Raw genomic sequence first — 72,089 nt, 5'->3', positions numbered from 1 at the left:
TGGTGTTCCATTATCCCCCCCTCTTTACAGGACGAGTGCGGCGACCTTGGCCACCCCGGCTTAACTTTAAATGAATAACAGGAGGCTTTTATGTGAAATGTGAAACAGTACAGCACATGACAGGCAATTACTCTTGGTGATGTCAGTCTGTCAAGAGGTCACTCCCTCCGCTATTGTTGTTATGCAGTGCTCCTCCCGCTGACCCGACTTTTGACAGACATTTCTTTAGAGTTTAGGCCGAGCGTCGCTGGCAGTTTGTGGCTGTGTCTGGACAGAAACTCAATATGAGTCAGTGCTAGTATGAATGAACTTGAAGAAAGAGACACAGGGAGGAGGAACAAATGGAAAAAAAGGAGAGTGAGGGAGTGAGACAACAGCTTTAGAAGTGACACAAAGGTTGAGACTGATTTTAAAATGACTCCCGAAGACACAGGGAATCGTTTCTGTTCTGGGGTTGTAGCAAAATCCGGGAAGATGGTTTATTCATGCCAATGTCTTTTAATTTCTATTTACATGCATAACATATTATTCCACAGTTAGCAGCGTCCAAGTCCACCGAGACATCTCAGACTGCATGATGAAACCTTGAGTGACAGGGGAACACTGCAAAAACGCTGCATCATTTAGGGAGAGAAAGCCCTGCTGTTTTAGAAACACAAACATAAGCGGGCATCTTGGAGACGTAAGCAGCAGCAGAAGCAGCAGCAGCAGCATCCTTTTCTGGATTTTCGTCAACGTAACTGCATCAAATTTCCCCAATTGGGCATCGGATAGCTGCTCATCTCTTCCATAAAGAGCAGAGCGAATTTGCAAAAACAGAAGAATCTCTTTTCCCCTGGGCCCCAATTAAAACTTCCTTCAGCAAAGTGGCAGCTTTTTAGCCCCTGATTTTTCCCAATGTGTTTTTTTTTTTTTTTTTTTCGCCACATCTCTTAGTGCTCACGAATGAAGCAGTGGAAGCAGGCTATTAGAAAGCGGGAGCCCAAGCGAAGGAGGAAGGAGGGGACGAGATAGGCTAGAAGACGGAAAAGAGCAAAGAAAGCTATTAGTCACGCATTAGTCAGAAATTATGGAATAATTTCAAATGCTAAAACTCCATATCGGCTATTCAGAGTCATTACTGTGGGGTTTGCTAGAAACTTAGAGAATGAGTGGACTGCTTATGCTGCAGAAGAAGTCAACTACCAAATATAGTGGAGTTAACAGGGGCAGAGATACCATAAAAGCATCTGCATTGTGAGTTCAACACGGGCACTAACAGTCTGTCATATTTCAATCACAGTAAAGATTTTGGTCCAGTGGTAAGACCCGTAAGACAGTGGCTGATCCCGACAGATGTTTGTCTTCACATCATGACACTCAGTCTCACACTGGAACTGAGATTTTAACTGATTGATTTAGTCCAAGTATATATATATATATATATTTGGGCACGCACATTTATAAATGCATGTCTCACAGAGTAACACTTCAAGTACAGTCAACTTAAAAATCTCTGCATGTTTCGGGCTGCTTTGATGAAAGGCAGCAAGCTGTGTGATGATTAGTTGTGCTTGTGGGGTTGGGACGGCTGGCTAGATGTCTGTGCTTTCTTTTAGCTATCTCCGTAAGCCAACAGCTCAGCTTGTTGTTTCTCAGAATACAAAGTTTCCATCTGGGCCAGACCATCAGATTCAATTACTGGCACAAAGCCCATAACAGCACAAAACACACAGCATTCAATAACAGATGGAAATAAATAATGTGAGGTAACTTAAAAAAAGAAATGAAGTTCTATGATGGTGGAACGGGCTCCCGAGGCATTTTGATTAAAAACTGTCAGCTGATTGTTTGTTTGTTTGTTTGATTGTGTGTGATTTGCAGTGGTCTAAAAAAAAAAAAGGCCTATAAAAGAAGCGACTAGAGGCAAATATCATTTTGCTCCCATGAACCTTTGGAATTGGACATACAATAGCTTAAATCATGGAAATTACAAACTGCAAAGCATGAGAAAAAGCTGTCATCTGCGTTGTTTGTGGCTGATTGTTGTCATTGTGATAATAGAAGAAAATTAATAATAATAAAAAAGAAAAAGTAAAGTGTGGATGGTGCAAGAGGAAAAAACTAACTCGTGGTAGTTTAGATGCTACAAACCGGGCAACAAGGCAACTGAATTATGTGTCACACACTCCAGAGGAGTGCTGCTGCTCAGCTGCTTAATGTAGACACAGCCACAGCCAGTCGAACTAAAGTTAACGTTAGTGCTTAAACCTTCACCAGACTTTAAAACTGCAGAGTCCAACATGCAACTTTTTTTAAAAATCGTCTTTTAGCAGCATCACAAAACTTAAAATCAGTCACTGCTGCCAGACTCTTCAATGAGTCCGATTCACAAAAGCAGTGCAGAGTCCCTCTCCACAGATAGAAGATATTTTATGTTACATCAAATTACATGGCGTAACTTTAATGTTTCTGTGGCTGGATTGTAACTTTGTCAATTGGATGTCAGTCCTTAAATTCTCGCCGGTGGTATACATTTCTGAAGTCAGTCCAGTCTAAAGCTGGGAACTGTGAAGCTGTTTGATCTGTTACCTTGACTCGAGTCGACTGATCATGTTAATCTGAGCGACGGAGTCAGTGGCTAAATAGAGCCGGGGGGGGGGGGGGGGGGCACTGGCTTTAGCATCCTAACCACTCCTGTTTAAGTAGTCTCATGTACTACTGGAACCTCTGGAGCTGGTAGCAATATAAGACCTGTCCTTGTTGTCCATACTGTACCTGTGAGTCACTGTTTCATCCTTACAAACCTCTGACAGCATCAAATCAAACCCAGAAGTCATAACTTACATTGAATGAAGAACTAGAGTCAAAATCGAATTGATGCAAAAACAAAATGCTTTCATTTTTGCCTATAGTTATCTAAAGTTCCCTGTAACACCACAGCTCCCAAATTCTCCATTGTAGCTCTCTACAGCATGTAAACACTCCATCAGTTCGAAACTGACATATTAACGACATTGATCCACAGCTATTTCACTCCGGCGCTGATAAGAGAGCCACCATTGCGCCACATAAATGAAATCAGGGACCATATCTCACAGTGGTACATGACGCATTATGAAATATAGAGGCAACCATGCAAGCTGCTGTGTTAGTACTGAAATGTGTGTGTTGCAGAGAATGTGACAGCAGGGATCAGATAGCAGTGAATTCATCCCAGACTGGATTTAGAGTCTGACTGATATAAGGGTGGAAGGCGGAGATTGTCTCAGATATTTATTGACTGCAGCGCTTATGGAATCAGTGGCGGTGATACCGGCAGCAGCAAAAAAAGGAAACTTTTGTGCATTGTGATACCACAATTCCAAACTTGTACTGTATTTGACTTCCTTTGCGCAGCTTGATGAAACAAAGATTGCCTTCGCGTGATTCCCCCGCAACGCGGCGCTCGCGCAGTATTGAACCGCCTGGCGAAAGATGTAATCAAATTCCATGCTCGAATTGAACATTCTCCTCAAACGTCTGTCCCTTAAAGCCACTGATTTGCAGCTTGTCAGCAGATAATTGCGGTTGTCAGAGCCACACTCGATCAAGTCAACAACCACACTATGCCAGCCCCTTTTTGCAAAGGTTCTGCAAGAGGGTATTTCAGGATGTAAGGCCTCTGAATACTGTCATTTAAGATTAAACCATTGCCACTCTAGCTTTGCTAGTGATGGGGCAGGAGGTTGGACTGCAGGGAGAAACAACAAAGAGAAAATGTAGTCTTTGCAGCATGTGTAAGAGTGCAATGACAGTGCATAAGAAAAGGTAGCACTGATAAAAAAAAAAATCAGTTGTCTTTCTGCATGATTGAGTGTACTGCATGCAAACTATGCACAACGCTCCATGTGCACTTGCCTAGGGTAACAGCACAGTTTGTCACCAGGAGTTTACGTTCTTAACAAGTACCCATCTGTAGTCAGATTGAGGCAAAAGTCTTGCATGGACAAGCAGCCTAGAGAGCGGGTGAGATGAGCTACAAGAGGCCAAGCCCTCGCCAGACCTTTCCCAAGACCTTTTCCTGTCTTCCTCCTCTCGCTGCTGGAGACGACGGAAGACGAAACCTTAGGTGCCTGGTCATGAATGCCGAGCAGTCATCTAACAGTAAACACCGTGGGACTACGGAGCCATATTTAGCAAGGACGCTGCATCACATTTTTCACATATACAGTAAGTGGGCATAGAAACAGCCCCACAGGCACGCTCCTGATTTGCCAGCCAGCCAGCTTCAGTTTATTTCTACATCCTGCTGTTTGTTTATTTGTTAGGAAAATTGCCTCCAAGACTAGCATGGCCTGTGCGTATTACCATCAAGGTGATGCTACACACACACATACACAGTATAGTGCACTGGTGTATTTGCATGATGCCAAGTTCATCAGTTTCTCAACCTCTTGTCACCTTCTGATTTCCTCCCCGGCCTCTTCTATTACCTCCACCAACAGGAAACCTGTCATACATCTTGACAGTGGTGCGTGTTTGCCAGCGCAGCAAAAGGTTGGAATACTAAGCAGGTTTTATACGAAGCATCTATACGAGCCGCGCTGCAGGAACAAGGATGAATTATACATGCATTCGGAGATCACTGTGAAGAGAGGAAGAGAAAAACAAAGCAGGAAAGGTTGGAGGTCTGCTATGTAGAATCAATTGTCAATTGAGGTGGCCTCAATTCCTCTCCCATTCCTCTCCTCGTCTCCGGTGCCCTCCGTCAACTTGCACTTGTTGAATTTGGATGTATTATTGTTTGTTCCCTTCCCACCACCTCCCTTAGTCAGTCCCTCTGATTGCAATCGGAGTTTCACTTTTACCAGCATTAAGTATGCAAGCCCTGCTGCATGTGGTGCATTCACTATCAGCAATCAGTAAATGCCACCTTCTCTTGCCTTTTTTTCCTGCAGTCAGGATAAAAAAATAAATAAAAAAAAAGGGGGGGGGGCTCACACGTGCAAACAGACAGAAACTGAAATCAGACAGCTGGGGAAAAATAGTAAGAAAAGACGATTACATGCAGAATCTTAAGAAACGGTGCACTGTACTATTAATGCACTGGACTGCACTTTAAAAATGATAAATGCCTAATTAATAAAAATGTAACTGCTCTACAAACTTAGACTTTGAAAAGATTTACGTCCAAACCTAATTAAGGAAGCATAATGCAACCAAAAGAGAGCTAGCGGTGGTTTCGCAAAGATTAAAGGCTTTTTTTGGGGGGGACAGATGCATGCTGTCTGGCGCTAAATGAAAACATTAGCACTTGTACTTTTTAAATGTCGTGAAAAGGCAGACATCACTAATGATCACAGCTTTCACGGGGGGGGATCCTACAGATTCCTCAATCTCACACACTGATGAGCTCTACGTGTGCCCCCAACTGTGCCAGCTACAGTCGAGAAGGAGTTTAAATAACTTGGCTTCAAAGTTGCACAGTTGAGTAGGTTAGTGTACTTTGTTCTTTAAGTGATTCGTTCAGAACAGGTAGTTTCCATATATTGTGGAAACGCTGGACATTTCTAGAGATTTATAGATGATACCACTCTTATCTTTACAGCAACTATACAGCAAATCAACATATTACCCAAAACTAACAGACCAGACCTATGTTGTTCAACTGAATATTGCAATAATAACATTTCCCTGGGTTGCCCACAGCCTGATTAGCCCTTTTGAACCTCCATGCGAAGCTTTCATCTATAAAGAGGCTTTCATACTACATACGAGTGTCCTTCTCCGCGGCGACGAGGCATGCACGTATCCAGAAACCTTGCAAAAGTACGTCTTTGATCTGCCCACAACAGGAGAGTAGCTTAGGGATAATGGCGAGATGACCTCTCCAACCCCCTCTCATCCACTCCCCTTGGAATATCACTCTGGCAGTAGTCAATGAGCAAAGCATTGTACCAGGAGTCAATAGTGGAAAAGGGCAGAGCTGAAAGGAAAGCATTACTGAGTCAATGATTTGACCATTACTGCGAGATTAGCGTTACTCGACTTGCTTGGTTCAATGCAGCCTCATAACAAGGGCCATCCCAGAGAAACGCTCTCGCGATACAGGGTTGTAAGGCAGCGGGTGGAGCTATTTGTTGTGTGCTGCAAAAGAATAGCTAACGCCTTTTGTTTTGATTAGCAGTTTGACCCCAGAGATGGGCTTTGGCTCGCTCGGCGTCAGCGAGAGACTGGAGGGAAGTGCTGGCATTCAGAGCAGATTCCTTGGCAGCTATTTCGCTCAGCGGGGATCAGCTGTCTGCCAGAACAGATTACACCGAGGATACTGACGCCGTCTCCGAAGAATGTTTTGACAGCTGACCTCAAAAAAGGTGATCTCTCGCGGAAAGACCAGTGCGGCGCAGAGGAGCGGAGATCATATTAATTCATATTTAATACAGTATATTAGGTTCAACATGGGTAGAAATGAGTGGAATATATTGTGATACACATTTATATTGGCTAATACAAAACCTGCAAGTAAAAGTGGGAATAGTTTGATGATTCCACATTTACAAATCTGGTAAAAGGTGTCTAATTCATTCACATGTGGCGAATAAGTGAGGAGTGGCTGCTACAGATTTAAGACAAAAGAAACACCCATTCACCTGCCTACTAGAAGAGCAGGACCCTAGCTGTTAATGAATAGAAAGCTCCAACACGGCCAATTAGTAGCAGCGCTTGTTAAAGCAGCCACTTAAAGCATGCTGTGCCAGGATACATTGGCCTTTTATGGCTGCTTTGGGGCTATTGATATGGCTGCTATAAAAACGCTTTGGGTCTAATCAAGCCCCCTCCTCTACCGTGGGATTCCGTTCTGGATAACCGTTTCATTTTCAGCGAGCAAATGAATGAAGGTCAGCCAGCGGAAAAGATATCACACGGCACTCATCTGCCGTCTATTCGCCACTTCAGCTTTTGTCTTCCACCAGCTTTGAGATAAAGGCAATGAACGAGCTGAGGAAGGCTCTGAGTAGAGATGGTGCTTGAAGGGGTCGAAATGCAACAGTGAACGAAAGTGGAGAGAGGGGGGGTGGGTGGTGGTTAGAGGGTAGATAGAGCTGAGGATGAGAGCAGGGCTGATAAGCAAACAGGTGGATACAGATGGGGAGAAGCAGAAGGTAGGAGAGGGAGAGAAGAGAGTGACTAGTGTAGACAAACTATCAGGGAGAAGCAGAGTCAGGCAGAGAGGACTTGGCACAGCAGAGGTAGTGCGGCGGCGCCGGCGCCATGGTGAGATCCCTCATAGGAGGATGACACATATCTCATTTCCTAGGGAGGGAAGGAGTGGGGCCACACAACCCCCGCTGATTGACTGGCAGTGTCTCGGCCTGTCATTCACCAATCCACTCGCACTCATCAACACTGGCTGGGCTCCCAGCGACGAGGCCCAAGGGCAGAAAGCAGCGCGGCACAATAAGATTCACCCACATAAAGCCGGGCCCGTGCCAAAACGACCGTGCCGCATTTTTTGTTAAATATGCAATTCCCCTGTCCTCAGCTCTTTTTTCAATAAGCATCCATGCTATTCTGGCAAGACATCTGAGAACGTTCAGGATATAAACAAACAACATTTAATTTGGCGTCATCTGCAGGGATGGAGTTTGCTGGAAATTTGCAGTTTGGAACTCGTAAAAAAAATAAAAAGCGCTTCCACGTGCCAAGTCGACTAGCACCCGGCTTCTATTTGTACAAAGAGAAGCACATTTTCCTTGTTGCAGAGTTAAGTAAGGGTGAGTCACGGGGAAGTTAAACATGCTCCATTTCCTTGATGCACAAATACTAAATATATGGTTATTAATTATTACACCGCCGCTGCTGCTGAATCCAAACATCCTGAATGTGAACAGTGGCAGAATGACTCACCAGACTGGCGCTGTCAAAGGTGCTGCCAGAGAGAATACATCACACTTCTCAACTCTGCGGCCCACCACCATCGCTTCTGACGGACCGGTGTATTAGTACTGCACTCTAGTGGTCAATGCACGTGGTATATTGCTGTTCGTGCAGGTCTCCATCACCATCTAGTGTGAAACGCGGGCATTACGTTGTCTGATGACTGTAGGAAATTGGCTGATGTTGCACGTGCACGCAGACATTATACTGCAATGCTGTGTTTTTGGCATTAAGGAAATCCATGAAGTGCATGAATTTACCTATTGTCCACTGTCACCAACAGCTGATATTGAATATCTTCAATATTAAAGGTTGACTTTCTACCTATGGAGTTAGTTTGAGGATCAAATCCAGTATAAATACGTGTGCATATGTATATGAATGACATTAATTGTCTACCCTGCACTCCCAATTTTAAAATATCTCTCTGCTTCTTACAGGAAAACTCTCTGAAATGTCATCTGGAGGAATTCTGGTGGAGTAGGTCAACCAAGCGTACAAGCTCTAGCATGGACAACCAGATGACATCATCTAAATTAATAAAAACCCCTCCTTGCGAGGTCATCTGCAGGAGTTCTTCAGCTAGAAGCCGACAGATATTTTAATATAGAGAAGGCAGAGAGCATATGCATGTACTACCCCAGACTAAAGCCGAATAAGACAGTTGAAATGGGTGAAGTTGCCCTTTAACATAGGACATCAGAGGATTACAATAGAATAATATGAAAGGACTTTTTCCTGTGCACGCTGTTGGAAATGTGCTTGAACATTTTGAAGTAGCTGAAGCTGAAATACTGGTTTAAATGGAAATGCTGGAGAACATTAAAGTTTACACGATAAGCTTATGATATTTTTTTCTTTCAAACTTTTCCAACACCCCGTAGGTCTAAGCAGTGTTGCCTAACACTCACCTATGAGCACATTATGCTTACAGTAAGCAAATCCTGTTGTCATGTTCATATGGACACCAGACTGTCGCCTTTATACCCAGATTTAAATAAATAATATAAAAAAAATAAAAAAAAACATTTAGTCAAACATTACTGTCACATTAGAATCCAAATCCAACTCATCCAACTCAAACATCCATGAAAACCCTTGTTTTTAATCTAACTTCAATAAACTGAAGTCATTTCACAAGCTGATAATTATATTTTTCCCCTCCGATGTGAAGATCTGAATGCTGTTTCTGAGCATTTCTCCTTCTCGCTGGCATTAGTATTTGCCTATATTTGCATGTCATTAACTTTTCTTTTCTATTCTCGCTCCCGTAGTAGTGCTTCTGTAATTTCCTGCAGGTATCGGAGCCTCAGAGCTGTATATCTCCAGAGTGCAGTTACTGGCCCTACCGACCTGTGCTGCTGCTGCTGGAGGTTTCCTACTCTAAAAGTGGAGTTTGTCCTCTCCACTGTCGCTTAGTGCTGCTCGAGTGGGGCTGTTGGGTTTTCTATATAATTGTGTACACTGTTATATTTTGTTGGGTCTTCATGTAAATATCCTGACTCTGCAATTAGCCTATAAAATACCCTGCATGTTTTTGTTTGTTTTGTTTTTACTGTAGAATATAATCCTCCTCTAGTTGCTCACCCCAATCTCTCTGACTTCAGTAACCTCAATTGACGCTGCAGCCGTGTTTGCGGGCCTCTAAGGCACAGTCAGTTCTCAGTTGTCACAGTTACTATCTGCAAAAGCCACATTTGTGGTTTTTACATCCCTATTCATTGCTCCTTCAAGCAACATATTCTAATGTGAGTAACACCCCCCCCCACCACCACCACCACCTTTTTATAAATCTGCTTCACTTCTGAGTGAAAATTGATAATTTCTTTGAATGTGTGTAGTCTTAATAGATGCTAAATCCCATTTTGAAAATTAAATGGTTTTGCTCTGAAGCACCAGAGAATGATATGCACCAGTGTAGCCTGTGGGGAGTTAGTGTGCGGAAATACTCGGTCTGCATTAGACGGAGACAATTGATCAAAACAGACTAATTAATGTATGTGTTTTACATATATTCATTTCCGTATCAAATATTAATGAAAATAAATGTATTTGTTTTTCAAATGAGCACAAGGCTATCAAATATTTCAGACACACCTCATTAAAGATACAGAGCCAAGAGCGAGCATGCATTTTTAAAGGGCCACGATTCACAATGGCACATTGCGGAGCTGGCTGCTCTTAGTGGCGCGGCCCAGATCAGCGTTGAAGGAGATCAAGGCTCTTGTAGAAGAATCTGAACCGCTTGCGTTCTTTTATAGCAGATATAAAAGTAGTTCTTAGCCTCTTGATGTCATGGAGCTCTTTAGGAGATTTAACGGACTCTATACTCAGCATTAGCACAATTACAGTAAAACCTTAATAAAATCTTCTGCGGTGAATATTTTCAGGTCAGGAACATACACTTTGTAAATCTCTTCCTTAGTCACATTGAAACAGAGAGAAGGCAACAGCGCAACTACTGTAATGTAGCCGATCAGGCTGCTGATTAGTTAGTTCCCATGTCAGGCACCGACAACAAAGGACATTATAAATAAGTGCATGACAGAAAACTAATAACAAAAAAATAAAAGATTCTCCAATGTTAAACTAGATCATTTTTGCATTGATAAACGCGCCTTAGCAAACAAATCGTGTTGCTGGATCACAGGACTAATGTTTGCTGGATAATGGGCCAAACATGACACTAATAACAACCCAAACCCAGGTATCTGTGGCCTCACAAGATCAATTAACTTAACAAGCTTAACCTGCAGACACTACAACCCAGTTAACAGAAATAACTCCACACACAGTCTGACAGCACAGATTGGCTTAGTGGCCTCTACATCGGTGCAATTAAAACAAAAAAAGAAAGAAAGAGGGGTGGAGGGCTGCTAACACCACTGTTGCCACTTGCAGCATGCAACAACAATTTATTAGTTAGAGAAACTCTTGGTGCTGTGGCTACTCTCACTAAAACAATAGCATCATTTGAGTGTTGACTGGTTATTAAATCAAAAATGTTCACTTGCTTATTTAAACCAAATGTGCAAATGTAATGGATCTTCGTTAACACACAAAAGATGAGAAACATTATGCTTATTAGCTCATTATCACCAAGTGTGAGGAGTTAACATACTTTTTCTCTCTCACTCAAGATGAGTCACCCAACATAGAAACCAATGCCTCCGTCTTGCTACCAGCCCATTGTGAAAGAGCTTTGTGGCTTTGATGACAGTGACAACACACTGAGTCATTTATCTTCTAAGCTACATCAATTACAGCCCTATTTAGATCCTGTTAGCTCTTGGTGACCTCTATTCATGGGGCGCATGACACACAGAGACCGGAATATACTCTGAAGTGCACCTGATGCGTCTTTAAACCCCTAACTAAACACGTCTGTCTCTATTTAAACCGGTGAGTACTCCTGTCGTCTGCCGCAGGATATCAATGGGATAAATTAAAAACGTCTTTACAAGCAATTGGCAGGAGAGTGCTGCTTGCAAAACTTGCTTTCGCTTTTGTAATTGGAAAGCTGAATTAAAAACTGGGGACTTAAACTTTCATGGATTTCATAGTAGATGGCATTCAAATTCAAAGCAGGCTGTGCAGCATTGAACACAAGCTAATTTGTTTGTGGTTCTGCTACACTGTTGTAAGCACTGACAATAACTGACAGACTGTATCGGTGTCAGTGCTTATTCACTCAAAGAAAAACTCATTGTCATGTTAATGTATTGTTTCACTCTCAACAATTTAAATATCAGAAAAAAAAACATGTCTTCACTTCAGAGAGCTTGTGTAGCAAAATCGAGGACTGTGTCCTTTACCTTTGGACCTGTTAAGGTGTGTTGGCATGACGTGATTTAAACAGCAGAGGGGGCACTTTGACTAGGTTCATCTCACGCCTGGAGTCGTGATCACCAGTTGTGGTTGTGAGTCATTTCTCAATACCATGGTGTCCTGTGCCTTCCACGTGGTGCTGAGTCACTATCCAGTGGGGGGAAAAGGGACATGCAGGCCAGGCTTTGACAGACGGGCATAATGAGAACACGCAGCTTTTTATCACCGAGCGCAAGGCGATGGCACTGTAGCTCATTTTCAAAAACAGAAACAAAAGGACATTTAGCTATGATGAATCTACTGAAGACCTGGAAGGAGAAAGGCAGACGGAACAAAAACACTAACGGAGCACCTGCTGGTGTTCACAAAGTTCACAGGCATTTGTCCAGCAATATTAATGGTTAACTGATACAGAACAAGAGACGTGCTTATGCTTTGTATTTCAATTTATTTATCTTTAAAGAACCAATACGAATTGGGGATGTTTTCAAAATGGGTACAATGATAAAAAACTGACCATTTTCATTCTTCTCCACTTTGTCTTTCAGATTGGATCTTAGGCTCTGGGTGTATGAATGTATGCATATTTAGGGAAGTCCTATAATAGCCCCATTAGGGAGAGTGAAAGCAGGAGAAGTACCTGTTGTAGGAGATGTTACTCTTGTCCCCCCCCCCGTTTACCTGTCTGGATGAGCGTGTGTATGTGTATATGTAAAATGCTCAGCAGGGTTTGGTGGGCTTGTCTGAGGTGGACTGATTATTGCACTCCAACGAGATAAAAAAAAAAAAAACTAAAAAACTAAAAAAAACTAAACATGGCTCTCAAAGTATACAAAAAAAAAGAAAAAAAAAACAAAAAACTATTGGATAACAGAGTGTCCTTTCCCCTGCCAGACTCATAACCACCACACATAGCATATCTTGTGAATAAATATTGCAGACATCTTCAAACTCTGTGAACCCCTAAACTGAAAGTGACCGTAAGCAAGTGAAGGGTAAATTAAAAAACATTACTGCATTTTTAGGTGAACCTTGAGTTTTTGTGCAAAAATTATGAAAAAAAGGAAAAATAAAAGAATAGAGAATAGAGAGAATTAAAAAAAAAACACCCCAATGCCAAAATGGACAGTAACAATATGTGTTTAAAGTCTAAAAATGTTTTTTTTAAAAGTTACATTATTCTAGCCTAATCATATCAACAACTAATGGAAATAAAAATCTAAATATCATTTAACATTGCATCTTTTCATCACAATTGTTTGCGTAAAAAAAAAAAAAAAAAATTCACAAAATGGAAAACGTTATCCCATGATTACAACTGAAATAAAGGAAGAAAAAAAAAGAAAGAAAATAGAACAGGATGGACTTGAATTGAAAATAAAATTAAAATCGGGCCCGTGGTTGAACAGTATAACTGGGAGGCGGGCCTATCTGTGTGCTTTGACCTTCCATTCATTGGTTCGGCTGGTGGATCCCCAGATCTGGATTCATTCACTCGATCACTGGCTTGCTCTCTGATCAATTAACCATGACTCAGTGTTAACAAATCATCACAATAATTACTGATAGCACTCTCTCCATTTTTTTTTTTTTTTTGAAATCTCCCCTTATTGGAAGATACCCCACAAGATGTGCATAAGAAAGATGCACCGACAGGCAGCCTACTGCACACAGCAGTTGGGGCCGTTGGTATCCTTGAACCGCAGACGCATTTTGGGTCTGTATTTCTCGAGGTAAAGAAGCTGTTTGCAGTTGAAGGCTCCACGTCTCTTCCTGTGAGAAGCACAAATAAAAATGAAGGGCAGGAAATTAAAACAATAATATTCAAAAGAACACGCTAATGTAGGCACTATAGTCGTTATTGTAGTGATTAAAGAAAATAGCTCTACATTTTTAATGCATTAAGATCAATACCACTCTGATGAATTTAAAGCAACAGTTAGCTTAGAACAAACCTGACAACAAGGGAGAGCAGCTGAGTTGGCTCTGCCAAAAGACAACAAAATCTGCCTGCCAGCACTCACTAATTAACACATATCATTCTCGATTTATATATATATATATCTGTACAAATCACAAGATGTATAAAACAGTTTCTACAGTGAACTAGAGCAATAGATCCAAAAATGCTGAACCATTTATTCAACTCTGATCTACTATATGCTTTTTGCATGAACTTTGTTTCTATTTACACCAGTCACAACATTGACTTAAATAAGGTTCAGTCTTTATTGAAACCCTTCACACAGAGAAGTAGGGAGGCTACTTACTGCCTTATGAACTGCACAGCATCCTCATACTTCATCCCACATTCAATGAGGGCCAAGGCCACCAAGACTGGAGCTCTGAGAGGTAAAGAAATCCGGTGGACCAGTTCAAGGAGACAGTGAGGCGGAGATGGGAGAAAAAGAGAAGAGAATATTAAATGCCAAGGTCCACATGGTTCCATAGTAATATGGTGGGAGAGGGGGAGGAGGGGGTTTAAACCTGGGAAACCGGCCTGGGAAATCAACAGGGGTGCACAAGTTCACCGTTGCCCTGCTGGGGCACTGTGCTCACACCCTGAGCCTCACACTCTCACACACTCGCTCACACACGCGATAACTTACAGTAAGACAAACTTCTCCTTTATCACCAGAGTAGAGAGGATGAGAAAGAATGAATAAATAAATAGAACATCTTCTTTATCTTTATGGATCACTTGGCAGGTCAAATCTCAGTGCTGATACAGCATTTCTTTGGTGGGTTCTTTCTCAGCGCAAATTCATGAAGAAAAGTATGTGAGGGAGAAAAAAAAAATGACAGAAAGAAGAAGACAGAAAGAAACAATAGTGTGAAAGATGGGGTGAGAATACTGTTAAAGAAAGGACCAGAAACAACATCGCACATAGCTGCAGCCTCCCACACTGAGGGCCTTAACAGAATGTTGTGAAGTACATCAGACGCTAAGGCTGTGGAAAACCCTTATGACTGCAGTAAACAGAAGGAAGAAGAGATGAATTCAGAAAATGCCAGTCTAACCAATACTGGGAATTATACAACCTCTGGAATGCCGCAGCGATGCCAAATGCTGGAAGCCATTGAAAACTGATTGGCTTATTGTGACTTTGCGGTCAGGAAAGACATTTTCACACTAGCTTGCTAACGTCATGTCCTTCTGCCTTTTTGTTAACCCACTAATGTTGTTTATTCAGCGCGGTGCGTTTGTAATTTGCTGTCACATTGGTCTGTGAATATGACGGTGCATATCTGCACATGAAATGTGCAGTCGCATGACCAACAGACAGATCGCATGCAAAACGCAATCGCCTTTCCTTTCCGAGTCTGCAGAAGCAACAGCTACAGACTGTCACCAACGATAAGACGAACAGGCTGATTGTCTGTTTACAGAGCAATAACACGAGCAGGAAGAGAGGACAGCCTTTCAAGATACTGAATGAATCACCTGTGTGTATTTCAAATGAGTCACGCAAGAGCAGGGACAGAAGTAGATGTACAGTGTATCATGTTTAGCCAAATCTAAGCTGTGCAGCCAACACTGAAGAAGCAACAAGTGGTACAAAGACAGAAGGAAGATTAAACAGACTTATTTCCATACACTCGAATAAGTGAAGTGAAACACTGTTTCTGTGCTGACTCTTACAGGTGGTCTGCATCTCTCTGAAGTCACTTTACTGAAGGGGACATGAAATAGACCCTGGTCTAAAAGACCAAAACAGCAGCGTCACACTGATAACACCAGATAATACTAACAGGAAAAGGAAACACGGGATGAGAGATTAGGTCATATGGGGCAGCATTACACAGGAGAGAAGCTGATAGTTTGCGTGCAGCTTCCTCCAAATCGATGTTAGATGGAAAAAAGACAAGATGTTTGGGGTAGCCTGCTGCTTTTGTGACTCAAGATTGTGGTTAATTGGGTAAATAGCAGAGGAGAACAGTACAGATTCAACAGTGGATTAGTCACAACGCTTGACAAACACAGCTAGCCACTCACCGGCCAAGCCCTGCCACACAGTGCACAGCAATGCAGCAGCCAGGTTCCTCTCGAAACTTGGTGTTAACCAGCTTGAGCCAGTCATCCACAATCTGAGTGGGAGGAGGGGCACCATCATCGAAGGGCCAGTCCTACAGTAGAGAAAAGAGAGTTTTAGGCTGGAAAGGATAAAAAAAAATATCATAGGGAAGGCTGCCACAAATGTGCATGTGACTGACAACTCACCAGGACTTTTATCCCTTCCTTCTCTACTGGAGCCTTATCATAGGTGGCATCACACACTCTAACCAGCGTGTTCACCTCGAACTTTTTCAGCTCCTGGAAGACATCAACCAAGAGAGGATGTGAAGTAGAGGAACAAACACACAGACACACAACGATACAGAAAGGCAGATGAGGACATACCTCGGTGAACTTGTTAAGCGTGGCATTGGTGGGGTTGTGGGTGATGAGGAACCTCATACACTCGTAGGCAATCTCGACTGCAGCGGGGCGGTTCATGTTGGCGAGACGGCTTAAAAAAACAATTACAATACAATACTCTTACAAAACAAAAGCGACTTTTGGCTCAGAAGTCAGCAAAGACTGCTAGGTGACTTATGTATTCAGGAAAGGGTAGAATAAATAAAAATGACAACACATGTAGGATGGTTCAGGAAGATAACAGGTGTTCAACTATGGGATGATGTACACAGAGAAGGGAACAAAAAGGATAAACTAGTCCACAGTACTTCGCGATGTAAAAAATTAATTAACAGAAAACCAAAAAAAAAAAAAGGATTTGGAATTTAAAAAAAAAGGAAAAAAAGAAAAATGATGAAGAGACTATCCAGGAGTCATCCAATCAGTTTACCCCATTCAGGAGAGCTGTTTGTGATTGGCTGTTCAAGGAGAAAGTGGAAAGCAAAGGTTTTTCGTATTGGTTGGGACAGGGCAGGGCAGTCGGGCCAAAGACTACGCAGTATCCCAGTGGGCCTTCGGAAGAGTCAGCAGTTCCTACTGTGCTGGCAGTCAGGGAGGTTTCTGGGTGGCGTAGTCCCTTGGGGGGCGGCCGATTCACTTCTCCACAGAGGTGAGGTGCTGTGCCTGGCAAAATTCTCCGCTCACACACGCCATATAGGTACGGCTCAAGTCAACACAGAAACCCTGCGAAGACAGAACGAGGTGCAGACAGTTACGATTTGTTGATATGGACAGCGGGATGTCAAAGAGTCCAACTTTCCAACTGTAAGAACCATTATTAATTAAACAACAGACGAGTTCAAACAGCAACTGTGGATTTTATAGAATTTAATAACAAGAGGTAAATTTAGGTCATAGGTTTATTGTCATTACAATAGATGTATCTTGTTAGATTAGCTCCAAATCAACAGGCTTCTTTAACCAGTTTCAGATCTGGGCTTTAATTTGAATACTTAATTTATGAATCCTCAGCCCTGCTCTGAACTTTCACAGTATAGTCCTGTTATCCACAATCATTTTGTCAACCTGTGCTCACTCCCGTCTTCTTGGTTGACTGAAACACAGTCCACGGTACTCTCAAAGCTGTGTTAGCAATGGCAGAAGACAGTTGTATCCTAAGATTTTATGTTTTATTAGACTGGTCTTCTTCAAAATTTTCAGCTTTCAGCATCTGCAAAACTACATTCAAGAACTTGCCATCTTGACAGTTTCATTTTTAGCCTCAGTTTTTATTCTGTTATAAACTGACTACAACTTTGTATTACTTCACAGTGGGTTCACCACCGGTCACCACAATGGAAAACGTATGGAGCACGCGCGCGCACACACACACACACGCTTCTCAAGGCTGTCTGGCTGGCCAGGTAATGTCTGGTCTGTGACTAGTCAGAGTAGAGAGTCAAATTGTGCCAAGTCTTTGACAGTCTAAACCCAGCCGCCACAAACTGACTGGAACCATCTCAGAGCAACAAAAGAGGGGAGTCAGAAGAGGAAGGAGGGGAAAAGGGAGACTAGAGGGAAAGTGGATGACAAGAGCTGGCTATTACTATGCCAACTACTTACCAAAGTAGTGGGAGGGAAATGAACAGAAAGGGCTTGGACTTTAGCACGGTGTCACAGGCAGTAGTCACAAGGTGAGGATTACAAGGTGGGCAAAGCTTCAAACAGCATTTCAATCCCACGCTCCCTCTTTTCACCTCCTTGATACTGACAAGACTCTCTGTTCCCATTTCACTAAATCAAATACTTAGGATATTTAACTTAAGTGTATGATCGTATACACCTGTTTTATTTTGCCTCTCCACCCCACCTGCCTAGTTTCTAGTTTGGCTGAAAAGAAGAAGAAAAAAAAAAAGCCACAGACATTTAATTTTTGCAACCCATGGCTACTCTTCAAAACCACACCAACTCACTGTCACTTATCCCCTCAGTTAAATGCCAACCTCAGAGTCACTGTCAAAGAGATGTATCAACCCACTCTTCTCTCTAAAATTTCTTTCCACCTCGCTATTTTTCATACTTGGTAACAGTGACAAGGGCACTCAAAACAGTCTAGATTTCTTTTTCCCCCCCTTGTGTGATGGCCGAAATCCTATGTGACGCCTTTAATTACTGCCTCTGAGTAGTACTAAACACAATGTGGCATTACTGCATGCAGACTTATAAAGCCTGGACAAAGGTAACCAGACTTTAAAAGCTTTGTTTGCATCAGTCTCTAATCCTGGAAAATTTGAAAGGATGGACAGCGGGCGGGAGCGGGCAGTTAAAATGTGCTTAAAGAAGAGCAGACAGTTAAGACAGACTGAAACATAGAGGAAACGGTGAAGAACAGAAGAGCCAGCAGACGCACCAAGGACACCACAATGACAGCTTATGCTAAAAGATGAAAAGCAACTGGAATGTGGAGGGTTGCCCAGATGCACAAAGTGACTTCATGCTGACTGGGTTTTAAATGCAGCCAACACCAGGCTTACCAAGAGGCAAAAACACTATTTCATAGTTAGCAGTACCATACACGAACAGAAAAGCCATGCTAGATTGAAATCATGAGCAGTGGCAGCATCAGTGTTGCACAGCGTGCAGGTGGAATAGGACAAAGCTCCAAGACAATCTGTATTCACTGCACTGCACTGATGAAGACAGAAAGAAAAAACACACGCGCTAATATGCATGTCTGGTTTAATAGTCTACTGTTTTGATAAGCAGTTTAAGCAGACAGACAGAATTCATGTAATTTCCCTGACTGAAAAAAAACCAGACTGAAGATGACTGAAATCTAGGTCTCTCTTCTTGAGCAAGCTTGTCAACAGAGAAGTGAGTACACTGTGGTAACATCAGGCCTGCCACACAACTTGCCAGCTTGCCATCACAGCACTGTCGGGAACACATGCAAATCATTCTGAAATTTGCACACTAGTTCTGCAGTTACACACATGCAGGAAAGACCAAACAAACACACATGCGCATGCACATCAGAGTTGTCTGTAGAAGCAAATACATGTGTAACCACACAGGAAACAAGAAGCGCTGTGTATAAAAGACTTAAAAACTGAAGTCTGACATCGAGTCAGCACCCTCCAGCAGAGTCAAACGTGAATAGGTGATATGCCATTACTTTAGTAGTTAACTGTAGTGAAACAAGTATGACAATTCATACAATAATGTATGGCTACAACTAATAAATGTTTTAAGTATAGATTCATCTGCGGATTGTTATCTCAATTAATATTACCTTTTCTGTCCAAAAACCAGTACAAAATCCAATGATACTCAGAGGATTATAACAGAAGACTAAGATTAAATCAAACATTCACATTTGATGACATAGGACAACCAAGTTTTAGCATTTTTGCTCTAAATTTAATTCAATTTGAATTTGAATTACCTCACTTCTTCACTCTAAGTGACCAATTTTAGTCTTTGGACTAATAGATCACTTTTTCGGAGGTAAATGCGATTTGACCATCCTTAAAATCAAGCTAAAAGTAGGTATGAAATGTAAAAAACAAAACCTGAATCAACGTACAGCATCCCATCATATTACCGTCAAATTGTTATAAAGTATGAATTGAGTGCATTTGGGTTCCCATCTATGCCTAAGTATATATACTAAACTGGGAGAAAGGTCACTGAGAAAAAGAGAGGCCCACGCAGTGGCCAGAGAAAGCTCCCTTGGTACCCTATTCCTCGTCACATGAGGGTGGTGGTGGGGGGGATGACTTGAGTTGATAGGGAGAACTCCCTAAATCAACTGGCTTCTTTCAGAAATCTCCTATAGTGACTAAGGAGAAAGAACAGAAGGTGAGTGAGCAAGATGGGAAGTGTAAGAGAGCAGGGAGTGAAAGTACTAGTTGATAAGGACCCTGGTATCTGAGAACAGAAAGGGACAGGCAAACCTAAACAGGTGATAAAGCTGAAAAAGAATGGGAACCAGGCCCTGGGTGTCCTCCAAATGTTAATTCATCATTTTTAGGTGATGGAGCTGTTCATTATTACATTTGTATGGTAGTAACCTTATATGATTTAATATTTTCCATTGAGAAAGCTTGTAACGGCAAAAATAGATTGCAAGGAAGTAGTGAGGTTATCACAGCTAAAGTGCATGGAGAGAGATAGAAGAGAGAGTCGAAATCCTAATTGAAAGTCTTTCACTGCATTATTACAATTTTAATGCCATGGCATTCTATAATTGTGGAGTCACTGGGTGCTTCTGCAGTCACCTTACATGTGTTAGGTACCCTATCACCACCCTTAGAATATACAGAACATACACTATTCACACTATGTGCAGTGCAGATAGAAGAGATGTCCTCTGTGTCCTTTAAGATTAGGTGTCTGCTAAAAGGCAATCTGCAAGAAGTTGCTAGTGTTGGACTGCTTATCACATGGGCAAATTGTTGTTGAGGAGAGCTGCCATTCAGGGTGCACGATGATTGGGAGTGCTTATCCAACTAAACCCCTAACCTGCATGTATTTGAGTTAATTACTCTGAGTGTCCTCAAAGTCTATAAAAGTGAAGTAACAGAAAGAGAAAAGTAGACCCAACAAGTACATCAAGTAAAGTTACATTAAATAACAATTGCAACTGCACTGTCAGCTCATAGACTACATACAGACAGTGGGAAAAGCTTCAAATTAAACTGATACATCCTTTGTATGACTTCCGTTAATGGAATGTATGTAATGTTACAAGCATTGTGGCCGACTCAAATAAAGTTTAGCCTGTTCGCTTCAATCTGTGTGAATGTCTGAGCAGCTCAACCTTCCTGTTCAACCGACGGAGGTGAGAAAAGAAGAAACTTTGATACAAAGTAAGAGTAAAGTCAGATCTCCTTTCATTTAAGCCAATACTGATCCTATAAATTTTGCCTTAATTAGCCCTGACCCTGTTCCTTATGATCGGCTTGGGACATCTCCAGTAGATGGTTATGATTTTAACTCGGGTAATATATTTGCCACAAGTAAAAGACGCTTCTTAAAATAGAAAGAAAAATACACACAAGCAAATGAGCCCAAATGTCTGGATAATGAATACACAGGGCATGGTGGCAAAATGTCCAACCTTTACATAAAAGATGGAATGTGTGAGTCCATCTTCTTCCCCCCTTGCGAAAGATGTTAGGATTTCATGCAACCCTGTCTGGTGGTCTGAGGTTGTGCCTGAGTCTCGCTAATGTTTTGTCTGGAGCCAGACTGGGCACGACCATACTGTACTGCCTTGAAGCAGCTGGAGGGCTAATTTGCTGTGTGGGAGCCAAGTCAAGGAGCAAAGGGTGCGCCTGTCATCCATGGCAAGATGGACAGTGAGAGGAGGCAGGAGGGCATGAGGGAGGAAGCCCTATTCAACTTCAAGTGAGAGCAGCGTGGACTGCACAAGAAAGATAAAGGTCCTGACATGCTTGCCCAACACGCCCACATGCTTGCTACACCCACTGGAAATATTTCTCCTTTTAGTGTCTGATTGAAACCATTTACTCAGGCTACACACATTCATAAAAAACACATACACACATTGTATAAATACAAGGTGACGGAAGCATTTTCCCTTTAGCTGTCTGAAACCACTGACACTAGCAATCAAACTTAAAGGCACCATAAAACAGTGGGAATAGAAATGGGGCTAAGTGTCACAGAAGCATGTCTTCATTCCTGTGGCCTCTGCAAGTGCCAAATAGGAGATAACTGATATGCTTGGAAATGTCTAGGAGTGCAGGGACGAAGCAATAATAGCAAAATGAAAGCTGGTAAGATGTGAAGAAAACCCATGAAGAGGACATAACACTGGATAAGCAACATTAAACAAAAGAGGCCGCGCCAAAAAAGTGAAAGGCAAGCAAAAAAGTTGAAGCAAGAGTTTGTCTGTGACTATAGTTGAGATAAAGCAGAATATCACACCTGCCCAATGGTCCAGCTGGTTCCTTGCAATGACGTCAATGCTGTTGATAGGCTTGGTGGGCAGATCTCAATTCAAATGGCAGCTGTGCTCAAACTAGTAGCGTGCTCACACCAAAAAGATAGGAAGAAACCACTATTTATTCGTTTTAAGCAAGTGCTTAGATATGACGAGATAAAACTGTAACCCTATATAGTGCTGTTAACTCTCACACATGCCCACTTTCATAGTTTAAACACTCACTAAGATTCCAAATAGCGAGTACTAAACTGTGTGCTCAAACTCAAAGTGCAGAACGAGTTGCATTTGGTTAGGTGTGAAAGTTGGTGCCAAATTTGAGCAACAGTCAAACATTCAGTGTTGTCGAAAGGCAACTGAACTTGCTTTAAGTTCTTGAAGACGTTTCCTCTTTCATCCAAAAGGCTTGATTAGAACTGATAACCATGACTTGGAGGACTGAGAATCTTCACAGACAATTAGACAAACAGTCTCTGGTCCATCTCAGAACAGTGCCATGGGACAACCAAGATCTGCTGTTATCATGTTATGATAAAACAAAACCTATTACTCTTTGATTGCATTGATCGTTGCAGGAAGTTTACTTTCATAATATTATTCAATGTGTGGTCTTAAGACCACAGAAAAAAACACAACAGGTGAAAGCCTACTCGGCTATGAAAAACCAGAAAACAGTCTAGTGTGAAGGTGCAGCTGCATAACAAAATTGGCCCAAACATCTGGCACGACCGGGTTTCTCCTTTTGCATGTCAATGGGATCCAAATAAGAGTATTAAAATGCAAATGAGTTAACTACTCCCAAGCCGCACATTCTGGTTCCTTTGAGAGTTTAGCAGGAGAAATAACTCCAGATGCATTATTTCTGCAGGTAGCAAAAACAATGCATCAAAATGACACACCCAATTGTTTCTTAAGCTGCCTCTTCACATTTATACAGACATGCTGGCATACACAGGTACTTCACCAAAATTTGGAAGAAGGGTCCATTTTGAGGCTAGCTGCAGGGTCACAATAGACCCTTCTCCTGTTTGTGCCTTCATATACAGAATGATAAGTGGGTTATGGGTATCACAGCTGTATTCAGCAAACAGTGCACATATAAGGGAAGTAGTGTGCACAACACTCTCTCAACATCAGTCATGCTTGAAAACACACAATAACAGACAGACAGGCATAAAAGCAAAAACACACGCTAACAACTATTATAAGCTACACCAATTATGCTGCTACTCCATTTTCGAGCCTCAAACATTTATCTTGTGTAAGAAGCAAGACATTAAAAACCCTAGGCATGCCAGGACAAGACAGGATTGAGAGATGGAAACTTGTATGTAAATCCAAACTCCAGGAAAGATCCTAAACTGTTGCTGTGCCTCGTGCACACTCCTGGGATTTGCAAACATGTGCCTAAGGCTTAAAAAGATACTTCAAGTCAGTAGATTCTGTGTGGCCTCATGCTTTGTTGACTGAATTTTGATAACATGCCCACCTTTGGGTTTCTGAGAATAAGTCATGCATGGGAGATCATTCATTCATTCTTTCTTTTCTAAGAACAGCATCCTTACCTTACTTGCCAAGTGCATTACAACTGTGTGGGGGAACACTGCCACCATTACCAGCATCTTGACTAAACCTTAGACTCCAGATTACTGTTTGGTTTAAAGAATGTAGTATTAAAATGTATAGTTTCTCTACACCGCAACAATTTAACTTATTTTATCTGTGACTCCACTATTCTATAAAGTACCATGACTTTTTAAATCTTGGAAAGACTTCTGTTTACAATAATACATGATAAAATCTAAAATCCATCCAATTTATACAAGTCATGCCTGTTGAGATCATGTCTCTTCAAAAATATTAGGCAAATACTGCCTTTATCATTTAGAAAAAATTATTAGTGGAGCATTTACACTCATGCGTTTTGTATGCATTATCCGGGGTGAGTATATACATATGAATAGCTAATTCAACTAATCCATTTTCTTAACTGTGATGTAAATAAGAACCCTGGTTACCCTAATGAGGAATTAGGCCACCGATTCTTCTCTGCCATGCATATGTGTAACAGGGCTTTTAATTGGCTTTTTACAAGTGCTGTTCATGACAAAAGACTGCACACAGGAAAATTTGCAGATTGAAGTGGCTAGATAAAAACAGAGATAGTTACAGCGACCAACAATAAAACTGCAATTAACACTAACTACCCTGGAGAATTTCAAAATAAAAGTTTGTTTTCACAAAATAAAAAAATTGTCAGATTTTGTTCAAATCTGACAGTTCATGCTGTTCAAGGAGCTCTGTCGTCTCTGCCCGTCTTTCTCTCAATGCAATGTCAGTCTACTCTGACACACAGCAAAAATAAAAGTCTGTTAAAGTAAGTTAAAAACCACGCTTCCAAAAAGAAGACCCTCAAGATATACATACCCCCCATGGTTGGCAGTTCTACTTTGGAAAACCACAGAGAGAGGCATTTCTATAGTGGAAGACAGCGCTGTACTCAAAAACTCAAATGTGGTGATAGAGCCACAAATACTTAACAGCGTGCTTGTGGAATGCCTGTAAAACTGTGTCGGCCAAAAATGTTTAACAGCTACAGAATTAACACAAAGATCTTGCACCTCTGACAAAACCAAATTGGTAACAGTAAGAGTATATGAAGAAAACTTAATCAACGAATGCCTTTTGCACTTGCTTGTAAAGCGCTTGCGTGGGTGTACTGTATTTGATCAAGCCTAGAAATAGGCTGCTGGTAGAGAATGACCCTCAATAAATGCAACATTACAACCCAACAGATGCCTACAAGTTGAATTCCTACAGTCACAGTGGAAGGGTGTATTGCTTCACCACATCACATCAGTACAGATGCCCCTCGCAGCGAAAACAGTAAAACCTACCTAAACATATTCAACAAATTGAAGTGTTTGGACTATTGTACTGCCGAACAATCGCAAAGTTGCAACAAGTTCAAAATCAATCCTTTCCAACTTCAGAACTGAGACAGCAAACCCATGATACAAGATGGTAAATGCTGCTGTAATGTGAGCGTATTTCTGCATTTACTTCATTAGTTCCTCTGATCACTCACTGTATTCCTATCTATAGTGGCACATGCTGTTGTGTGTGGGTGTGCACTTAACAATGCATAATGTATTTGTTGTACTGTTGATTTTTAGCATATGTGCTTACCTGTGTGGTGGTAAGCTCGCCGCCCTCAGTGTGTGAAACTGAGGTTTAAATCCCAGCTGTGGCCTACCTCCAGTAGGGATCCTTAGGCAAGAGCTCCTTACACCTCCAAGAACCTGACTTTGCCTTGTACCTTGTATCTCACTTGTAAGTCGCTTTGGATAAAAGTGTCTGCTAAATGACTAGATGTAAGTGTACAAAGCCTATGTTTGCTGTGTCATTAGACTTATTGTAGTTTATGTTCAGATCGGGGGAAGCTAATTATTTATCTAAAAATAAGAATTAAAAAAATAGCCTGCTAATGCGGATGGAGGTAAAAGAATATCTAACCTCCCTGATTTTCATGAACAGAAGACAACTCCCTGCACACGCACTCACATATGGCAAAGCCCACTTATCATCATACTATTCTGAAGTCTCTGAGTGAGCACAGATAAACAGCATGACGATCAAAGGCCTCTGATAGCGCTTAAGGGGAGGGCCAATGGGGACAAGGACTGATCCTTCTCTGGAAAGGACTGAAAGAGACCAGGGCACAGTACCTTAGAAATAGGAGTGAAAAGAGGGAAAACATAACAGAACAAAGGCGTGTTCTGTCCTTGCTGTGGCCTACTTGCACTTTTAATCTCACTTTACACAAAATTAAATCAGCATCTGAACAATCAAATTTGAAAGAGAAGCAAATTCAGATATAACACTGACATTTGACTAGAATTTGAATAGGGATTAAATGTGAAAACAAAGGAAAATTGATTCTCTGCTGACAAAAGGAGCAGAAAAAGTAAAATAGGCTCTCAACAAAAACCAGGGTTCCTGCCGGAACAAGCACAGGCAGTAACTATAACTGTACTAGCTGTTACTATATATTTGTGACTGTTTTAAGATACCAAATGTACCAACAATATTACCACAAGTATGTCCATACATTTTGAAATTGATGTGAGGATATTTGTAAAAGGTCACCGGCTACTACAATTTGTGTAAGAGTAATTACAACCTGTAATTGTAGCCACTAATGACAACAACTGACAGAAACAGCTTTGTACAAAGTTTTACATTGTGTGCTAAAGTTTGCACAATGATATGAAGCACTCAAATCACTAAATGCAATGCTTATAAAACTGAACAGTTAAGTAACATATGAACTAAGCCACATGACACATGTAAGGCATTACCAGTGTCTTAATAGCTGTCTATATTTACGTGTATCACAACTGTTGATAGTTTCACAACTATTTTTTACTTTGAGCTGGAATATAGGTCAGTGGAAACATATTTAGCCACGCCAGAGGTAGTTTGCTAAATATTCTCATCAAACAATACTAAATTCAGCTCTAGGACGATAGCCTAAACACACACATATCATGATAGTAAGCCACACCTGTACCCGTTTACCAACACGTTATTCAAGCATGGACAGCGTGTACTTAAATTGCTTTTTAACAAGAATTTAGAAAGTAACGCAACAATCTGCACAGCTATGCAGATGATTAGTCACATACAAAACAAGGTGTTCCTTCCACATTCCAGTTCAAAAAGGCAGCCACTTCCTGTGAAGATGCACTACTTTCAAAATGTTCTTGTATGAAGATCTATCTGTATTGTGGGTCAAATGCCAGAGTCAATTTACAACATCTGTAATCAACCTCAAAAATAATAATCTGCAAATTTACATTAGTCTAAATTGAAAACAAGTTCCTGGACCAGCTGTTTGAAACTAAGCAACAGACAGACACCAACAAGATAATGCCTGCTCACATTTTATTAAGAGGTGCAGTCTCCCACTGTGACATCAATTCTTCTGACATTTGGAAACTAACTTGGCCCTGTGACAGCAGTATCACGGGATGCCTGTTGCCATATCAACAATTATCTCAGCGGTAGCAACAAGTGCTCCTGTAGGGAATGTTGGTGTCCCTTGTGAAGAGATCAGAAAAAAGAGCAAGGGGGCTCTCTTTCAACATTCACAGAGCTAAGCTAAAGCAACAGCAGAAGGAGCAGCCTTGGCAAGAATCTGTGTTCATAATATATATTGATCAATGCCTTAAAACCTATGAAGTCCAGCTTTCTTACAAGAAGCATAAAACATACTATACAATCTCAGACAACTGTTAGCAAATCTTTTATGGCTACAATGAACACATTATTTAGAGGCTATGTTGTGAGTGGCTGTCAGGCATTTTGCATCACAATAAATGTGTTTAATAAGCTGCTTAACAAAAATAAAGAAAAAGCCAACTCCACTGAGAAACAACAAACTGGCTATGCAACAGGGAAAAACAGCCGGTTTGTTTGTGTTCAACAACCCAGCACTTTCTACATTATAGCTCTTCAAATCCAGAACACTAGATCAGAATCAGCAAAGGTGAGCTTCGACGTACGCCTACAACAGCAGCTCTAATAACAATAACAACACCCTTTACTATAGCATGCTTTGGCAAAGGAGTGTGTTTTTCCCTTCTAACTGTAGCTCTGGCCGCTGTAGCTGGACAAAGTAGCTGTAAACACTATCAACAAAGGAAGATCCTATTCCTACCTGTTGCTATCGTTTCAGTAGGCAGCCTTGCAGCAGAATCTACAAGAGGTGCCACAATCTGTCAGACACTGCCAGTGCTACAGAGTCTGTGCCTTTGCTTTATTCCAGCACTGTGGCAACAACAGTAAACGAACACCATGAACACCGGCACATGATTCATTAAAGTAACACACAAGATGCACATAGTTACTAATGCATAAGTATATATGGCTTTTCACTTGATGGTTTGAAATGAGAAGGGAAATGTGTGGGCACCTAATCCTAGCTTTCCACTTTAGGCTGATTTCAACACAGCAAAACTGCCTTGGAGCCAGGGATCTTCGAAAGCAAACACATAGTAAAACCAAAGCTTGTGTTCCATTTTCACCACAGCCAAACACCCAGGGGCGTAACTGGATTTTAAATTGGTCAAATCTGTTAAGACAGTCACTGTGGAATGGACCTCTTCAACTTTACCTTTCAACACTCACAGCCACCCTGTGGTTAGATGGGCTGAATGCCAGCAGGCTACAACACAGGTATTCTTCTCCCACAGTAACTCTTCTTGGTATCATGTTACTGTACACTGCACTCGCCTTTCACATTTATGGTAAACAAGGCTGAGAACTCCCCTACTTATCTCATTGCATTTGTATGCCACCTGAAGAAAGAGGAACCCCCATTTTGGTGTAGAATAGCAAGTAAGCTCTATTTACGCATATCATCACACTTCAACAATTCCAATTCCTCATTAGCAGGGCAAAAGAATGAAAAGGTTATATGTTACCGCTTGTTCTAGATACAAAGCAGAAATAGCGAAAATTACAATAAAGGTGAATGTAGGCCGACTATTTTGGCAAACTAAAATATCACCAAGTGGTGTATATCAGTGCTTAGGCAGCAATGGAGGGTCAACCTTGATGTTTTGTAAGAAAAAAGCAACACCACTCATGGAAAATGAATTAGACATACAGTGTACCATCTCCTAAGATGCTCCCACTGTACAGGCTGCAAGCCCTGCTCTAAGTGGACAGAGTGAAGCTATGCTATTTCTGGGCTGGACTGTGCGGGCCATCATGTGTCAATTAGCAATAACATAAAGCAGGTCGCCAATATGAGTGACCTACTTCTGCAATAAAGGTCTCAGACAATCGCGAAGACGCATGGAACTGTGTCAGTCTTTCGTAAAAAACGGCAGTTGTTTGCATTACCCGCAGTGGCACAGTTATGCGATTTACATCCGAAAATAATTACAAGGATATCTTCTTCTATTGTACATAACCTTTGTTTGCTTTGATGACTACATCTTATTTTTCTATACTCTCTACACGCAAGTTAGGTCACCTTGCAATGACTCATATGCAGAAATGTATAATTACCTTACCTGTTACACTAGTTACTTATTGACTCATCCAGCCACGTTTGACTGTTCAACGCCGTTGATCTGAATGAGCTGGCCAGCTACAGCTGATTGTACACAGACTGCAGACTGAAACTATTGGAAGGTCATAAACTGAAAAGTGACATGCATGGGAATGTGCTGCGGCCTTTACTGTCACAGCTGCTCTACTCAACTTCCTCCCAAAGTGCATTTCCTCATTTCACCTCAGCCCACATGGCTAAATGGTTCGGTGCTTTCTGTTTTGGGAAACCAGAAGAGGGTAAATTATAAACATGCCTTATTCCAGTGTTAGCTATATTTTCACACCGAAGCCTGACGAATGCAGTGAGTCAAACCCGGCTTGTGAACAATAAAGACACCAGATTGAAAAACGCAATGAGGGGACCGGGGAGTGCATAAAAAGCAGCAGGCATGAAGTATGTGGTTACTATCGACGTCCTGTTGCTGTTATAACACTATTCTGGCATGTGGCATCAAATAAATAGGTCGACCATAGTGTGGGACAAAATTTGTCACAAAGGGCGGAAGGCACTTACCGCTAAGCTAGCTCAGCCGCCATCTAGCTAAGTTACCGCTAGCTCGTCACTACTACCGACGTCTGTCGCGACCAGCACAGAACCCAGAATAGCTGGACAATACTGAAAGAAATCACAGTCCGTGGTTATATGTTAACGTTAAGCTAAACATCTACATGATGTCACTGAGGTGAAGGTTGGCCAAAACACTGACTGAAACGTTACTCAAGCAATCGTTAGGTTAAATATTGTCCAAACAGAAACCCCAACCTTTGCCGATATCCCAAGAGCTCGTTGTTCGGCTAACGAACCTTAGCCCTTGCTAATGAAACTGCACACGATGTTATGCTTGGATAATAACACTGCGTTATAAAACACCCCAACGGGTTGTTTTCCCACATACAACACAAAACAACCCAAGCATGTCGATGTAAGCCAACAGTCACAATCTTAGCCAGAGACGTGCCTTTATTCCTCTACGAAATAGCCGTAGCCATAACAAAGCTAATGCTGCTACATTAGCTAGCAGGCTAGCTCTGCTCCGTAGTCTGGTTGTTCCTGCAACTAGCTCTTCCCGTTTAGTAACTAGTCCAGAAATGAGCCAGTACTCGTTACTTTATAGGTAACTAACACGAGTGTGTGCGACACCGTCTGACAAAACAGACATTGATAATCGTAACACGGTTTTGAACCGTGTAGCTAACGTTTGTATCCAACGTTATAACTAGCCAGGAGCTGCTCTGTGCGTAATGGTAACGTGGCTACAAGGTGATTGTTCTATTCAGCCAGCCACTCGTGTCACTTACTTTAGCTCTCTCGTGTTGTGCTAGTCATCTAACTGAGTTAATATCTAACCCAACTTTTACTCGGGCTCTTATGGATCTGTGGAGTTGTAATCGTGTGTGACCACAGATGAGGGGGGGGGGAGGAAAAAAAGTTCCAAGGTGCCACCGTTTTAGTTCGCTAGCCTAGCTTAGGTTAGGTTATGAACTACTTACAAAGAGCAGGATCAACATTGAAATCCCGTGACTACCCCAGAGAAAGCGGAGGGAGTGCAGAAACCGCTGTCAGGACGCCTTTTTCGTTCCTCTTCAATGTGGCAGCTTCAATTCTCCTCGGCGGTCGGGAACTGTTGTCGAGGAGGAGCCTCCTCCGTTAGTCGCCACCTTCAGATCCGGTCGGAAAGACGAACCGTGAGCGATGTTGTCTGAGCAAATGTCGTTTCAGATGGGGTCGATTCAGACAAGGCGCACACATTGAGGTGACGATTGGTAGCCTTTAAACACAAGCCACACATTTCCAGGAAAATTAAACAAATAAATCGTTTCTTTGCGGATGTTTCCTACTACATTGTGCGCACCAGAGATGTGCACACGATAGTTTATAGCGTTTGGGAGATTAGGATATGTCGGATAAGCGTTGTGGAATATGTTTGCTTCTGACAGCAGTTTATATTGAGAGGAGCAACAACACTAGAATAATCTAAATGGCTCACCAGAGTTCAACCCACATGTTTGATGCGCGTTTTTTTTTTTTTGCTTACTGTAGCAAAGTATGACTCACGTCCAAAGTATTCATGCATTATTTATCTATTAATTGTATTAATGTACATATTAAGACAGCAGTTGTTACTTTTTTTCTCCCTCTTCTGAAGTAGCTAAAGTGCATTTGTGACTTTACCGGGATCACTTGAATGCAGCATGGAGGGTCTGGCGTCAGAATGGCGTAAGAAGAATCCGGGTGCGCGATGACATTCACCATGGTGACGACAGTTCCAGAAAATAAGCGCACGATATCATCCCTCGGCTCATGGGTTGTTTTGTAACATATGCTGTTTTTAATTTGATGTCTTTATCCAATGAAATATCAAATAGTTCCAGACAATTGATACAGTTATTTATAGTATAGACCATGGGGACGTCTGCTGGATGCGCATCATAATAGGTTTATTTAAAAAAAAAAAAAAGGGTTGAGTGGCTTATTTGTCAGTGTTCCTGTTTGTGTCAGACCCATAGATTTACAAACTATATTCATGCTTTGACAATTTAACCTCTTACTGCATGGCCCATTAAGATAAAAAAAAAAAGAAAAAATACAGATCTATATAAGCCTGTCTTAAACAAGACAACCACCATAAACTGGAATAAACTATCTGGTACAAAGTTAGACATACAATGTACTCCGTTTCAGATGTCTTCCTGGAGGATTATGCCAATAGGAGTCTTTGACCTCATCTGTCTTAGGATGACGTGAAACAGGCACAATCTGAGACAAATGTTGATATTGTCTAGATATATTTATACTCCTGTGATGTGCAATGAACCCAATATCCAGCTGACTGGCTGACACAAATGACTATTAATAAAGTCCAAGCTTAATTTAATAGCACACTCACATAACAGGGTTCTTTCAAATATGTTAAGAGTCCCCAAATGCTGTTTTGTACTGCAACTGTATACCTCCCTCTAGTGTCCATTGCTTTGGCTGCAACAGATGCCTCAACTAAATGTAGAAATAGTTTCCTACAACCAGTCAGGGGCTACTAATAAAAGGACAAAGAAAGTGGAGAGTTTTTTTTTTTTTTTTTTTTATTGATGTGGTATCAATACAATCAAGTACTGTAGATTTTGCATAAGCAGACAAACATTTTCAATCAAAAAGAGTGCATTTTATACCCAAATTCTATTGCATAGAGTGCACGCAATAGCCTTGTATGACCAAAATCCTATATGCTGATACATATAAGTCCACAAATAACTCTTCACAAAAGACACTAGAATGCTAACTACATGTTGTAAATGCTCTTAACTCATCAATGCTGTTAAATACCATTTATACGTTCTAGGCTTCGGTGGTCGGTTTTGGCATCCCTATTAAATTATCATAAATGTATAAATACATCTTCATTAATTTCATGTGCAAATGGGAATGGCCGTTTTTATTTATTGAAATTAAAACAAACAAATATCCCTTAAGAACCGAAGCAAGGCTTTTTTTTTTTTTCCTTTTTTTTTTTTTTACATAACTTTTTTTGATTTTGTTTTTATAAAGAAAAAGAGAAAACACTTACTGTAAAAGCAATTTGTGTTTGAGACATTACATGGATGTTACTGACACTTGTTTAATGATTTGCACACAGGGCAAACTCCACAAGTAAGTAACATTGTCTATGAAAACATAAGGACAAAGAGTAATACCCACATGTAACTCACATCACCGTTTCATGTGTTTAAAAAAAAAAGGCAACATACAGTACATAACGAGCCTTGGACTGTCTTACAGACTCACGCGGCAATAATGATACATTGCAGTTTTAAGGTGTTCATATTATGAGACAGAATGGGCAGAAGCAAATGCATTGACTGCATTACACTGATAGAAAATACTGATTAGAAATCGTCTTAGCACTGCTTCTCAAGAGTGACTTCAAAACTGACTGTTTATGCGTAGTGACACAGCATGATTTGTACAAACTATTGAACATCAGACAAACGGTATACATTCATTCTGACTAGAAAACGTAATATTTGGCACAAACGTTCTGTACATTGACATTCTTCATTCGGGGTGGTCGTAATTCAGTGTAATGTGTTTGACTGGCATAAGTTAGACTGAAGCAAGGCTTTTTTTTAGACAGGGATTCTGTGTGAGCTGAGGCACCTAAAGTCACAGAGACCTCAATATCAGCACCATTCTCTCATTAGTTAAATCACAACCGTTCTTTTCATTCCCCAAACCTCTTTTGCAATTTCTTATTCATGACTTGGTACAACACAGAATTATTGCACACCATGCAACTCATTTGATCACTATGCAAAATAGCCCATTCAATGTTGCTCCTATGACATATTCATTACATTCATAACTTATTCCCTTACGTTGCAAAGGCACAATTAGAGTGTTTGGAATTTTCTTTAAAATCCAAAGGAGGCGGAAACATTGGTGGGACATTCAAATGACTGTGAGTTCTTTCCAATGTTTTGTGTTCATGACCTGACGGCTGGGAGGGGGCAATGTGACACAACTACACACACATACACACATATTGACAGACAGAAATGTATGCCTAATATACAAGCACATGCATACACACACACACACAGCATGTTTCTTTAATGCCTCATCCAACAGAAATGAGTAAATACACAGCTCTCACCTCTTGCCCACCACCTCTCTGAGAAATCTGGCAAAGGTTTGTTAAATTTTACACAATTTGTATTTCACAATCGGTGGGCCTCAGTCGAATCCCTTCACGAATTCATGGAATAAATGCAGATTGATTCTCATTTGCAACTGTATACATTGACATCATTTATTTCTGAAATATTCACAACAACAAATAATTCTCAGTTGCTCTAATTTGCCGCTGTCACACAGAAACTGGCGCTGTAGGAAGAATGTAGATTAGTTTTATTTCTTATAAATTTGTTTCTTTATTAATGTGCAGAAATGAGTTTACAATATCTTTGCAGATTTTGCAATACATGGTCATAAAAAGGACTCATAGGATACTGGACACTCAATACTCCCTTGGAATGTTAATGTGATACTGATTTATTAATAGCTAGTAAACCATTAGCAAGCAGTGATGTCAGGGTTAGAGGATGTGAAGAGCCTGCCTTTGACATGATGATAAAATTTGCAGTGCAAATGGGAAAAATCTGATCGATACAAGGAAACATGTTGTCGATCCAGCCATAGCTGTGTCCTTAATGTCTATTTTGCAGATGCTCTCAGTATCTATTCAATGGCATGTAAACATTGACTGTATGTATGCATATTGTTTTCAGAGATAGAAAAAAATCATCTTCGGAGTTTAAAAGAGATGTTGTCCTTGCATGATGTCACTAGGCCGCTTCAAAAGGGTTATTTGAATTTAATAGTTTTAATACTGCAAGGTCATATTTATCCTTGGATTGTGTTTCTTGGACTGCATTTCTGGACAGGTAAATAAATTAAGAACGGCAAAGGCCTGTCATTGTAAATGGTTGGTTGCTATATTCAGAAAGACAAAAACAAAAAAAGCACCAAATTGTATAAAGCTCACAGTGAAAAACAAATTATTATCATTAATAATTTGAACATACCAGTTGTCGTTGTTAGAGTACCAAACAGGTCCATCAAAAAGTGAATGCCAATGGTATTACACCACCAAATGCCTTGTTTTGCTGCTGTTTGTCTATATTTTCTATGCTATATTGCTCTTTATGTCAGTATTGCCATTGATGGTTTAAGTAAGAAAATGAGGGGGATGTGACTGCAACTAGAGGAACCAATCACACCTCAGGGCGTGGTGACGTTGATGTATGGTGTCAGAGCATGTGGGCAGGATGTGCAGTCACATGGGAAGGTCTGTTACTAGCACATTACAAAGTAAGGCACTTAATAGTCTGAATCCAATAAACAGCAACATCACGGATGACAAGGATCAAATAATAACAATAAAATTATGACATTATAATAATTAAAATAATATACGCTAAAAAAAACACCAACATAAAATACAACCCAATAAACACAGTTGAAGGACATTAAACAAATAACACAGTATGAAATTCCTTCCCCTGCCTTTTAAATCTTTCTATATTTCATTCACAAAGTTTGTATCTTTTTTTTCTTTTTCTTTTCTTTATTTTTTTTCTTTTTGTTTTTTGCTGTTTTTGAGGGTGAGACGGATAAAGATGATGGCAGGAATATTGTGAATTTTATGGGTTTGTGTTTCTATTATGGCTGCAGGTATTATAGGATTAGGCCTGCTCGGAGGTGCCAATATGGGAACATGTTTGAAGGAATGAACAGGGTTATCTGGGACAGAGCAGGAATCCAGAGAAGGAGGAGTGGATGTACTCTGTAGAATAGAGGCCATTTGCCTGATCCGATGGCATCTGGATCCATACCTGGTCTCCCTCTTTCAGCTCTAGGACAGCACTACCTGATGCCTGGTCCATGTATCCTTTCTTGTATTCATCATAGGTGTATGTTGCTGGTATATTGTTCATGTACAGTGCCACCCACAAGCTAGTTCCCTTTACATGCATGTGGTATGCAAAGTAGTAGATGCCAGATAGAGGAGCAGTGAACATACCAGTGGCAGAGCTGTAGGCATTTTGCCCGTTGTACAGGGTCCTGTCAAATTTTATTGGCATGCCAGAGGGAGGGAAAGGTGTGGTGAGGATCGCTGTAAAGGCCGGTGCTACAGAGGCAGAGAGTGGAACTTGATTATACACAGGTCCCTTTCTGCCCCCTGGTACTTCACCCCCTTCCAACCCTGAATTTTCTGGCCCTGCAACAACAGTTTGGCCATTTCCTGGAAGACCTGGGGGCCCCGGAGGCCCAGGAGGGCCAGGGTTACCATTAAGTCCAGCAGGGCCTTGTTTCCCTGGAGGACCTTGGGGACCAATAGCTCCCTTCTCACCCAACTTCCCAAGTCCTGGGGGCCCTGGAAGACCAGGTTCACCCTTTGCACCAGGAACACCCTGTGGCCCCATGGGACCCATAGGTCCTTGAAGACCAGGAATGCCTGACTGACCCCTTGGGCCTGGAGTTCCTATAAACCCTGCCTCACCTTTAGGTCCTGGGGCACCAGTCAGCCCTGGATTCCCAGGAAGGCCAATATGCCCTGCTTCCCCTTTGGGTCCAGGTTTTCCTATAGGACCATTAAGCCCAGGGATTCCTTTTTCCCCAGGGATTCCAGGTTTTCCAGAGACTCCACTAGGGCCTAGCTCACCTCTGAGACCAGGCAATCCTGGAGGACCCTGGGGCCCTATGTCCCCCTTCTGTCCTGGTATTCCATGTTTTCCAGGGAGTCCCATTGGACCTTGAAGTCCTTGTGGTCCTGGTTGTCCATCAAGACCTGGCTCCCCAATTGGGCCTACCAGTCCTTGTTCTCCTTTGTCCCCTGGGAGACCAGGTAACCCACCATGGCCCTTTTCTCCTTTTGGCCCATTCAGACCAGGTTTTCCATAACCAGGAACCCCAGGAAATCCTGGCAGACCCTTTGGTCCTGCCTCACCTTTTGGACCTACTAGACCTGGTGCTCCTGGCATTCCATCTAGCCCAGGCTTTCCTATGCCAACTGGCCCTGGTGCACCTTGTAGGCCTGGAGCCCCAGGCTCTCCGGGTTCTCCACGATCACCTGGGAGCCCTTCATCACCTTTAAGACCTGGAAGTCCAGGCAAACCTTTTGGTCCTGGTTTGCCTATACCTGGAAGACCAGGTGGTCCTGTACTGCCTTTTAGCCCCGGAAGACCCCTTATACCTGGAGGCCCTGGCTTCCCATTTCCATTCTCACCTTTAAACCCACGTTCACCAGGGGGGCCAACAATCCCCTTTATTCCTGGCTCTCCCCGCAGACCAGGGGGTCCTCTCATGCCTGGAAGCCCAGGTTTCCCATTCAGAGACAGGCCAGCTGGGCCAGGAAGACCAGGCTGCCCTGGAAGACCTCTAGGACCTGGTTCGCCGCGAGGGCCAACCTCTCCAGTAAGCCCTGGCATCCCATTTGGTCCAATCTTTCCTGGGAGACCTGGAGGTCCAGGCTTACCAATTCCAGAAAAGCCAGGAGGCCCCTGAGGGCCAGGCTGGCCATTAAGACCTGGTTTACCCACTCCAGGTTTTCCTATTAGCCCTGGTGGCCCTGGTGGGCCCCTTGGTCCAGGTTTCCCTTGGGGGCCGGGTTCCCCCTTCACTACCATCATGGGAGGTGCATCTAGATGAAGAGAAAATGAGCTTGCTGTCAGTACAATAATGTATTACAAAAAAATAACATCTGAAAGGTAAATGTCTTCATTTGTATATATAGTCTATAAAAATAAAAATAAATACAATCTTGATGTAAAGATGATTTCTTATCACACTGCAGCTCACTTCATCCCTCGACTGCTGCACCATTAGAAGTAAATACGGAAATCACCAACATGGTTTCACTCTAATGTAAGTTTGTAAGATTGTTAGAGCAATGGAATGCCAGGCTTTTCAAACAGCCAAAAAAGAAAGAAAACAGTCATAAAAATTTCCACAAAAATGCTTTATTTTCCTTTAATAATGTAAATATAAATGTTAAATAAATGAGAGATTTCTTTTTCACTAACAAATAGTTTTATATGATAAAAGTATTTATGGAAGGTAATTATACATACAGTAAATTAGGCTACAATATGTAAGCTGGACCATATTAACCATGTATTGTTGTTACTACAACAAGGATCCAGCCTGTAAAGAAGAAATACTTATTGGTCAACAACAAATTAGCAGAAATGTTTCATATTTTTGATAACCCGCCTAAGTTTGAGCTGCAATAACTATTAAGTAAGCGAGAATATACTTATTAAGCAGAAGTAAAAGGGCAGGTCACTAATCTATATATAAAACAGTGCCAATTATGTTTCTTCTTTGCATTTGAGTTTCTGCAAATTGCATTTTTTGATTGTGAAAAACTACACTAATAAAGTATGCCACATATTATTCTATGCTAACACAGTGTGCACAGCTAACACTCTGTGACTTGGCCACACAACAACACAGACTTGGCCTGCACAGCACTGCAATAGCCCTCAACCAGTTTCAGCATCCTTGTTTCACTGCCTCTTCTCACAGAGAAGTGCATATTTTAGTGTCTGTTTGGATCTCAGTGAAATTAAATTACAATGTCTCAAGGAGGCCAGCACCCTTCTGAAATCTTGAAAGCTGGGTTTCATTGTGTTGTGTTATACAAACTAACCCTTTAGCTATGTAAAAACAAAATCTTGTTTTTTTAAATCATATCCAAGTGTCCTGTGGTCTTCGCAATTCTGGAACCTGCCAGTGCAACCTTATTGTTGTACTCACAGAATTACAGATTACAGAAATGCCTTAGGCGTCATATTCTGTTCACCTGAACAGTAAAGCCAGAGACTGTGGGAAAACAGAACTCTGTACATTTATGCGTAACATGCTTGCAGAAAAATTCAAGTTGCAATTTACAAAAAAACCATAATGTAACCACAGGACACTGCTTCCCCCTAGTGTCAGTAATTGAGACATACCACCTTTTGTAGCTCAATATTTGAATTCAAACACGTTAAACGTAACTAAAAACGTAGGTATTTGGGTGATAGAATTGGAGTAACAACAGCACGCTGATGAGCTGATGCATACATGCAATAGTAATGTAGTGAGGTTTATATGCTATATTTCTAAGTGGTTTAACATTAAACACACTCGGGATTTTGAAAATGTAGCCCAACAAAAAATAAGCAATAAAGACCAACGCAAAGGTAAAATTCCGGTTTTTACTGTGTGGATCTTATTTTTGCATTGGGATCAGATTTGCTAATTAATGCTATTGTTTATTCTTTTATTTTAGCCACCACAGTCTCTGCTAAAATCTGCAGATGCAGCAAAGTTTGAAAAGGCCAGCAGCATTAGGAAAAAAACAGCCTTGCACAGTAACAAGAAGAAATGTTTGTAGATATAGTACACTGTTGTATCCAAGTCTATCTGTGTGTCTCATTGAGAGTGCCCCCTCAAGCCAGATTCAATTTTACACCATTAGTGAATTTAAGAATAGTAAGGTTGTTTCTGGATTTTTCATCCATTATTTTTAATGAGCATTACACACTCAGTTTTCTTCTTGCCTCCTAGCACCTAACTTCTTCATTTTCATCATTGTCACGATGCTCTCTGGGATTAAAAGACTGTAATCGCTCACAGGCATATTTGTATAAAATAAAAGTACATCAATCATACTTTTGTAAAAGGTTACTTTTACTGCACTTTGATATTGAACATTGTACATTTTTATTCATTCATTTATTCATGAGAACCAAATATCAGACTTGTTATTGTGTTATCAAAACCATTATGTTCATTACTCAACAGTAAGTATATTCAGTACTTTTACATACATTTATTTCTTGGAGGAGTGCTTGTACTTTAAGTACATTTAGAGCATTCACTTAGTTGAGAATTTACAATAGAACCTGTAGTGAAGACGCCAAGAACTTTAACTGAGAATCAAGAAGACTGATCTGAAACTTATTGATGTTGTTGTGCAGGAAATATTCGAGAGGAAAATAAAGAACATTGCTGCAAAACTGTTCACTTTCGCCTCTTTTGGTATCTAACAACAACCCATTTTTAATAGTGAGAAATAACATGAAATGTGAAATAATAGATATTAATGTCCTGGGTACTTATTTATTACTAAACTTTAGTCTGTTTGGTATGTCACTGAAGCCTTATCTTTGTCTGCATTGTGTGTTTCTTCCTTATGTCTGAAAAGTTAACTAAAAGGTTACTGCAGGATAGCGATTAGATGCTAAACTCGAAGACACACACATCTCACACACTCATATTCATAGATTAATTAATTGGCGATGTTGACATTTGACCACTAGGTGGGAGTAAACGCATTGATGTGAGCCATGGCCGACTTAGTTTCCCTCCTCCAACTCTAAATCTTGTTTCTGCCACACTCTCCGCAACGCTATTTGCAGAAAGCATAACTTTAGAGTAGAGTAGATGTCTCTGGCAGTTCTTTGATGATTCTGTGAGAGATTTAAATGGTGGAATTAATCTGAATCTAATGTCTGCAGTACGTCATTGTCAAACATTATTTCCTGGCTTCGCTTTTAAGAAGGAAGTGTGCAAGTCATATGATGCCGAATTAGGTGGTGGAGTCAAATTTGAGACTGGTGACAATGACAACATGCACTCTTTTTCCCCAGAGTTAACACCATCCTTTGCCTGAGCCTTTTACATAATCAGTTGTTATTTCCTTCACACTCTCTCCTCCATCCTACAGCTGAGGAATTGTGGTAAACAGTGGTGTTTTCAGGAGTAACAGCTTCCAGATGGTGGGAGAACAACTAGCCCTGTGGAGCTCAGCAAACAGTGAGCAATCAGGCCCACTCATTAGTTCCCAGCTGAGGACCTGCCAAATACTGGTAGACCCACAGGGGATTGAGACACATATTGTAGTGAGGCCTTTAACTGCTTGGAAAGAAAACACGTAACCAGTGGCTTTAAGTCTGTTGAGGTTTCTGGGACAGTAACTGTAGGTAGATCTTCTTAAACAGCAATGCTGGAGGAGGCTGTCTTTTCTCTATTTCTGTATGTCTCTGTTCTTTACTCTGTTGGTTTGGACATATTGTACTGTAAAGCATAATCCACACCATGCTCAGTTTGGTTTAAATAGTTGGAAAATATGAAATTCTCAAGGTAATATGAGGGAACATAACTTTAGCTCAAAACTGACGCAAGAAAAGAAGTAGACATATTCTACACAGACAGGGATCACTTACCAACGTAATGTCCTTTGCCCTCTCGAAATGGGGGTCCAATAGGCCCTTTCATCATGGGTTGCATGTACTTCATTTGTGGCATAGGGGGATAACCTCCAGCAAGAGCGCGTCCCCCTAGCATCAGTAGCACACAGACAGGAGCCAACAGCATGGTCACCAGCATCCAAGGCCTCAGGTGTCACACACAAACAACTGGGGGTAACAGAAAAAAGGTAAGGGATATTTGTTACTGTTTGCTATTTAACAGTGAAGAAGTGTTGACGCATGCATGCTAATAAGCTGAAATTGCTGAAATAATTAACTTTATGCATTTTGAAGTCAGGCAGTGATGCATTGCTGTAAATATTTGTCCTTCTCTCTACATCTTCTACAAGCAAAGTATCTCTGCACCCTATCGGAGCTAGCCACAGACACTGGCCAAGTGAGGGCAGGGACACGTGTTTCTTGCAAAGGTGAAAAGTGTACAATGTTAAGAACTACTACTACTAACTACTACGATAAGTTTGGATGATTACTTATGAGTATTATATACACTATATAAACACTAAATGTAGACACACACACAAAAACACTATTTGCCTACTCTTAGCTGCTGCACAGGTAGAGCATTTGGCAAGTACCTGGCTTGGTACAAATGGTCCTCAGACTGTGAAGGGCAGAGCTGTTGACTTTAATTTACCACATCACTCTCTGCTAAATATTTTCACAACTGTGGTCAGTTGTGAACACGAAACCACCAGAGGATAGTTAGTGTGTTTATATATTCTAAGTGAACAACTGTAGGTGTCCAAGATCGGGCTTAAACTAGGGAAATTATGTGTGAAATGGCATACATTTTCCCATCAACTCTTCCCCAGGCTGCTATCGTCAGCTGTAATTTTGTGATAATCTGACGTTCTGCCTGCTCCTGCGGGGAAATTGTTGAGGGATGAGAGAAAATGGTGCGAAGCAGCAGGTTTTCTCTCTATTATTTTCAATTTCACTTCAATTTCATTTGTAGGACTATACAACAATGTCACAACAGTAACAGGGATGGGTGACATTTGCCAGGCCAAATTAAATACAAGAGAGAAAAGAACATTTAAGCTGATTATCACCTCTTACTTAATTTGGGAGGCATACCTTGATTACACAGTCTTTAAATGTGCTACAGAAGAGCTCTAGCCCATTATACTGCATGTCGTCCAGCCACATTAGCCATGTCCAAGACCTTAATCTGTTTTCAGATCTGGCCACACGTTCTCACGTGCACGCACACACATGCTTTATATAACATGATCAGAGTCCCATTGTCTCGCAATTCATTGATGTGGGCATCAGACATAGTCCTGTGCTGTGGTTTGACAGCTGTCTGGATGTGGGAGCAGCATGGTGATGGCATGAAGGAACCGGTGGTGCTCTTTCACACCCAAAGGTCAGACACTCCTTCGTTTCTTTTATTAATGCAATCTTTCGGTTCTGGTCTTCGTGTGTCTTTGGATCTGTTACTGCATGTGTGTGGTGATTTCTTGTCTCAGTAAAATCTGTTTTATATAAAGTGTCATTCCGCCTGCCAGACAAGGTTTTTTTCACAGCAACTTTGGATGCTGCTCGTGTTTAACGGCTGAAGGAAGCTTTGATTCTCCATTAGCTCTTCTCTCCTCTCGAACCCAGGGTTTTTATTATGGTTTGTTTTGAATGGACCAGTTTTCTGTGAAAATGGGCGAAAGTTAATGAGTCTGAGTATTTTCAAGAAACCCACTCGCCAGAGGTATATATTGGGTTCTCATGCATTCTGTACAAAGAGTGTGCTTTGTTATGGGTGGGTGTTGTGTGTGATGACCATGTACAAGTCATGGTCAAGTAGTGGCTAATGGTGAGCAGCCAGAGAGCATTGAATGAGATTTTTTTTTTAACAATGTCTGCAAAGCTTTTCAACAAAAACGTCGGATAAACAGATTGTGGAAGGTTTTACTAGTCTGAGCCTGATCCCTGCTCAAATACAGCATCTGTGTTTAAGAGTGTGTCTTCACAAAGTTTGATGCCTGCAGAATAGTTGGTATCCAGAGCTGCCTGTTAAATTACATCTACACCAAAACCACAGACCCCCGTACCAGACAGGCCTCCCTGCCAACCAGCCAGCAAGTCAGCCAACAGCCAGACACTGCCCTTCCAATTCTGCTTGCTGTTTTTCCTGTTTACGTCTTTTAACAGCGTCGTCCTTGCTTTTTTCGTTTTATTCTCTTAGGTTAAGAAGTGAGCTGTGATTCATAAACAAGTATAATGCTGCAGACTCACACACTTACGGCTAATTACAAAAGAACTACCTCTAGAAAACCTAGAGAAGTACTTTGGGTAATGGCTGTAAAACAGGAATTGGACTGCTTAGCTATGCGGTTGCTAAACAGTCACAGACACAGTCCTGATCTCAGCAGACATGACTGCGATGAACACACCTTCTCCGAAGCACTTGCGATTTGAAGTCTGCTGTGAGCTCCCAGATGACTACCACTCCCTGCTTCCAATTAACTGCTGTGTGTAATTTGATGTAATTTTCAAATCAAAAAAATGTCAGATAATTTTCAAATTAGAAAATGTCAACTCGTGTTCGTGTTACTGCTGGGCCTCAGGAAACTCTCACAGTTGAACTCTCCTCTCACTCTCTCCTATTCAAATCGAGTCCATATCTGCAACTAAGCAAGTCACAGACAACTGAATAGTGAGTATTTTATTATAGGCTCCACTGCTTTGTCCTTTATGGGAACAAGACACTCAGAGAGAAAAACAAAACAACTAAAATTTATTTAGCGTTTTATGTGTCTTTGCAGTCATTTGGGTTTTCTTTGTAGATGCTTTGCATCATTTTGCAGTTGAATTTTCCTATTTGCAGTCATTTGTTGAATTGTAGAGACAGTTTGTAGTCTCATGGAGGTGCTGCTGTTAGTTCAACAACTCTACTGTTCCTATTTAAATGGCTTTCCTAATCTTACTATATTTTAATGAAATAGCACTGTAGCTGTCCAGCTGTAATGTGAAAATGTAAAAAACTAACAAACTAATATAGCATGGTATTTGTTTGGCAACCACTCTATTTCAAGATCAAGAACAGGAGTAACATAAGATTCTATGTGACCTTCCAACAAGAAATGTTAACAATCACAATCATAAGTCAATAATAAGGCTCTGGATTGGGGCCCCTCTCCATGTGTCCAGTAGGTCTGCTCAGTAAGCCGTCCATGCCCACATCAAACAGAAACATACTTGTTGGTGAGTGCTCACAAAGAACATAGACAGACATCCCACTTTCCCACACAGAGTATGTTCACAGATCCATCTCCAAACCACCTGGTAATCTGAGTCATGAACGCAAACCAAACTCAAAACTCGCAGTCGTCGCCTTTTTTCAGACATTTTTAATGGAGCTGAAACACTGATCTGCTAAGGCTTCGGTGCGCCAAAGCAGACTCAACAGCCTCCAAACCTAAATTCAGCAGCATCTCAAGTGGCCTGCTGAGACAAGCAGAAGAGACACTGTGGCTAAGCTGAAGCCAAGCCCTCACTTCCCTAGCTGCTCTGTCTACTAATGAAATCAATAGCAGTGGCAAGATGAGGTCGAAGGTGTTCTGCCTCCACTTCCCATAAGTTGTCCATGTGTGGATCCAGACTGTCAGGTATTTCCTAAACCGAGTGCCACGGAGAGATTATAGATACACAAGGTGCGAGGATTCAGTGTCATGGAGGAAAGAGGAAGAGGTTGTTTTTGTGGTGAACATTTGAGACACTCCTTGAGTGGAGGAATCATCACCTGAACACCATGTACCACGTAACTCCATCGTTACAAAAACACCAAATGGCTCAAGACCAACCCTGGTTCATAAGGTTTACATAGCTTAGACCACAGGTCTCACTGAGACCTGCACTTAAAATCTGACCACATATTTTAGGTAATTCATCCAATCCTGGCAAACCACAGCCACAACCATGACCATAACCATTCCTAACTTTAACCGCAGACCCCCGCTGTTAGTCAACCACAGCCATTTTCCTTTACCAAACTCCCTTCTTGTAAATTCAGCAAGTAAATGATGGAAACTTTTACAGCAGGAATGAATTTTCAGCACAAGAGAAGAAGAAAGGCACACTTAAAAGTAAATTAAAATGATCGCTCTGTGGTTTATTATTGAATCTGTGGTCTAGACATATGAATATTAACAGATTTTACAGATGTGTTAAATAAGACATGGGCTTGTAGACATCAAACAAACTCTTTGAATATACATAAACATGCCCCAACACTAAGGTATCACTTCCAGACAACACAGAGCTCCATTGATGGTGACCTGTGTATATGCCTTGCTCTTTACATAAGAGAGCAAGCGAAGGGGAGACAAGGGAGAAAGTGAGCGCAGCAATTACACAGCACGCTTGCAGCCAGAGCCACATAGCTCTTATTAAGTCTGAGGGTATGTGTGCGAGGGGCAGAGGAAAGTGAGCATCTGGGATTTAATTTACAGAATCACCTTTTGAATGAGGTAATCTCTCCTTCAGCTTGAGTGGCACTTGGGCCTTTACGCTTGCCCAGTGGTCACAGGACATAGGAAAACACATAACATACCCAAGTGCATGTACACAACTGGCCACAAAGCTAATTCATGTATGATGAGACAACTGTTGCCTTAATTGCCACCAAGACAGAAGCGTATTGAAAGTTTTGTTTGGTTGCTTCTGAGGAAAAAGTTGTCCCTTCAGCACTACCGCAATAAAAGTTCCTATGTTCTCTCATCAATCAGTGAATGATTCAGTAGAAAAACAGCAGTGGTTTACATTGCTTCATTAGAAGTAATGAAAATGTGTAATGTGTAAATGTTATTTTTAATGTCGAGACATGAGGTGCAATGTTTAAATTTATACTACGACACACTGATTCACACTTACATTAATACACTTTTAAACGCATGCAATCACACCATACGGTAAACAGACATTTTCTGTCTTTTCCTAAAATAGGCTCACACACTATACCCAGACGAACTTCTGCAATGCCTTCATGCAACAAACCATAAAGGGTAAAGTGTCCATGTTTGGAGCAGAGCTTTAGCAGACGGCAAACCTGATCTGAGAAGCGCTGGACACCTTTGGGATAAACTGAAATCTCACCTGAGAGCCAGCCTTATTTCGTAGCATCAGTTACCCACCACAGTCCTTTTATGGATACGTGAGGGTAAAATCCCTGCAGCCAGGTTCCAGAACGCTTTGGAAATCCTTTGCAGAAGATTAGAGACAGCTATGTGACATGCTGAATTATCAGTTATAGATGTTTCATTTTACGCATACTTTTGGCCATGCAGTCTTGCGAGAGCACGGGGGGGGGGTCTACGAGAAAGACAGTTTGTCAGTGCATTCTTTGTTCATCTAGCCTTGCTCTCACGAAGCCAATAACACAGAGACTTCATCCATCTCCTTTTGGATAGTAATAATAATGATATACTGTATATCTGCACTGCAGGTTACGAAGAACATACTTTAACTTCATAGTTCATGCCTGCTCAAGCACAGATTCGTGCACATGCAATTACATCCTCACAGTTTGGGGAATTTATAATATCTGCTTGTATTCCATCTTGCTTGAAACCTGGGGATCATCTTGAAACAGAATGACTGATTGCGCACCCTCTGTATTTGTCTGTTTTAATAGTTGCATGTAGAACCAAAACAGAAGATGTCGGCACGGAAAAAAATAAAGCACATAGGAGATAAAGAAAAAGAGACTCATCCATTCAGGGAAGGGCACCTGTGGAGCAGTGGTGTGTTTTCCTAACATCCCTGAAGGTCAGAGCGGGTGTGAAAGGAAATGAGACACAGTCAGATAAGGGGGGGGATGTATGCTGATGGAGTTGTTAAAAAGAGAACGAGCAAAAAGAAATGAATAATGTAGAGAAATTGGAGTGAGACAGGTAAAAGGAGTGTGATGAAAACCTGCCGAGCGGTGAGGGAGTGAAGAGGTCAGAGTAGAGGGTTTTCTTTTTCTTGATGACTACATTCAGAGGAACACATTTAATATCCCTGGCCACTTATCTACATTAAGTAGAGAAACAGACATGCTAACCATGAGACAGAGGGAGGGAGTGTGTGTTGGAGGGGTGATAGATTGTGCATATGAAAGTGTGTGTGTGTGTGTGTGTGTGTGTGTGTTTTACTCTGGGACAAGAGGTGAAGCAGTCAAACTGAGGCTAATTGTTCGCAGAATTATGAACCTCACCTCGAGACCTCGCCCCTGGTTGCAGTTACATGCGTGTTTTAAGGTGAGCCTCATTTGTTCCTCAGCCCCAGTCGGGAATATTTTCAAGAAAGTAAAAGGGCATCTGTTATCGTTGTCTGGTCCCTTACTGCTGCTTCAGTCATCCGTGCTCTATCACCTCATCTCTCTGTGAAGCATTAATATTGACGATAAAGTCTGCAAAACATCCAGATCAACCTGCACCCTGCCATAAAAACCAGTTACAGAACGGGAGAGCTGAGAACATGAGTAAGCCAGCGTCTGTGGGCCCACAGCTTTACCTTTCCGCCTGACCTGTCGGTGCACCTAAAACCCAATATGAGCAGCTGATTAGGTAATCGAGAGGAAAGAGTGCAAAAAAAAAAAAAATCTCATAAAAGGCAATCTTTTCCAGAGCAATAAATGTTCTGATTTTCAATGCAGCGAGACAGACCTCTGAAAGCCCACGTCACCACTCTCGAAAACTAATATTACTGGCTTTCTATCATTTTCTCGCCGTGTGATTCATTAGTACAGAGATAGAGATTAAAGTTTTGGAAGATAGAACCATACAGGGGATTGTGTGTTAGAAGGTGTGTGCAGATTACCTCACCTCAGACAGGCAAACGTCGACAACAACCCGTAATAAAAATCTCCTGTAAGTCAGAATAAATACTCTCTCTTCGCCCCATAGGTCTTGGCTGGCAACCCCGGCTCTTTTCTCTCCCTCTCCTATTCCCCTTTATTCTCTCTTCTTTAAGCCTCCTGCTTTCTGCGCTGCTCATTGCTGGTGTGAATACTTTTATTGTATGCTGCCAAGACCTGACCGAGCAAGGTGTTTTTTTCTACTCCGCCAGTCTACTGGTACGGACATGTGCACTCAACTCTCTGTTATTCATCATGTGCCCAAGAGTAAAAGTCTAGAAAGAAGAAGAATAAAAAGCAACTTGGAGAAAGGTTAAGTGAGAGAGCACAACAAAGTCAACACTGTCCACTTTTGCACAGCACGTATGCAGTTAACAAAGGTAACACAGTAATGATATGTAATAAAGTAAGAAATCATGGATAGGATGGTGCCGTGCAGCTGCACAGGTGTGCTGTGCATGATGTTCTGGGGCTTGATGTGTTCTGTTTCTGTGCCATGTCTCTAAGTAGCCAGCGTTCCCTTTACTGGCTGGGTGGCTTTACTTCTGCCACAATGGGGCCTCTGAAATGTGCAGTGGACCCACAGTCCTTGGAACTCAAGCTGACAACACTGACAAAGTCAAGACAAAGAAAAGTGCTCAAAACAAGTAACCGCGCAGAGTGAATCATCATTTCACTCAACGAGTTTCACAGGAAGCATTTTTGCAAAAACAGCTTCTTTTCTCCTTGAACGGAGTGTCATAATATTCATGGCAAGTTATCTAAAGGCAAAGCTGGCTGCGGAGTTAAAACCCATGTGGACGGGGAGTGCACATGTCTATTTTAGATTCAGTGCTCCGAAGGTGAGAAATGTTCCGGGATCCTGAAATAAGGGGGCTTAAACCTGGAACAATTGCACACCATCAATTGTTCCATTGTATTTTTTGCCAGGACTGGAAAAAGTTCCAAACTGCACATAGCTGGGACTAACTTTCAGGAGGGAAAAGCCCAGAAAGGTCCTCTGGTAGTCTGTTTCTATCAAAGGATTCCACAGTTTGACGCTCCATATAAACACTAAGCTATTACAGATCGCACTGTGAAGAGCTGCCACTGGTGCCGATGGTGGGAGATGGAAAGTCATATCAAGGAACAGGAAGAGGAGGAAGAAAAAGAGGAAAGCACCTTATTACCATAAACAAGGTGGAAGCAGATTGAAGAGGAGGAGAAAGCAATAAGTCATAAAGGAGAGATGAAGTCATTGCGACAATCAGAAAGCAAAACTGGGAGATGGAGAAAAAGAAATGAAAGCGAGCAGAAAGCATTTCTTGGTCGCCCCGTTGACCCACTTCAGATGAGTGCCCCACCAATCATCTCATACGCTCCTTCTGCTGGCAGTCAAAGCGGCTTCACACGTCACGTGCACGCGTCGCGCGCGCGCGCGCGTCACAAACACACAGATCAGCTGGCAGCAAAACAGAGAGGGAGGCCTGTTTTTCTGTGCAAAATGGAGAGAAAAGGAGGGAAAGAAGGAGAGGTAGAAGGGAGATTATAATTTAATAAGGGGCAGGAAATCTTGGTCAAATCCCCCTGAAGGAACTGAAATGCCTCCGTGCTGCAGGCTACTGGACCGTAGACTCAATGGGCTCCTCTGAACAGTCAGCAGGACAGACAACCGAAGAAGCAGACAACGCACCAGGAAGGGAGATATCCCTCTCTAGAATGGGTTCGACCCGTATGCCTATATGAAATATCTAACCAGTTGTTATTTCTAGTGGATACATACTCAATACAATTGGGATACAATTCCCATAAATCATATATGTATATTCACTTTTGCTGAGCACTTTTAATTCTATTTATTTTTCAACTAAATAATTACGGTTACTTATTCCTTCTGCTATCGTAGCTGTTTTATTCTGACAAACAGGAAGTGACTAATAAATACCTATGAAATTGAATATGACTAAAACAATAACACACCAATTCCAACTTGATTGATTCATCTCTGATATTAACATTTCCCTTTTTTTTTTAATATTTAAATAATCCTGAAAAACAAACTTTAAAACAAAACAAAAAGTACATGAATAAGTCACACACCAGAACCCCCTCCATTCAAGTAGCTGCAGGTTCTCTGATCTCTTAGGTCATTTTAAATCCTGAAGCTTTTATCAAAATGACACAAGCTCCTCCTGACAGCCTACAATAAAAGGGATTCAGCAAATGCATTGTGGGTTTTTTCCAAAGAAAAAAAGCAAAAAGGAAATGAGCTAGCAAACAGACTGTTGCTGCTCGAGGGCACAGACGGTGACACAGAGCCATCAGAGGATGAGGAGATGGGACTGGGTGAAAGTGAAAGTGCAGGCACTGTGAGCTTTTATTTGCGATTGTGGTGCCGCATTCCCACAGTGTGTGGGTGGATGGGTTCATATAGCATGTTAGCACTTTGTGTCTTTGTATAACACCTGTGTTTAAGGAGATCGGGTCGATATGAAGAGCATTTTGAATCAAACACGTTCTCACTACTTCTTCCGTCTTCTCTAGAGGGCGGAACTAAATTTGCGGAATGCGTCTCTGCTCAGAAATCACTTGTTCAACCCGTCCACCTCGCACTATGTGAAATTCACTGGATGGTTTGAATCCCAGTTGAGAGCCATTAACTGTTCGTTGGCTTGATTGATCACTCAATTAAAACACTGCTGTCTCCAACTGGGTGTTTCAGGCTCCGAGCCGAGCCAGCTGAAAAGAAACCGCAAAGTCCATCATACACGCGGCCACACAACCACACACGCGCACACTCAAGCATGCATATTCACCAGACCACCAGCATACAGTTCATAGCCCCCTCTGACCGTGGTTCTCACTGAAACCCACCCCACCCATCAGGATCAATGCAAGTCTTTATTAACTTCTGGCTAAGAGCACTGACTGTGTAAGAGGACCCTGCCAGCTCTGGCCTCACACCTCCCAAAATCCACCTCCGGGCTGTATAAACACAGCTATGTACGTGTGTGCGTCTGTGTGTGTATGAATGTGTGGCCACAGGTTCCGTCTTTATAGTTTGAAAGATTTTTGTGAAGCTGCAAGAATAACAAAAGAGGGAAGATGAAAAAAGCAGGAGCATTGGGAGTAATGGACTTAAATAAAAAAATAAAACACTCTAAAAGGGTGGCTGAAACAACAGTGCAGTATGTGATAAGTGGTACTTTTACTGTGGCGACATCTGTGCAGTCATAATCAGTCTGCTTTTCTAGTATGAAACACATAAAAGAGGTTATTTGGCTGCTGACATGCACCCATGGGGCCATGTAAAATAAGAAAGAACAAAAAAAAAAAAAACAAGTGATACGTCTCTTTGGAGTGGTGCACCACCGGCCCAAGCTGTAAGAACGCTATAAATGCCAACAGAGATCAGCACAGGGGGAGACCAGACAGCATTAGGAGCTCTGGGAAGTGTCAGACACTCGGGAGGATGACAAGCAGAGGGGCTGGGACCAGGCCTGGTTCTATTTCACACAACTATATGTCTGATGTCGTTTGTGATTTCACTTTGATGTACTGTCCTAAGTAAGTGTGCGCCTGCAAGTTGTTAACACATAGAGCATGTTCAGTACATCCAGGGAACATTTCTAGTTCGTATGTGTGTTCAAGAAGCGGCACCAATACCACTGTGTTGACTTGCTACTACTAAGACTCCATGATTAATCCATTTTAACTGCAACGATTTTCTAATCACTGAAACGTGTTCTCATTCACAGTGGTTGTTATTTTTTAGAATATGATGCAGACATGAACTTTTTTTAGTACTAGCAATCTGTAGGTGACTGCATTCAGCTCAAATTCTTGTTCCTACCAATTCCTTCCTTCTCAAGTTTATCTAAAATGAAAAAGGCTCAAAAGAGTTTTAATACTGGAGAGTAGTTTTTAATGAGTGGCTCTCAAACAGAAAGAAATAGTACATTTGTTAAGAACTATTCTCGGCACCAGATTAACATATATTTATTACAGTATAACTTTCCCCGAACACTAAAGATGCCACGAGTAGAAGTAATAATGACTTCCTTCCTTCCTTGTGGAGTTACCCAGTGCTCTCCAGGTCGGTCAATTAGAAACAGGCCAACATGCAAACTTGGAAATATCAGGACAATAAGCTTCCAAAGAAATTACAAGTTGCTAGCAACAGCCAACACGTTGATTAAAATATCTGAAATCAGATTTGGATTATTTATAGTCATTAGAGCAACAGGAGATAAATTGAGTGTGCTATTTGTTACAGTAATTACCATTAGATCCAGCACCGCTCGACGGATTTGTTTTTTAAAGAAAGCAGACGGAGACATGTTAGTTTGCCACATGCAGCACTGTGTCTTATTTCAATAATCGCACTTCGTACAATGTCGGAGACAAAGCAAAAAGCCTTTAAATAGGACGCTGCAGCTCTGCAGCAGGTCAACACGACAGCTTGTTCACTCAGATCATGTTGGACAATGTTGTCTGAGAGGTCAGATGGAGACAGAAAGGACAAAGGAGGAATAAATCAGTCTGAGTCCGCAGCAGGACAGGCGAAGCGCACCTCACAGATGCATGGGTTAACTCAACAGTTCCTCCCTTAGAACTTACAATGCAGATGCAAGAGAGGACCTCCCTTTATCTCCCTTTATCACTGTCTCTCCCTCTCTGACACCGCTTCTCCCTCTGACCTTCCCTCCCGTCCTGTCAACACCCCTCTGCACTGTTGACATTAATTGCAATTGGGGGGTGACTCCCTGTTCAGTTCCCTTTCGTGTGATTGATTTCATCAGGGCTCTTTTTTTTTTATTATTATTATTATTATAATAAAACCACATATGCTCATTCTTCCTCTCTTATCTGCTAGGCCCCAGTCATCAGGAGCTGATCAGAGACACACTGGAATGTTCCGGTTGCTACGAAACAAGATATAACGAAGAAGATTAGAGGCGGCGTCAGTCAGCATTGACAGTCTGGGACAGTTTAGGAGGACCAAGACCTGGCTGCATAACAACACAATGGGGATCTGACTTTTAAAGCCTGCACGCTACAGGAGAGACTGTATATATGATTCAATGAAATCAAATCAAATGGAATTATTTGCACATCTGTTACGGACGTAAACATAAAAAATCAGCATACATTTATGGTTAATGGGCTGTAAAAGTGTCTGTGCTGCTCATTACGAAGGAAGGAAAAAAAAAAACACATAGAGCATTTAATAACAACAAACATCCAGATAATTGTGTAGTGTTGAGTGAACTCCATTTCCTTGTTCACCTGCCTGGTGGAATTCCTGCAGCACTGCCAAGAGCCAATAAAACCACACAGTCAACCTCTGCGAGGCTAGACGCAATAATAACCTTCTCATTATTATTATGTAGCAAATGGTTGAAATTAAAGTGGGAAGACGGAAACGCTGAACAAGTATTTTTCTGTTTCTGCATAGTGGGACCTGCGCTTGTTGTTTCAATCAGATTAAATCAGTGTATCGAGCATGACGCCGCACAGTTTTGGAGGTTACACTAAAACTGAAGGAGGCTCCATCAGTCCGCGTGCATCTAGTGGTTCATTAACCCTCCTGTCGTGTTCGGGTCAAATCAGACCGATTTACAACTTAAAACGCTCATAAATTTTGTTTTTTAAATCTGATTGCTTCAAGACTTTATGATATCCTCCACACCATGCATTTGAACATGTAAAAGCGATGATCACCTCTTTCATTGAAATTTGAGTGTTTTAATCCACCTTGTTACACCTGTGGTGTTGCCGGTCAAAAGTGACCGCCATAGGAAATGAATGGGTTTCCAGACTTTATTGATTCTTCAGACAGAAAACATCCCCATACACACCACCCCAAATCACTCACTGACTTACTAACTTACTCATTTATTCCCACACTCACTCACACATCAGACTGAACAATGTCTTTTGTGGGTACACATCTCTTTCCCGCGCTTATGTGTCGATCCTCCCACGTGAACCAACTACCTGAAGAAACAATGTACCATTTTGTCACACAGACTAGACAGGTGTCTGTTATGTGAACGCATCTCTTTCCCACGCTATTGTGTCTATCTTCCATGTGAACCACACCTTCCAGACTAATCAATGTATCATCTTCACACAGACCCCGTATATATAGATTGATGTTTGCCTTGTACTCCTTTCAGTCTGAACCCAATAAGTAGGTGATTGACTAAGCGGTTCTCTGAGAGAGGGAGAGGTACCTAAAGAAAAGGCACCTGAAGAGACATTCCAGTCCAACAGTGGACACTTGCTCTGGTCTTCATCCCCCCAGGACAGAGGAAGTAAAGAGTGGAAAACATCATAAAGATGATGGCTTGGCTAACACGTTATGAGACATCTCGTGTGGATGACATCAAGTCCAGCTTCCAACTCTTTTTACCATTGTGCATTGAGGGAATTATACTAGAGAAAACTAACTTGAAGGGGAACCATGTGTTTAGGGACACCTGGAGGGAAATGGACCTGGTAGACCACCAAGCATACACAGGTTTGTTGATTTTAGCAGGAGTGTATCGCTCAAACAATGAGGCTACAAGAAGTTTCGGGAAAGGCCGAAAAAAACCAGGGCATGCGTGTTGTGCTGGACATGAAAACCGATCTCCAAGGGCATAATATCACATGTGACTTCTTCACATCATATTCTCTTGGTCAGGAGCTGCTAAAAAGAAAGCTCACCATGGTAGGGAAGTTCAAGCCTGAACTTCCCCCTACACTGGTATCGACCAGAAGAAGAGGGACTCTCATCAAAATTTGCTTTCAATGACATGACTGACTGACACACACACTCTTCTGTCATATGTTCCCAAGAAGAATAGAAATGTCATCCTGATAAGCATGCTTGTTGAGTTTGGTCTTTGGTTTTCAATTAATTTTTTACATTACATGATAATTTTTAATACATTTTCGGTGCCTACTTTTATTTTCACTGCAGTTATTTTATGTCTAATTCTATAAATTCATGTTAAACACTACTTTTAGACATTGTTCACAGCTAAAGAATGTTGACTAAAAATTTGGTGCTGAAAAATGTTTTTTGTGCTAATTTAACAGCAGTTAAAACAGACCGGTCAATTTTGACCGGGAACACTAAAGTAAGGGGCAGGAGACGAACACGACCGGAGGGTTAAAGACTGATTCTCAAGATCAGATATGTGTTTATCTCCGACCTGGCAGCTAGAAGAAGGGGACATTCTTGAGAGTCTGGAGTTAGTTTAGATTGATGGGCCCATGCTTAGATAATCACCAGACCAAAAGAGAGCTGAAGCAGCCTCTTTGTCTCCACTTGGCAGCTCGAAGGGACGGGAGGATTGGTGGGCGGAATATGAGCATTAGAGAGGAATAAAACTTACACTACAGACTCGAGAATGAGACACATCCTTCGACACTAGACGAGCGGCGGGGGAGGATGGAGAGACGCTGAGAGGCGGCCGGGGCCAGACTCCTTAAACACAGCCTCTCCAGCGCAAATAAATCAGAACAGACACAGAGAGACTGGTCGTGTTGTCTTTAAAGGTTTGCACAAGATGTGCTTACAAAAACTGGGTGATGCACCTGTAGTGATTGTATATGTCACTTGTATTGGTAACACCTATATTATCTAGAGTTAGTTTATTCTGTATTTTTAAGGCAATAATATGCTGATGTTGTCTTTTTCCTCTCTGCTTCCCCCAAGTGGCCATAAAATCTGTTGTCTGTCACAAAAAGCCTTTTCTACAATCATTTTAGCACGAGAAAACACCTGTTTAGTATAACACATAAAGGCTCTAATATGTTCTAACCATTAATACAGAAGACAGAGTGAAAGGTATACGTCCATGAAGTCATATTCAGCCGTTCCACCAGACTAAAACTCTCCGAGGGAGTCTTTGCAGTGTTATTACTCCAAACAAACCTAAATGACCGACCCGCCAAAATAAGGAATGACAACGATGGAGCGGGGATTTGAGGGAAAGTGGGTGTTGAGTGACCTCTTTTACCAAGTTTGTTTACAAGTTGTCAGTTGCCAAATAAGTACAACTTGGAGAGAGGGGGGCCTTGGGCCAAGTGTGGTCGGAAAGCCAGTGAGTCAGATGAGGCTGACTATTTGATGTTGCCCTGCCCAGGCAGATGCCTCTAATCAGATGCACAAGTGTGTTGAGTGAGATCATAGATGAGAAAAATGTGTAATTTCCTCTGGGAGACTCCCTTGTTAATGATCTGTCAAATTTTACACACAGCAGACCTTACGTTCTGTTAAGCACCTGATATTTTAACAGCTACAGAGACCGAGCGACTGAATTCTTCTGTGATTTAGTTGATTTGAGCTTTGTAGAGGCAGGTTTTCTTTCTTATTCTGAAATAAAGAAGTGCTGATTTAAATGGCAGCCAGGTTTAAATGTGTGCCATTTTTAACGGTCGGAGCACAAGACAACATCTGCAGACTGATTAGGGGACGGCTTCCAGTGAACCAAGCGAAAAAATGGACCGGGTTCCAACAACTGACACAGCGGCTTACTGGCAATATTTGGGGAGACAGTGGAGCGAGAGAGATAGAGAGAGAGAGAGAGAGAGACGAGAAAGAGAGGTGGAGAAAGGAGAGAGAAAGGAAAAGCTGCTCGAGTCCCTCGGATGACACAAAGCAGGCTGCTGCGGGAAACCTCAGCTCCTTCATTCACTGTGGTCTGAGAACATAAAAAGCACCGTATTGTTTGATCTTCCAACTCGAATGCATATTTGAGCTTCATAAAAAAAAAAATAACACAGCTTTGGAAACTCTATTGCTCAATTATCCCCCCCCCCCCCATTACTCCCCCTTTCTACCTCTCTCCACCTTCTTCCATTCCTCCCACACTAGCAATTCTGTCTTTGATATCAAAGTGAGACAAAGATTAAAGTCTGTGCGTGTGTGTGTGTGTGTGTATGTGTGTGTGTTGTGTGGTACGGGGCGGCCCGGTACTTGGACACAGCTTTTACAGGAGGCTTGATCCATGGAGTTATTTGCCCTCTGTCTGCCCACTGTTTTAGTGACTGACAATGCCTGGGAAATGAAGGAGGACTTTTGTTTCCTCTCATCCAAACTGACAAACTCAACACACTTCGACAGCTCTACGCTGGTTTTCCACTCTAGAAATATTCCGTCAAGCAAAAAGCCTTTATTATCTCTTCACACCTCAATCTCTAACACGTGTAGAAGGATTTAAAAAGTCTGTGTCTGGGAGGAATGTGACTCTATAGTACTAATGGCTAAGCCTTCCTTTGAACCTCCAGCCTCTGTTTTTACACTTATTAGTGAGCACCTGCCCATCAGCTAAGCACCTGTCAGTCAAAACCCAGCAGACCATCACTGACTCCTCATTTCCAATTGTGCTTTCCCTGTGACCCACCATGACCTAGGAAATGTTCCCAATTATGAAGCAATTGTAAGAGTCAAGGGGTCAAATCTCAAGTCAATCTCCCTAAGGGATCCTCCTCATCTACCTCCAGTGGAGGTTCTTAGCAAATAGAGAGAACGGGCCTGTCTGCTTGTATTATATATTTAATCTGAAGGCTTTAAAAACCAAAGCATTACACAAATTGTAATTTTGCCGTTATGATGGTGCTAACTAGATAGTTGGATAACCAATGTAACCATTTATCCAGATCTTTGGCACTAGAGGAAAGAGGAATAAAACTCCAGCCACATCAACAGATATTTACTAGAATAAATCACTAATAAAAGATATCCAAAATTTGTACTGTTAAAAGGCCCAGACCAAGGCATAACCACTAAAACTCACTCCCCAGTTGTAAAAGGGACTTGGGAGCATGATCATTTAAGATAACTATTGCCATCACTAACTTCAAAGAAACACAGAGGGAACAACATGGGGAATGTTTGCATCAATGGAAAGCCTCAACCAATCTTCTAAATCTACCAGGCCCATTTCCATACCACATTCTGGCTTCTTCTCCTCATGACCTCATAAAACCTTTCTAGGGATATCACAGTTGAAAACAACTACATATAATAGGGAAAGTGCTTTTTTAGCTTGAGAGCTCCACACTTTAGGTGAATTAAGTGGTTATAATAAAGGCTTCATGCACCCAGAGTTCATGAGAGAGCTGTCAACTCTCCACTTTAACCCTTAAACGTGTGATGTTTGTTCATAAAACACTGAAATTATCATCCATCGCACTGTAGTGACAATTTCTGCACATATCAGTGGCTAATAATCTCTACAAATACACAAACTGCAAGAAATAGTGCATAAGACTTGATCGAGTTTCAGGTCAAAAACATAAACAACATGGCTACAAACAGTATTTTTTTTTCCTCTGAGAGAATTTGCAGGACATGGACGAGAGCGCTTCTATGAGAAACAGGGATACAGGCGACGGAGTTCAAGTTGGAGACTCTGCTACAGCAATTATCTTGTTCCTCAAACCTGCCATTTAATGGAAATCCTAGGCCTTGGCCAAACTACACGCCTGCCTTTAGGTATGAACCTCAGAACTGATCCACGCCCCCTTTCTCCTTCTCTCTCATTCCACCGAATATTTTCTGAGGACATCTGACTTCAGTGGCTCACTATTAGTTCCACAGGTGTGGAGGAACGAACTCCATTAAATCACTCCAGGACATTCCTCCACTGTGCATGCAATGGGCCCATACATGTCGTATAATCTCTTTGTCATATCATGCAATTCACAATTTTAATGACTTTTCAGTCCTGTTCATTGAGCCTTCGAATGTTATCCTGCGTATGAACATGTGTTTGTGTGTGTGTGAAAGAGAGAGAGAGAAAGACCAAGTGTGTTTATTACTACAGTAGCTGGACATTTGCAGTCAGTCTTCTCAACTGTTAGATGTTGTTGTTTTAAGCCCCTTGGAGGTCTCCATGTAACTCTCACTCAGACTGGCATGGGATGCAAATGACAACCAGATGGGGGACTTCTGCCATTGTTATCCAGTTGAGCAATATCAGCGCTCAAAGGACATGTAGCACACAATGGAAACAATGCATGGCTCGTCTTTCTGTATTTATCTCCCTTGTCTGATTAGCAGTGTCACACGAGACATGAAACTTTACACGAGTCTCTCATTCCAAATGCAAACATCATCTTCCCTTCATAAGTGTGAGATTATAACAGAAAAGCGCTGAAAGAATATGTGCGAGCGAAGGCCATCAAGACAAAGATATGATGGGCCGTCCGCAGCCGGAGGAATAGCCCACAAGCGACCCAGAAATGACTCAAAGTCCTGCGTATGTAAATTGCCCGCAAAACCTCTCTTTCCTTTCAGATCACTCATCTCCTGCTGAAAAAGCACAACCCCAGGCCCCGTCTGACGCGTCTCTTTAGCGCGACTGTGTATGGTTTGGAAGCCAGCGTGTTTACTTAGGTTTAGAGAGGTACGAGCGAAAACCCCAACACACTTTGAGTGTGTGCTTCTTTTCTGCATGCAAAACTGGATGGAGACAGAAGACATCGACTCGCGCTCCAACCAGAAGTGTAAGACAACTATATATGTGTTGGACTTGGAGGTGGTGCACGTCGAGGGTAAAGTTTGTGGTGGGTGGGTATGATGGAGAACAAGCTAATACATGTTCTGTGAATCAGGGATAATGGTTGAGGTCTGAGCCTTTGGCATGTCGGTATAGAGGAGGCTGCATATATACACAGTATATGTAACTGTTAAGTAACTGTTTTGTGCTTTTCTGGTCGTGTGTGTGTGTGCGTGCATGTGCATGTCCCTATATATTGCATGTACAGTGTGCATCACACATGTGAGTCTGTGAAAATAGGCACAGATAAATTAAGGTGGAGAAATTGCTGTGCACAAAGATCAGCCAGCAGTCTATGTATGGTCGCACATATTATATGTTGTTTTTAAAAACTATATCTGTGGTGGCAAGTTTAGTATCCATGTTTTTCCATCATTTCCTTTATTATAATTTTTTTTATTTAATGGCATTTATTGAGTTGCACAATTGAAAAATTACATAAACGAAATCAATATCACCAAAATCCCTCCAGATTCTGGTTAGTCCGGGACATTTTGCATGCTTCAGATGCTCAACAGACAGGCAAATAAAAGCATATTTGGAAGAAAAACGATTATCCAACATCACCATCACTCTCCTCCGTATTTGCTGTGCTAACAACTGGCCAGGGTCGTGCGGTATGAGAGAACTGTGTTTAGACGGCTCTTCGCAGACCCTCAGTTAGGAACAGTGCAAATAGACATAATGCCAAAATAACAGTCGCTGGAATGCAACACTGCATATGCCGTTGTTAGCCTTGGATGGAGATTTAAGGTTGTGAGGTAGACAGATAAACTCCCCCCCCACACTTTCCTGTTACATGTTGATCTGGTCTGTCACGTTTTAGGAGGAGGCTGTCGTCTCAGGGTACTCTGGGGTCTCAGTGAGTGATCAAATCAAACAGCAGCCGCATGTGGATGATCAGTTACACATCCATGAGAGGGTAGCGTCAAACATACCGTGCACTATTTCCTGGCAGCAGCTTACCAACATTGGGTCAAATCTCAGTGTTCAAGCTCATATGAGTACAGAGGTGGGAAATATCACACAACTAAAGGAAGAGCTGAACTGATTGCAGATAAGACAGACATGAATATAAACCCTTCAAACCTTCCTGCTATTACTAAATCATTTCCCAGACTGGAGAACTGGCCTCCCTCTCTCAGAGAAAAGCAGGAAGGGACAATGACATGAAAAAGATTCAAAGTGCAGACTTAAAAACAAACATTGTCTGACTTACTTTTCCTGCTTTTTTCTTTCTACTACCCCTTACCCACCGCCTGCCTGTGCCATAACTTTCTCTCCCTCTGTCTCCCCTGGACAATGTATTACTAAGGCTGCGGTTTTTATTGGAATGACTTAAATGGCCCTTAAAATGCTGTTTGAATGATGGGTGCTGCTGTCTGTCCTCTGAGTGTGTGCACGTAAGTGTTTATGCGCGAGTGTGTGCCGACTCCAGACCCCATTTCCATCAGCAGTGCCAACTTTCTTTCACCCGCACATCCAATCCTCCCCCCCCCAAACCTCCACCTCCACCCCTGGTTCTTGATGTTCACCACATCTCCCACAGTGGTCACACTCATTTTTTTGCTTGTGTTAGTTTTTTTTTCCCCCTCTTGTGCTTTTGCTTCTTTATCCACACCATGGGGAAAAACACACAAAACAATTGCCCTCACACTCATAAGGTAATAGCTACAATTTGCTTATCGCACAAGTGCACATGTGTAAATAAATGAAGTCTAGACTGATAGAGGAGACAAAACCCTTCCATCTGGGTTTAAAATTGAGTTTCCCAAAGCATAAGCAAACAGCATAAACAGTATAACATGCATAAGTCAACAGAATAACAATGTTTATTTGTTCTAAGACCATTTTAAGTAGCAGTCTCGGCTGGTCTTCATTTTTATATGTCTAGATATCATACAAACATCACTATCCACTGCTTTTCCTGCATACGGTACCTGTGCATTTCTGCATATGCTCCCACCCATCAGACACTTTGTGTGACTGTCTGAGCAGCAAATGCACTGAAATAATGATTACAGGCACATTCCAGACGCCTTCTGTGGAGTGAATGATGGACCAAGAGAGAATATGCAGAGGGAGCATAGGATGAAAAGTGCATCTGAGGATACAGATAAGGCATGATAAGAAAAGAAAAGTGATGACAAACAAGGTTCAAGTCTCTGCATGGGAACATGGGTTATGCGTGTATATGTTTTGCAGAGTATGCACAAGATCAACAGCACTGCCATGCCATCTCTTGACAACAGTCTGTCAAGACGCGTGGGTAGCCTCAGAGCACAGTGCCAAAATAGCTAAAAGGACACAACAGAGGACATAATCAGAACATGCCAGATGGAACTGAGTCCAGGGACAGGCTGAGACTGTGAATATACTGTTGTGTCTGGAAGGCCTGAGAAATATTTGGACAATTTTTGGACCCTGGCAGCATTTCAGCTAATGCTTTTCTTTTCCCCCCCTCCTCCCAGAATCGAGGGCAGTGTAATGGCCAGCGACGAAAGCAGGAGGAGTGTCACATGGAGTAGATTAGCAGATTAATCAATGTAAACTACATTGTTGAACTTTGTTCCCCCATTTGTTTGATATGCATCACTGATCACGAAGGAAATTATCAGTGATCTGTTTTTATTTTTTTGCTAATGTACTGGTACCAGACTTCTATAACATATTTGTGTTTTAGGTGTTGAAGTAGTGGGAATCAGGCAGGTGTAACAGGACAAAATGCCTGCTACTAAAATACTACATAAAGAGTACATGAACAATCCAACAGTTGCTCAATTTTAGATTTTCAAATAGCTGCAAACAACTCAAGTCGGTCATTTGGGAATAACTTTGCATTAAACCTGTATTACTGCAATCACTTCATGGTCATATTTGGCTTTTGACAGACATTTGTGATTAACAGAATTATGCAGGAAAGAAGACGGAAAAGAAATTTTAGCAGTACCTGGTTTTCAGATCACACACACAAAGTGCATACAGCCCACTGGGGAAAGACTCTCAATTCATTAGGGCACTGTTAGTGTATACTGACTTGGAAGGCGTCTGTGCACCCTCCCGACAACTGTTGAAGCAGTCTGTATTTCTCATTGTTTGCATGTGGGTAGCTGTTTGCGTGTGTCCCTACTTTGTTACACCTGGTTTATCTCAGCTGACTTTCCTCAATATTCACTTTCATAAAATGATTACGCACACTGATACCGTATTCTGCTCTCTTTATGTTTCTGACAGGGTTCATCGATACGAACAACTTCCTTCACATTACATGTAGTCATTTGCACTAAACTAGCTCAGCTTTTCTTAAGAGTTTCTCTTTCCTGACCACAAACAAGCCCAAACTTTACTGCCTCTCTGCTTTGAACGAGCAGGCTGTCATATGGCAGCGACACGGCATTCTGGACACATCCTCTCACTATAACAATCTGGCGGACATGTCTGCATCCTCATCTCTTCCTCCGTCTCCTTGTTATCCCTCCCACTTCCTTCCAGACTACGAGGGATACAGAACATGCTTTGGCCTTGTGATGGAAGACAGTGACTAGAGTACAATGAATGAATCCAACTCTGCAGTTGAGTAAACTACAGAATATAAAGGCAGCGCTGTTTGACTCAAATATATTTTTTAATCTTCAAACCTGCCCAGTTTTTTTTTTTTTTTTACTCTAGAGATTAACGGCATTAAAAGTTCAGCTGGTTGCTGGAGTTCTAGGGTATTACTGAGCTTGTTGCTCAACATGAGAAATCGGCCCCGTGTTCCCAACAGGGTAAACAAACACTGGAGTAGGAAAGAGGCTGTGGCGAACTGAAGCAGAGTAATTCATGGAGGAATGATCTGTGTCTGGGAGCAAACAGACAGACTCTGCATGTTTCTGTTGACACTGGTTCAAATCTTCGGCCCAGATCAAAGACGCCACATGGTGGCTACAAACTGAGCACTTTTCAGACTAAGCTTATTTTCTCTTTTCTGATTCTTCTACCTTCGGCATTTTTCTTTTTTTACTTGTACCTTCACCTCTCCTTGCCCCTTTCCCACAATAACCATCCCTTCCACTTTCTCCAATCTCCATTTTCATAATGTCCCACTTTGATCATTCGTTCTCTTCCAAATGGATCCATCGCTATTTCTCTTTCCTAAACCTTCCTGATGTTTCCCATATCCCTATCACACTTTCACCACATGTCAGGAAAACTTGGGTTTGTATGGTTTCTGCCCAGCTTTGGGAGCCATCCAGCACAGGCTCCATTGGGCTGGTTGTTGGTTCCCACTGTTAGGAAATGACCACTTCTCTGGTTCAAATTAGCAATGAGGCAATACAACAGGGCTTTTTTCTTGCGACTTGAAGAGGAAAGCAGGGAAAGTTGGGAGACAGAGTAGCCATCTGCAAACCACATGAAACTGAGTGGTAATTGTTTCAAAGCCTTTCCTAATTAAGTATTATGTTGGTTGGCCAGGAGACATCCTCCCAGAAGTGGTTGTACTTTTGTAGCATTCACTGTCAACAGTCACAGATGTGCCTGGTTAACGTCAGGTAGAAGTTTTATTTCCGTCCGCTTATTCTGCAATCTATCATCTATAGAACATCCAAGACTTAACTCAGGTCATGTAAATCTTTGACCTTCACTTCTGTGGTGCTTTATGTAACTACAGCTGTGTTCTTACAGCCAACAGCAGCTTCCTAATCTCTCTAATACTGTTGTCGCACTGCACAGGGAAGAAGGAACAACTTTCCACTCTTATGGATGAGTGAGCTGAATATTGACATGGTGTCATCATTACAGGTGGCCGTTTAACAATTTCATGATCATAACTGAAATGTAGGATGATTTTTCACTGCATGCTTTCTTATGTTACCTACTTAATCTCAAATTGACAGACAAAACTGAGGAAATGAGATGATGGAGTGGCGAACGGTTAGGGTTGTGTTTGTTCAAGGCCTCAAAGTGCAGCATCTAAAATGTTCCCAATGAAACTCTACTCCACTTGTATCCCTTCTGAATTGTTTCTGCAGGCAGATCAATATCCCTTCATGTCTTGTGAGCATGAAACAAAATAATTTTTCTTCAACAGCTTCTTTGAGCACTAAGAAATGCTGCCAAACCTCATTACTCCTCCTGTCTTACTCTGGGAAACATTACATATATTCTAAGGATAAACAGGAACAAAAGGGCTGTAGTTGAGGTCATGCACACCCACAACATACTGCAGAACGGACTTAGTAAACCAGGGCTCACAAACGAGCTGTAGTGAGCACAAAGTTGCTTTCTTGTTTCACTACTTTGCTGCTGATTACAGGAAATGATTAGCAAAAAAGCCTTGAAGGGCTGGTTGTGTTGTACACTAATGCCTGGGAGTGTTGCATTATGTTGCTCAATGGGCTCAATAGTCTGTACAGAATGGATTAAGTGTCTAAACCAAGGCCAAACCAAGGTGGACACTATCACTACAGGCAAACACTACTGGTTGTACTTTCTATTTTTATGTGCTGCTGGGATTGGAGCTACATTAATATCAACTATACACTATATCAATGCACACAAAGCTTGTTAAACACAATGCAGGTGCACACTTTGCTCTTGCAACGCATAATACAATTACACATTTCAAATCCAAAAAAAACGAAAAGGAAAAAAAAGCAGGGTGGTCCACCGTAGGGCATAAATCCTCTTCAATCCTTCTCTTTGAGGAACTCTGCGAGCCAAGTCAGACTTCAGGTGTTTATCAGGGCAGAAAGTGGCAACTCCTGACAGTTTGTTTAAGGCAGGAAGAAAAAGGGTTCACAGATGTTTGTAACCATGTGGTGGGCACCTGTAGTCACCTGCTAGTGAAAGACAGTCGAGTTATTTCTATGTGAAAATCAGGTAGAATGCCAGTTTGATCACACTGCTTCATGTTGTTACAGGACACAAGCATCTGTACCATCAAATTCCTAGGAGATCATATGTATGCAGTGTCTTTCTGACCTGTTTTGCTTCCCTCTTTAAAAATCAAATAATTCTACTTTAAATATACCACAAATACATTTTTAATAATGAAAATTTAAATAACTTTCATTGTCAGAATGTGATGTATATGATATAGGACTACTTCATATTTATTGGAGAGATTTGAAAGTGCTAATAAAAAGGTATAGATATCAAATACTGTGTCTAAGAAAGTAGTCAGGAAGTAAATACAACTTTTACTCATACTGTGGAACTATTCCTTTAACATTTGCACGTTTAACTATGAGGTAACTGGTGAAGCAAAACTTGTTGATGAACTGTAGATTGCCGTCTGCTACTGAAGTTCGGGAAAAACTCCACTGTGTGTGATCACACAATGCATGTGTCATTTAGTAAGCATCCACTTCCTACTCCAGAAAATCTGGCTCTGTGAAATAAAATGCTTTTTATTATCCCGCTCCGCAGGGACCATAACACCACAATAACCCCTTTCTCTTTTCTCTTTTTACAAACACCTACGCACACGTCTAAATCAAGCTCAGACTGAACAATAACAAAGTCTGGAGCTTGTCAAATGGTCTCCAAAGAGCCGTTTCCAACCCTTTACTCACTGTTGACCCATCAGAGAGAGATATATCCATCCTGCATCTGAAGTAAAATAATAAAAATAAACAGTTGGCTTAGGAAGTATGTCTGTAACACGATGAAAAGAGGGATAATGTTTTATACTAAGGAGTTGACCCCTGTTAAGAGCTGGCCCAATGTCCTGCTTTTGGAAGCCCCAAATCAGATTCTTGCCAGACTGTGAACTGAGTGGCAATGAATGAAATGTAGTAAAGTCAAAAAACAAAGGCAAACCTCCCAATATACTGTATACTCTACATGTGTGCACTTGTGCTATTCAGACAGTCGTGCACGGTTTCTCATTTGGTTTCGCTTAGTGTTTAATTCTCCTACAGCTGAGACTGGTGATTGGATTGGCCATACACATCCTCAGGAGACTCTTGTTTCCCTGCATCCGAAACTGAACCAGGGGAAAACTCGGCCTCAGTGGAAGAACACAAGATGTCACATCCCATTAACTAGGAGCTGCGCGGGTGTTGCATGAGCGCTGACACTCTCATCTGTGTTTGTTCCTGTTGGAATATTTCTTGACAACACAAGCTGCTGCGACACACAGTTGGAAAAAAAAAAAAAATCTAGATTTGACTCCAGAAGGCATTGCTCAATACTTGTTTTGTCCGTGGCTTAGTTACTGCGCCTTGTTCAGGCCTCACTGACTAAAAGCAATGTCTGGCATTGGAGTTACCACAGGGGTTTTGGTTTTAGCCCAGTAAAGAGGAGTTGTAGTCTAGACTAGTAAAAATGATGGAATGGACGGGATGAAGAGAAGAACCAGAAGCAACAGGGAGATGTTAAGAGAAAAAGGGGCCACCCCACCTTCTCCTGCTTCTGTCCCGCACACGTGTCTGTGATAAGTTTATTCTGATAGCTGCAAAGGGCATGTTGTCAAACCCCTCTGAGCTTACATGCCTAAGACTGAGCCACTGCTGACAGAGTCAATGGGAGGAGGAGGAAAAATAACAAGAGGCGTCTGCCAAGCCTCCCCACTGCCTGCTCTCCCTGTCTCTCTCTGTCCCCCTGTTGCTGCCAGCCAAGAAGAAAAACTCTCTTTTGGTCCAAACACAGTTATGAGAGAATGAAAGTGCAAGTGGGAGACACAGATAACCGCAGATAAGGGAAGATATAGAAGCACAAAATGAATAAATGAAGCTACCAACCTTTTAATATAGTTAAAACAGAATTAGAATTATGGAAAAAAAAAATGTTTGGGGGTTTGTTTTCCTCCTCCCTCTCTCTTTCCTGTAGCTCCTACGGAGCTGAGAGCCAAAACAATGTCCTTCAATACAAGATCCTGATTAATAACGTGCTGCTTCATCCACTCTGGAGGGCCGTATATTTGTGCAGATTCACTATCTGCCATATAGCCGACTGACTTCCACATATATCAGCTGCGTGTGCAGGCCAAGATGGCTACTGGTGATGTGTGAAGAAGCTTAGAGAAAATAAACACAAAAAGGCAAAAAGGAAGGAACGGGAGATTAGATACAAATCTCCATACATCTGCGCACAAAAATATGTTCCTGTCTTTTATAGTCGGTGTCTGTTTCTTCCACCCCTTTCAGCTCAAAAACAAATCTGGTCTATTAATCTTGAATGTTATGGTCCAGGCTCTGATTAAGACCAGGACTTGTATTCTGTTTCGACCGCAATTCTTCATTCAGAACATCAGCAGCAGCATTTAGCACAGCTTATAATACGTGCTGAAGAGTCGGTGCGCGTACATGTGTGTGTGTGTGTGTGTGTGTGTGTGTGGCTGTAATTACAGACATGGGCTTCCGGGCTGCAAAGAGCACTTGAAGAAAACCCACTCTTTGTTGGAGAGGTCTTTAAAGGAATGCCCTGTTTTCACTCCATTTCCTCTTTATGCTAAAGTACCTGTGAAACAAAAGGTTCTGATGAGAGAAATGTGTGTGTGAGTGCAAACATCTGCGCGCGTGTGTGTGTGTGTGTGTGTGTTTGGAAGGTGTCTGGGTTCCAGGAAAGTAAGGGAATAAATGGGCGTTTACCTTTCCTTGAGAATGAGTGGCATTCTCCTTCATTTCCTGCTAGCGCACCATAAGACTGAGAGCAACAGAGACACACGCAAGTAGAAAAGCATATACAATCCTGTAAGAAGACTTAGATCTTACATCACATTTCGAGTAGCCGGTGAACTTCTAAGTGAGGGATGGGACTGAATCGTGAGGATCAAATGGAAAAATTGAATAGTATCAGATTTATGGGAGATAATGACAGAATTCAATTTTTCATGTGGGTCAAAAAGTCATAATTACTCACAACATTACAACATGCAATCTGTGCCATGTGTTTATGCCCTAGTGGCAGTGGATGGCATGGGTGCCATGTGTTTGTGCCCCCTTGTGGCCACCAAAAGGGACTACTGTGCAAGCCAATAAAAAAATAAAAGAGAGTTCAGTTGAAGTTCTTCTTTTATTTTTCTGCTTTTAGAAAAAAGAAAACAACAAAAAGCATTCTCTCACATGCCTAGTGGAAACATGTCTCTCACCAGGTTATTGTCAGAGAGATTTTCAAGCAAAGACTGGTGTGATGTTTAGAATTATAGAATGATGATAAAGGAGACAGTTACAGTGCTGTACATCTGAGTCCCAGGAACGCTTTCCTTTCAATTATGTCTCTGTTCTGCTGCTCACATGTCTCCAAAAATAGCTTGTTCTTTCACCTTGATATCAGATCAAGGTTTCTCCCAAAAAGTCAAGAGCTGATGTTAAGTTTGGAGGCTGACAACTTCAACATGTTCTGGCCTATAAACTGACTGCAGTGGAGCATGAGAAGCCCGGCACTATATGAGCAAGAGGTTTGGCAAAGGACTGGGCGAGTGTGTTCATCTGTTTGAAATGTATGTGTGCGTGTGTGTGTGTGTGTGTGTGTGTGTGCGTTAAATACACCAGGCGTAAAGTTTGTATGTGTACGCTGCTGTGCACTCAGCATGACTGTTGTTTGTGTATGGTCGGTCACGATTCAGCAGTATGTATCAAAAGCCTCGAGGGGCAGCTGGTTGGAGACTGTTACTTGTGGTGAAATAACACTCCACATGCACAAACACACACTTCAGCTGCTCGGAACCACCACTAATCAAGAGTATAGTATAGAGTTGCCGTGGCTACAGCCAAACGTTGGCATCTCTACGTGCCAGGCACGGCCAAGAATAAGGTCAGCGATGCTGGCAGGAAAAGAGAGGAGCATAAATCTTCTTACCTATGGATTCCTTACAGAAATGAATCGAAGGTGGGACTGGAAACCACTAAATCTATTCGAGAGGCCCCCGGACTTTATGAGCAAATAGTGCTTTGAACAGTAAAGCAGACAGTGCTGCGGCAGCACCAGCAGCTCTGCAGGCCAGCAGCGCTCCCGCCGTGCCTCGCTTGCCAGGGGGTAGGAGTTCACGCTTTAGTGTGTACCCATTCACTCACTCACCTTGAAAGACTGTGTAACACAAGTTCGATTCTCCCACAGATTCATTCTCCTAGGAGCACGCATGTCTGGTTGCACGTGCACCAACACACTGAAACACGCGCAGACGCACAGCGACTTTTCTCGCAGCTAGCCAATGAAACACAGGGACGGTGCCAAATGTTTTTGGATTTCAGAACTCGGACGTACTGTCATTTCCAGACTTTTCCCCTTTTATTTTTTGTCTTAGTCGCACTTTATTCTTCTATTTCTCTCTGTCTCCCTCTACCTCTCTGGTGTTTAATCACCGATACACGTGATTTTAAAATCCTCTTTTTTTTATTTCTGGACAGGTTTTTATCTTCAATGATGTGTTCCTGTTCCTTTTTCTTTTATTATTTTCTTTATTTTTTGCTTTTTCAATCTGCCTTTCTGTCATGCGAGATACCTGTGGACTCACAGTCCTGGCTATGCCTCAGCCTTCTGTTTCGTGATGGAGGGATGTCGTTACAGTGGAATGCAGTGTCGCTCGCCAGAGGCGTCACAGTAGATGGACAGAGCGAAGCAACAGGAGCAAGAGATGAGTAGAGAGGAGTCTATTTGCTTAGTACCTTCCACTAAAAAAACTAAATCATTTCATTCTACATTTAATATAAACTATCACAACAACAGAACATGTGACATGAGCCGTTACATTCACAGATACAAACACACGATCCGTCCACATGGATCGTACCTGTCAAAGAGCCAAAGCTGTTGCACATATCCCACTACAGCACCCCAGTGCCCCATCCTGATACACTCTCAGCGTGCACACCACGCCCACTTCAACATCATCAGCAAGAAGTCCCAGATGTTTGTTGGTATGGTTGCATCAACAATGTCTTGGCCCAAACACCTGCAATTCAGATTCTAAGATGATCAACTACCATCCCCTTTTTTTCAGGGCAGTCATCCACATGAGGCAGTCCTGACAATCAAAGCAGATCAATAACAGTTGCATAACTTGTTATGCAGGATCAGTGTCTTTACACTCTGGGCTGGACGTGAACAATGTTTCTTTATAATCTGCAAGTTGTTACTCTGTGCACTAGCTCAGGAATGAGGAGAATTATGCAGGTCCCATGACTACGACATTGCACCGTCTGTTTTATATTTTTACCCCCTCTCCTTTCTGCTCACCTCTTTTAGTTCTTTTGGCCACATGAGCTACATGTGATGTAAGTGAAGAGGCAAGAGAAGACAGGACGCGAGGATGCCAACACACCTTAAGGAAACATGAGGGCAGGTAGAGCTTACCTTTCTCTCCTCAGAGCGTTGAGGGGCAGAAGGATGCACTGGGTAAGGGCAGCGGTAGGTGTGAGCTTCAGGTGGGTCTCTCTTCTACCTCCCTCCTTGCTTCAGCCACGCTTGTCTCCCATGAGATGCAATTGCATCAAATATTCAACGAACATGCAGCCAAAAAAGAGGAGTGGTGTCCTCTTGGGCAAAGAGCTGGCACCCTGAATTGGTCCAGTGCTGCTCACAAGTTCAGAAAAGACACAGAGAAAAGCAGCAGTTAAAAACCGGACGTTGTCAACTGCAGGTTGAGCAAATAGTTTAACTTTTATTTATTTGCCTCCAGCCAAAAAACAAAAAGTCCATCCGTGTGCTTTCAGTGAGAGATAGCAAAAGTCAGAGAAGGGATGAAATCAGAGGGGAGAGTCCTCTCTGTGCCGTCTTCACGCTGTCCAGACGCAGGTCTGAGGAACACCTTCCCAATCTGTGCGCTCTCGCTCTCCAGGGTGGAAAGTAGGAGGGAAGGAGCGAGGGAGCAGGACAGAGGGGGAGAGAGAGTGAGTAACAGTGGAGTGAGCTTCAGTCAGTGAGGCAGGCAGAGCTGAAGGCTGTGGGTCCAAGCAGGGTGTGCTCCCACTCACAGGACTTATAACCAGGGGCTGTGCGCCTCGCTGCTCCAATCTCCCTGACTTACTCGGTGATCCCTCTCTCACTGGCTTATTTTGGGAAAGACAGACAGGATTGTTCACTGGATTAAACTCCCTTCATACAAAAAAGCAAGTGTCTGTGGCTGGCTACACCGAAGAGGGAGGGGAGTTAGCAGGACGGGGTGGGGTAGCAGCCGCGCGAAGAGAGGGGTGGAGTAGGATGAAGAGGATGGAACCAAAAGACAGGAATGAGAAAAAAGGAATTCTGAGAAATTCTCTCACTCATGTTTTGCCTCCCTCATCTCATCTTTCATGAAATTATACCTTAAACGTTGCTTGAAAATCAGATCAGCAAATCAAGCTCAGCCTGTAGAATACTGGCAGGAATGACCCTGGAGATTTTAATCTCGGAGTTTCCCACAAAAAAGTCTTTGTTTACTGCCTTTTAGCTCCAGTAGCCAATTAATAATCTGTATGAAGGACATAACATTGGATAATTATAATAGATAAGGGGGTATTGTGCTGTCACCTAAAACCTGCTGCAGATTGTGCATGACCGTTACATGATAGCTCTCGGGTTTAATCACCAAAGCACAGCAGTAAATGACATTGCTTAACATTTCGCTACCACAGCCCATCTATTCATTACTACGACACGTATCAAATGGACATCACATTCAAGACATGCCATGCGTTTGCCAGGAAAACGCAAACATTCTCATCAACGTTTGTAACCGTAAATCGTGTTTTGGAACCGTTTCTTATCGTT

General features: G+C 41.9%; 2 protein-coding genes across 3 annotated transcripts; both read right to left on the bottom strand.

The window, feature by feature from the left end:
- Positions 1-12,142: 12,142 nt before the first annotated feature.
- Positions 12,143-30,881, bottom strand: ptp4a2b (protein tyrosine phosphatase 4A2b). 2 transcript variants are annotated; one of them, XM_026347739.1, is made up of 7 exons: positions 30,714-30,868; positions 16,578-16,870; positions 16,130-16,238; positions 15,950-16,042; positions 15,725-15,855; positions 13,998-14,072; positions 12,143-13,500 (listed from the first exon to the last, which is right to left on the bottom strand). In XM_026347739.1, the coding sequence occupies exons 2-7, from the start codon at positions 16,580-16,582 to the stop codon at positions 13,389-13,391; spliced, it is 525 nt and encodes a 174-aa protein (XP_026203524.1). In that variant the 5' UTR covers positions 16,583-16,870; positions 30,714-30,868; the 3' UTR covers positions 12,143-13,388. The 2 variants fall into 2 exon arrangements, with proteins under 2 accessions (XP_026203524.1, XP_026203523.1); XM_026347738.1 differs by having other exon boundaries at positions 15,950-16,238; positions 30,714-30,881.
- Positions 30,882-32,304: 1,423 nt separating this feature from the next.
- On the bottom strand, positions 32,305-71,435 carry col8a2 (collagen, type VIII, alpha 2). Its single transcript, XM_026347671.1, has 3 exons — positions 70,695-71,435; positions 40,995-41,186; positions 32,305-37,420 (listed from the first exon to the last, which is right to left on the bottom strand). The coding sequence occupies exons 2-3, from the start codon at positions 41,155-41,157 to the stop codon at positions 35,517-35,519; spliced, it is 2,067 nt and encodes a 688-aa protein (XP_026203456.1). The 5' UTR covers positions 41,158-41,186; positions 70,695-71,435; the 3' UTR covers positions 32,305-35,516.
- Between the last annotated feature and the right edge of the window lie 654 nt (positions 71,436-72,089).

This window comes from Anabas testudineus, chromosome 11 (genome assembly GCF_900324465.2).
Source record: "Anabas testudineus chromosome 11, fAnaTes1.2, whole genome shotgun sequence".
Classification (NCBI taxonomy): domain Eukaryota; kingdom Metazoa; phylum Chordata; class Actinopteri; order Anabantiformes; family Anabantidae; genus Anabas; species Anabas testudineus.
This window is presented reverse-complemented; position numbering and strand designations above follow the sequence as displayed.

What these genes read in the sequence shown, in the direction of transcription:
- ptp4a2b (XM_026347738.1), bottom strand. An exon ending in AGGAAGGGATAAAAGTCCTG is followed by an intron (nt 15,856 to 15,949) that starts GTGAGTTGTCAG and finishes TCTCTACTGTAG; the next exon opens with GACTGGCCCTTCGATGATGG. An exon ending in GCTGTGCAGTTCATAAGGCA is followed by an intron (nt 13,501 to 13,997) that starts GTAAGTAGCCTC and finishes TGCTTCTCACAG; the next exon opens with GAAGAGACGTGGAGCCTTCA.
- col8a2 (XM_026347671.1), bottom strand. Translation starts at nt 41,157, where the DNA reads ATGCTGGTGACCATGCTGTTGGCTCCTGTCTGTGTGCTACTGATGCTA. An exon ending in GGGCAAAGGACATTACGTTG is followed by an intron (nt 37,421 to 40,994) that starts GTAAGTGATCCC and finishes CTCTTCATCTAG; the next exon opens with ATGCACCTCCCATGATGGTA.